The 71,453-nt window shown below is 46.3% G+C and overlaps 2 protein-coding genes and 1 non-coding gene across 5 annotated transcripts; 1 reads left to right on the top strand and 2 right to left on the bottom strand.

The window, feature by feature from the left end:
* Positions 1–18,789: 18,789 nt before the first annotated feature.
* Positions 18,790–18,884, bottom strand: trnai-uau (transfer RNA isoleucine (anticodon UAU)). Its single transcript has 2 exons — positions 18,847–18,884; positions 18,790–18,825 (listed from the first exon to the last, which is right to left on the bottom strand). It is a non-coding gene; the product is annotated as a tRNA-Ile (tRNA).
* Positions 18,885–30,755: 11,871 nt separating this feature from the next.
* On the top strand, positions 30,756–54,976 carry LOC137315158 (beta-1,3-galactosyltransferase 5-like). 3 transcript variants are annotated; one of them, XR_010961331.1, is made up of 3 exons: positions 30,756–31,379; positions 47,883–49,040; positions 54,671–54,976. XR_010961331.1 is itself a non-coding variant. In XM_067980047.1 (2 exons), the coding sequence occupies exons 1-2, from the start codon at positions 31,272–31,274 to the stop codon at positions 48,819–48,821; spliced, it is 1,047 nt and encodes a 348-aa protein (XP_067836148.1). In that variant the 5' UTR covers positions 30,756–31,271; the 3' UTR covers positions 48,822–49,085. The 3 variants fall into 3 exon arrangements, 1 of the variants encoding a protein (XP_067836148.1); XR_010961332.1 differs by having other exon boundaries at positions 47,883–48,967; XM_067980047.1 differs by lacking the exon at positions 54,671–54,976 and having other exon boundaries at positions 47,883–49,085.
* On the bottom strand, positions 50,138–57,646 carry LOC137315180 (beta-1,3-galactosyltransferase 5-like). The gene is made up of 3 exons (XM_067980059.1): positions 57,524–57,646; positions 54,842–55,529; positions 50,138–50,178 (listed from the first exon to the last, which is right to left on the bottom strand). The coding sequence occupies exons 1-3, from the start codon at positions 57,644–57,646 to the stop codon at positions 50,138–50,140; spliced, it is 852 nt and encodes a 283-aa protein (XP_067836160.1).
* Positions 57,647–71,453: the final 13,807 nt, after the last annotated feature.

The following is a 71,453-nucleotide window of genomic DNA, read 5'->3' on the forward strand; positions in this document are numbered from 1 at the left end:
TCTCATGTCCGCTTTTTGCCTTCCTGATTTCTCTCTTAACTCTCCTCCGGCAATCTCTATACTCTTCAAGGGATCCACTTGATCCCAGCTGCCTATGCATGTCATCTGCCTCCTTCTTCTGTTTGACTAGTTGCTCAATCTCCCGAGTCATCCAAGGTTCCCTACTTCTACCAGCCTTGCCCTTCACTTTATAAGGAATGTGCTTACCCTGAACCCTGGTTAACACACTTTTGAAAGCCTCCCACTTACCAGACGTCCCTTTGCCTGCCAACAGACTCTCCCAATCAACTTCTGAAAGTTCCTGTTTTATACCATCAAAATTGGCCTTTCCCCAATTTAGAATTTTAACTTTTGGGCCAGACCTATCCTTCTCCATAGCTATCTTAAAACTAATGGAATTATGATCACTTGTCCCAAAGTGATCCCTCACCAACACTTCTGTCACCTGCCCTTCCTTATTTTATGAAGAAGGATGTCCTTGCCATCGAAGGAGTGCAAGGAATGTTTACCAGACTGATTCCTGGGATGGCAGGACTGAGGTATGAGGAGAGATTGGGTCGACTTGGCCTATATTCACTAGAGTTTAGAAGAATGAGAGCTGATCTCATCGAAACATATAAAATTCTAACAGGACTTGACAGACTTGATGCAGGGAGGATTTTCCCAATGGCTGGGGAGTCCAGAACCAGGGGTCACAGTCTCAGGAAACGAGGTATGCCATTTAGAACAGAGAAGAGGACAAATTTCTTCACTCAGAGGTTGGTGAACCTGTGGAATTCTCTACCACGGAAGGCAGTGCAGGCTAAGTCATTACATGTATTCAAGAAGGAGATGGATATATTTCTTAATGCTAAAGGGATCAAGGGATATGAGGAAAAAGCGGGAACAGGGTACTGAGTTAGACGATCAGCCATGATCATTTTGAATGACGAAGCAGGCCCGAAGGGCCGAATGGCCAAGTCTCGCTCCTGTTTTCTATATTTCTATGTTTCTATGCACATTATACACCACTGCCTGTTTACCATCCTTTGACTTCGGGTGTATAAAGGGCGGCCGATTCCACATTGTACATTTTCACCACGGCCGGTCTCCCATCCATTGACTTCGGGTGTGTAAAGGGCGGCCGATTCCCCATTGTACATTATACACCACGGCTGGTCTCCCATCCATTGACTCGAGGTGTATAATGGGCGGCCGATTCCACATTGTACGTTGTGCACCAGCACCTGTCGGTATAAATACCCCGAGTATCTGTAGAGAGAAGAGGGAAGTCACCAGTTTGGACGTGGACCCTTCTCAAAACATGATTGGTCATATCATTAGATTATTTAAAGTGAACATTGTTTGTACGTCGATTGAAGATTCTGTGATTGGAAAGAGTTTTTAAATGTTTCTCAATAAATATTTTACATTCAGTTGACTTGAAGTTTCAGATTTGAGTTGAAGTTCAAGCAATGTCCGGTTTAATTAACAGTTTATTTTACACCTAGTGTTATGTTTCCATGATTTAATCCCACTCCCGGATTCGTTTTACAATTTATTACTGAGCAGTTAGTTCTAGTTTTCATTGTAATTCCTGTCTCCAGCTGAAAGCCCGTTCACAATGAAAGTTATTCAATTCCATGATTGGAAGCAATAACAAGTCTGGAAATTTCACCCCAACTCAATCAAACCTCTGATTTCGCTCTCATCCTGCTCCTAATGTGTCTGTTTGTTTCTCTTCTTACCAGTTAACTTAGTGACGATCAAGATTCTGTGTCAAGGAACGTGCGGACTCTCCAAATGTGTCACTCGCTATCTGGTAGCCATGGCAGCGGCGGATCTACTGGTCGTTATCATCGATCTGATATTGAGGCAGATTCCGATTGCTCATCAAATAAGCATTGTGCGATCCATTCCCGTGTGTAATATTCACGCCGTCCTGCTGTACGCAGCCACAGACTGTTCTGTCTGGTTCACCGTTAGTTTCACCTTTGATCGATTTGTGGCCATTTGCTGCCAGAAACTGAAAACTAAATATTGCACCGAGAAAACGGCGGCTGTGATTCTCGGAACAGTGAGTGTGCTGTCCTGTTTAAAGAACATTTTCTGGTACTTTATGTATCAACCTTGGTACACGATGTATAATAACCCCTGGTTTTGTTATGTGAGCGTCCGTGTTAAGACTTCAGGTTTATGGACAGCAATCGAACTCCTTCATTATATTCTCACCCCGTGTGTCCCGTTTTTTCTGATTCTGCTGCTCAATGCTTTCACCGTCAGACACATTTTAGTGGCCAGCAGAGCCCGCAGGAGACTCCGGGGACACGACAGTGGGGAGAGTCCCAGAGACCCAGAGATGGTGAGCCGAAGGAAATCCATCATTTTAATGTTTTTTATCTCGGGGAATTTCATCCTGTTATGGGCGATGTTTATGATGTGTTCTATAGCTCAGCGAACGTGGTATCTTGGTTATATGTCTTTAGAACCACCTCTTTTTGGACTAGAAATTGGATTCATGCTCCAACTCCTGAGTTGCTGCACAAACACTTGTATTTATGCAGTGACCCAGAGTAAATTCAGAGAGCAGTTGAAGAATGTGGTGAAATATCCCATTACTATAATTGTTAATTTCATTAAACGTTGAGAGGAATGGAAGAATTTCTAGCTTCAGAATTCAATCCTGGTTCATGTTCCACCCGACCCGACAGTCCCCGCCGCACTGTTGGAGTGTCAGGACTGAGGGAGCGCTGCACTGTCGGAGGGGCAGAACTGAGGGAGAGCTGCACTGTCGGAGGGTCAGTACTGAGGGAGTGCTGCACTGTCGGAGTGTCAGTACTGAGGGAGCGCTGCACTGTCGGAGGGTCAGTAGTGAGGCAGTGCTGCACTGTCGGAGGGTCAGTGCTGAGGGAGCGCTGCACTGTCGGAGGGGCAGAACTGAGGGAGCGCTGCACTGTCGGAGGGTCAGTGCTGAGGAGTGCTGCTCTGTCGGAGGGTCAGTGCTGAGGGAGAGCTGCACTGTCGGAGGGTCAGTGCTGAGGGAGCGCTGCACTGTCGGAGGGGCAGAACTGAGGGAGTGCTTCACTGTCGGAGGGTAAGTACTGAGAGAGAGCTGCACTGTCGGAGGGTCAGTACTGAGGAGTGCTGCTCTGTCAAGAACTGCTGTCTTTTGACTGACACGCTAAACCTCTCAGGTGGACTTGATTGATCCCACCGGGCTATAACGAAGAAGAACAGTGGAGAGTTCTGGACAATATTTATCACTCAACCAACATCACTGAAAAACATGATCATTGTCACGTTGCTGTCTGTGGGCTCTTGTTGTGCACAAATTAGCTGCCGCGTTTCCTACATTAGCACCGCAATGACTACACTTCAAAGTACTTCATTAGCTGTAAAGTGCTTTCGAACAACCTGCGGTCGTGAAAGGCGCGGAATAAATACAAGTTGCTCTTTCTCAGATGGCGCAAATGAGCATTTCCTAATGTAAAACACACACACTCCAACTAGTTTTGCTGCAGCTATAGGAGGTCACGTACAGGACGAGGTCAGGGCCTCGTGTATGACAAACATTATTCACTAACAGTTGATAGGAACAGATGAGAAATGTTATTGCCATAAGACCAGGTGATCTGGAGAGAGTGCGGGAATGCAAGATTATGAACAGGACCAGGTATAAGATGGGTTTTATCATCGAATTGATGAAGAAAATATATTAACCATAAGTCACAGTATTTACTAGCCCCCGAATTTGTACTAATGATAAAGATCAACGACTGTCCCACAAACCCAACCTAACTGGCGAGCTGTCTGGGCTGGAATTCATTGGGTATTTGAATGTCTGATTTGGGTCGGGTCATCTCTCGTCAGACCCATTTCAAGCTGATTGCGGAATATGGAGGATCTGGGCGAATATATAGATGAGTACTCGGTGCATCATGGCGAGACATCTCGAACGATCAGTGATCTTCTGGGAAAGACAGAGTCCCTGATTGAGTTAGCATAGGTCATTAAAAAGGACATTCTGCAGATCTCGAGGAAGGTTAGAACCAAAATTGCATTGCTGCTCGTGGCTGAGATCCGAGTCCAATAATGGTCTCAGAAAGGAGTGAGAAAGATTGAAGGAATGAAATAAACAGCTACAAGAGGATAGGGCGATGGAAGTACACGATGAGAAGGGGAAGGCAGAGAAAGAGTTAAATATAAAGGTAGAGAAAAGAGATAAAGCTGAGACACTTGCTGCACAGGTTTGAGCAAGTAGGATTCCACGTGCTGAAGTTCTGCTAAAGAGAAGTCGAGGGGTGGAGGAGTTAGAAAGCGCTGTAGCGGAATTATAGATGAACAATGGTCCAGCTTTCGGCAGACACAGCCGATTTTACAGGAATAGGGACCATCAGGCAATTCCGCTGTGGTTACAGTGTTGGAGAATGAGTCGAGTCCATCTGACGCCTCTCGTTCACCCTGTTCAATGAATAGTCACCAACATCTGTTCCTCCACCTCCACTTTATCCACCGTTACCTGCCGCCCCTGTGCTATTCCACACTCCGCGTCACTTCCATCAACTCCAACCCAACCCCAACCCATCATTCATTTCCAGCTGCGTCACCTCCACCTCACACTTCCTCACCACTCCAAGCTGCCCCAACACCAAGGCCAACCTATCCTCCACTTCCAGTCGCTTCAACTCCACGTCCCAACCATACACGTCTCCCATCTGTCCCAATCTCCAGACCGTTGCCTTCCGCCATCCACTGGCCCCCACTCCAGCCCGAACATGTCCATCAGCAACTCCTTGTCTGCAGGTGGAATCCATAATCTCCTCAACCGCTAATCAGTGAAAAGAGGATCCTGGTGGAGCAGTGCGTGTCGGTTTAGGAGACTTGATTTTCGCTTCGGTATTTTCACTGATTGAAATACGAGTTTAAATCTCTCACGAGCGCGGCTGTGATACCATTTTAAGTCAAAAATCACCCATTGGCTTCTCACATCTTTTCAGCGTCATCACCAACATCATCTTATTGACCATCACCTGGGACCAGTGAGGATTTTCACCCTATTCCGCCACCTCCTCATCACCGTTGTCATAGTCATCAAAATTCACACACCCTCATTCTGAAAAAAGACCTTTGGAGAGGAAATGAAGTCTGTGCAACCCCCAGAGATTGTGCCAAGATAGAGACTGTCTGTAGTTCGTTCTTCGAAGTGGTGCATCAAATGGAGGAAGTTCACCCAGTCAAATACTGTCAGGACACGCTCGCCAGTAACGACATTGGGATTTGGATCAAAGGCGGTTAAATGGAGTTACGATGGAGATCAGCCAGAATCGAAAAGAACGGCTCGAGCGGTGAATAGTCAACACCTGTTACTTTAGTCCGAAGGTGTCGCCAACCTTGAGCCAAGTTTCACTCGAAGCCATGATGCCAATGCAATCATCCATAGTATGTACTTGGGTGGAAATCTGAACTATAAGATTATATGACTCTGAGACATTTCCTCTGACAAACCCCAGTCAGGGGCTTGTTTGATGCATCTGCTCAAAGCAGATTGGCGCATGTCCCCTGCAGTGTTGTTTGGCATCAATAATACAAGGCCAGCAGCGGGTGGTCACAACTTGGTCAGTGCTTCTCCAGTGAGGCAGAGCCGCAAAAAATATGTCTTGTCTGACATCCCCACGTACCACTACGATGATTTTTAATTCGGTTCCAGGGACATTGTTGCCCGAAGTGCCTTCAAACCTGAAAATGTTTTCCAGTGTTACCTTTACCCAGATCATGCATACAGAACATCTGAAATCCGAACAGGAGTAGGCCATGCGGCCCTTCGAGCCTGCTCCGCCACTCATTAAGATCATGGTTGAACATCGACCTCAACTCCATTTTCCTGCCTGATCCCAATATCCCATGAGAACCCTAGTGTCCAGAAATCTATCAATCTCAGCCTTGAATATACTGAAACACTAAGCATCCACAGCCCTTTGGAGTAGAGAATTCCAAAGATTCACAACCCTCTGAGTGAAGAAATTTCTCCTCTTCTCAGTCTTAAATGGCCGACCCCTTATTCTGAGACTATGCCCATTAGTTCTACACTCTCCAGCCAGGGGAAACAACCTCTCAGCATTTACCCTGTCAAGCTCCTTCAGAATCTTATATATTTCAATGAGATCACATCTCATTCTTCTAAACTACAGAGAAAATAGGCCCATTTTATTCAACCTCTCCTCATAGCAGAACTCTCTCATCCCAGGAATCAATCTAGTGGACCTTCGTTACACCGCCTCTAAAGGCAAGTATATCCTTCCTGAGAAAGTGAGAACGAAACTGTGCATTGTACTCCCAATGTGGTCTCAACAAAGCCCAGTACATCTGTAGCAAGATTTCCTCACTATAAGGAAGTATTGCTGCAATTGTTACAACCTTGCAATAAAGGCCAACATTTAGTTTGCCCTCCTAATTGCTTGATGTTCCTGCATGCTAACTCTGTGTTTCTTATCCGAGGACACACATACCTCCCTGAACACCAAAATTAAATATTTTTCACCATTTAAAAATATTCTTCTTTTTTGTTCTTCCTCCCAAAGTGAATAACCTCACATTTCCCATTCAGCGTGGATAGATTCTCCTATTCTTGTAGACCTGCCCTTTTTACATCAGTGGTAGGGACCAAGGCAGCGTGACATTGACCATTGGAAAAATGCAGCCTGCAGTGCAGAAAGGAACAAGAATAGGGACAGCGACCTATGTACACTTGTACGAATGGAGGAACACAGAAAAATCTGATCCACACTGCAGCTCGCAACCCTCCCAATTGCTGGTGTTGTAACGAACTTGAAGTCTGTTGATGTAATATAGTTTCCTTCATTTTGTAATGACGTTAGCTCTTAGTCCTTGTTTCGTTAGTCTGAAAGATGAATCAAAATTCTCAGATAATTGGCACAAGAAGCATAGGGGAAGTGAGGTGACTTTTTAAGCCAGGAGTTGTTATGATCTGGAATTGCCAGAAAGGGTGGTGGAAGCAGATTCAATAGTTAGTAACGTTAATAGAATCATGTCATCATAGAAAGGTTACAGCACAGAAGGAGGCCATTCGACCCATCCAGCCCGTGCCGGCTCTTTGCAAGAGCAATCCGATTAGTCCTATTGGCCCGTTCTTTTCCCGTAGCCCTGCACGTTTTTTTCCACTGCAAGTATTTATCCAATTCATTTTTGAAAGCCACGATTGAATCTGCTTCGATCACACTTTCAGGCATCTCATTCCAGGTCATAACTACTCATTGCATAAACACGTTTTTCCTCCTGTCGCCTTTGGTTCTTTTGCCAATCACCTTCGATCTGCGTCTTCTGTTTCTCGAACTTTCCGCCAATATGAACAGTTTCTCTTTCTTTACATTATCTAAACCCTTCATGATTTTGAACACTTCTATCAAATCTCCTCTTAACCTCCTCTGCTATAAGGAGAACAACCGCAGCTTCTCCAGTCTATCCACGTAACTGAAGTCCTTCATCGCTGGAACCATTCTAGTAAATCGCTTCTGCACCCTGTCCAATGTCTTCACTTCTTTCCTGAAGTGCAGTGCCCAGAATTGGACACAATACTCCAGTTGTGGCCGAAGCAGTGTTTTATAAACGCTCAACCTAACTTCCTTGCTTTTGCACTCTATGCCTCTATTTACAAAGCCCAGGATTCCGTAGGCTTTTTTAAACACTTTCTCAACCTGTCCTGCCGCCTTCAAAGATTTCTAAACATATACCCCAAAATCGCACTGTTCCTGCACATCCCCCCCCCCCGCCTAGAATTGTATCATTCAGTTTTTTATTGCCTCTCCTCGTTCTTCCTGCGAAAATATATCACTTCGCACTTCTCGACATTAAATCTAATTTACCATACGTCCGCCCATTCCACCAGCCTGTCGATGTCCTCCTGATGTCATATACTATCCACCTCACTCTTCACTACGCTTCCAAGTTTTGTGTAATTTGCAGGTTTTGACATTGTGCTCTGTACACCCAAGTCCAAGTCATTAATATGTATCCAAAAAAGTCGTACGGTGCTCTGGGGAACACCATTATATACCTTCCTCTAGTCTGAAAAACAACCACTCACCACTTCTCTCTGTTTCCTATCACGTGATCTATTTCTTATCTCTCTGGCCACTGCGCATCTCATTCCATTTGCTCAAATTTGGTGACAAGCCTATGATATGGCACTGAATCAAACACCCTGTGGAAGTTCATATTCACAATATCAAATGCATTCCCCTCATCAACCCTCTCTGTTGCCTCATCAAAAACGAAATCAAGTTATTTAAACACGATTTGCCTTGATCAAATCCGTGCTGGGTTTCCTTTATTAATCCACACTTGTCCAAGTCACTATTAATTTTGTCCCATTTTATCATTTCTAAAAGCTTCCCCACGACCGAGGTTAAACTGACTGGCCTGTAGTTGCCGAGTTTATCCTTACGCTCTCTTTTAAACAAGGGTGTAGCATTTGCAATTCTCCAGTCCTCTGGCATCACTCCCATATATAAGGAGGATTGCAAGATTATGGCCAGCACCTCTGCAATGTCCACCCTGGACCGGGTGACATATCTACTTTAAGTACAGCCAGCCTTTCGAGTACCTCCTCTTTGTCATTTTTCAGCCCATCCAGAATCTCAACTACCTCTTCACTTACTGTGACTTTGGCAGCATCTTCTTTCTTGGTAAAGACAGTTGCAAAGTACGCATCTACTAACTCAGCTATGCCCACTGCCTCCATGAGTAGATCTCCTTTTTGGTCCTTAATCAGTCCCACCCCGCCTCTCACTGTCCGTTTATTATTTACATGCCGACAGAAGACTTTTGAATTCATTTTATGTTTACCGCCAGTCTATTCTCATACTCTCTGTTTTCCATAGTTATTTCCCTTTTCACATCTCCGCTGCACTTTCTATATTCACCCTGGTTCGGACTAGAATTATCAACCTGACATCTGTCATAAGCCCCCTGTTTATGCTTCATCTTACTCTCTACCTCTTTCGTTATCCGGGAATCTCTGGCTTTGGTTGCCCAGCTTTCCTCCTCGTGGGAATGTATCCAGACGGTACCCGAACCACGTCCTCTTTAAAGGCGGCTCATTGTTTGATTACAGTTTCGCCTTCCAATCTTTGATTCCAATTTACTCGGTCAAGGTCCGTTCTCAACCCACTGAAATTGGCCCTCCTCCAATTATGTATTTTTACTCTAGCCCATCTCCTGCTAAGTAATCTTGCGTTTGATTGTTCCTTGTCACTTTCTACAACTAACCTTAACCTTATGATTCCATGATGACTGTTCCCTAAATTTCCCTCCCCGTGTCACTGACTCCACTTGGCCCACCTCATTCCCCAGAACCAGATCTAGCAATGCCTCATTCTTTGTTGGGCCATAAACATACTGATCAAGAAAGCTCTCCTGAACACAATTCAGAAATTCGTCCCCCTCTTTGTTCTATGCACTATTAATATTCCATTCTATTTTAGGATAGTTGAAGTCCCTCTTATCACTGCTCTACAGTCCTTGCACATCTCCGTAATTTCCCTGCAAATTCACTCCTCTATATCCTCCCCACTAATTGGTGGCATATAGAATAAACTCAGTAATGCAATGACACCGATATTGTTTCTTAACTCTAACGAAATAGACTTTGTCCTTGATCCCTCAAGGACATCCTCTCTCTCCAGCGCTGCAATATTCTCCGTAATCAATGCTGCCACCCCCGCCACTACCTCCCCCTACAAACATCTTTCTTGTCTTTCCTGAAAACCTTGTATCGAGGAATATTTAGTACACATTCCTGCACTTTTTTGAGCCAGGCCTCTGTTACTTCTTCCATTTCATATTCCCATGTGAATATTTGCGCCTGCAGCTCACCAACCTAATTTCCTACGCTTCGTGGGTTTACACACATCCACTCTATACCTATCTTCAACCTTCTCGTCTTCTTTCTTAGTCTGATCCCACCTAATAATGTGATATTTCTTACTCTAGTGCTATCTCTCTCTCTCTTCAATCATTTGTGCACCTCGTTTCTCCTTTCTAATGCTACATCCTGGTGCCCAACCCCCTTCCAAAATAGATCAAATCCCCCCACCACTTGTGAACCTTCCCATATGTTCATTGGTCCCAGCTCGTTTGCGGTACAAACCATCCAGCTTGAAAATGTTCCCCCTCTCCCAGAACTGGTCTCAATGCCCCAAGAATCAGAAACTCTCCCTCTTGCACATGTCTTTAGTCACACATTACCCTGTCTTATCTTCCTATTTCTCGACTCACTCGCGTGTTGCACTGGGAGTAATCCAAATGTTACTAATGTTGAGCTCCTGCTTTTTAACTTCCTCCGAGCTCCTGAAATTCTAGCCGCAGGACCCCATGCCTTTTCTTTCCTTTGTCGTTGGTACCCACATGGACCACGATATCTGGCTGTTCCGCTTCCCCCCGCAGAATGTTCCACACCCTTCACTCTGGCACCAGAGAGGCAACACACCAAGAGGGACTCACGGCGACGGTCAATGAAACGCCTGTCTGTGCCCCTTACTATCGAATCCCAAATGAATACTGCATTTCTACACGTCACTGTGTTCCCCTGTGCAGTTCTTTGTCCCATGGTGCAATGCGCAGGACTGCTCTCCTTCGAGGAGTCATCACCCTCACTGGCATCCAGTGATGAACACCGGTTTAGCAGTGATACACGCCCAGCAGATTTCTGCACTGCCTGCCTCTTCCTACCCTTTCGGATGGCCACCAATTTGCTATCATGAACTCTCTGTGGCTGCGGGGTGACCACCTCCTGGAACGTACGATCCATGAAATCTTCAGCCTCCATTCTGCTCTGCAGTGACTCCAGCTCAGAAACCCTCAGCTTGAGCACGAGGAACTGGAGGCATTTCCTGCACATTGGGCCCTCCAGGACACATGAAACGTCCTGAAGTTTCCACATGGCGCCAGAATTGCAGGCGATGGGTCTCAGCTCCTGTCAATTGAATTCAGTTTGTTTTTCTCATCTCCCTTTGGACACTCCATTATTATTAATTTACTTACTATTTACTTAACCCGATTAAACTACCCTTTTTATTCCCGGTCTCTCAGAGATCTTCCTCCCTGTTCACTGTCTTTCACCCTCCACACCTGATGCCCCCTCTCACTAAATTCTCACGTTACCACTCTGTTCACAATCCACTCAATTCCCTCTGTGCTTCAGCGGACACCTTTTACTTGATGCACCTTTTGAGAACAGCAGTTACAACTATTCAATCAGCTTCCAGCTCACAATAATTACCCTCTATTCAGACAATCACCTACAGCTGATTAACGGCTAACTGCCACTGACTTACAGTTTCTGTTAACTGTTAATGAACTTGCAGTTTCTGTTAACTGTTACTGAACTTGCAGTTTCTGTTAACTGTTAATGAACTTCCAGTTTCTGTTAACTGTTCCTGAACTTGCAATTTAATTTCAAGTTTTAAAGCTGTATGTTAAACTATAACCTGAATTTTAATTTCAATTCACCCATTACTTAAACAGATCCCCCCTCTCACCAACATCATATGAGCTGTATAATCTGGTACAGAAATAGTCATCACATTGCTTAGTGGAACTTTAAATGTGCACCCTGTGCTCAGGAAAATATTGCAGCCAAAAGACACATTGAAAAGGTGAAAGTGACAGATGGCGAACCTCACAAATAAATATACAAACCAAAAGTGCCTGTCCCTGGGTGGGTCGGAACCGCCAACCTTTTAATTAATAAATAAGTACGCTGAACAATTGAGCCACAGAGACAATTGAGCACAGCAATCACTAAAAATTTACAGAGCTATGGGGAAAGAGCAGGGGACAGGAATGGGACTAATTGGACAGCTCATTCGAAGAACCGGCATTGGTAAAATGGGCAAAATGGCCTCCTCCTGTGCTGTGCTTACCATGATAATATGATAATTAAGATATAATTCATTTTATGTGAAGCAATTCTGGGCGGTCTATGGCGTTTCAGAAAAGTAAGTGCTGTTTTTTTTTGTGTCGATTTTTAAAGTATTTCCGTTACATCAGGTCAGGGACTCTTATAAATGATTGGGTGTAAAAATGTTCCAGGCCATGTAGGGCACTTTATCACCCAGTGTGTGAAACGACCTGGGTAGAAAGTCGACTTTGTGCTAACAGCACCATTAAAGCCGAAGTCAGACGCCTTATCCTTTTGACCACGCAATCACTGATAGTCACTCGTCAGCAAATAATGTTAAACCCGGAGCAGAAGTGATTGCAGACTCCGATTGTATCTGTCTCGTGCTTTCATTTTGTTGATGTTGTTCATTCCATGTCTTCACTCTTCTTTTAGCATGTTCGCTCTAGAAATAAAGCCCTGTGCTTGGTTTGTCTTTTTATGGCTTTAATCACCTGCATCGCTACTTTTAGTGATTTGTGTGTCTGCACCCGGAGATCCCTTTGCTCCAGTGCCCCATTTAGAAATATGTGGCCTCCTTAATCTACATACCAAAGTCCACCACCTCACACTTTTCGATATTGAAATTAATTTGCCAATTAAACCCCCATTCTGCAAGTTTATTAATGTCTTCTTTCATATTGACGCATTCTTCATTTGTATTAACTACACCTCCTAATTAGTTGTCATCTGCAAATTTTGAAATTGTACTTCCGATTCGCGAGTCCAAATCTTTCATGTAAATTGTGAACAACAATGATCCCAGCACTGATCCCTGTGAAATACCACTTCCCACACTTTGCGAGTCTGAGTAGCTACCCTTAACACCTACTCTCTGTTTTGGGTTTTGTAGCCAGTTTGCTGTCCACCCTGCTACCTGTACCCTAACTCCACATGCTCTGACCTTACTCATGAGTTTACAAGGTGGTACCTTATCAAAGGCCTTTTGAAAAACCAAATATATTACATCTACTGCATTGCCTTTGTCTAAGATTTCTGTTACTTCTTCAAAGAATTCAATAAGGTTCATCAAGTATGATTTTCCCTTCTGAAATATGTTCTGAATACTCCGTATTATATTTTCGTTTTCCAGATGTTTTTCCTATTACATCTGTGAGTAAAGATTCCATTAACTTTCCTGCAAGGGAAGTTAAGCGAACTGGTCTGTAGTTCAATGAACTTGTTCAATCTGTCTTTTTAAATACAGGAAGAACATTAGCTGTCCGCCAGTCCTCTGGCACTATTCCCTTTTCTAATGATTTTTCTAAATGTGTAATAGTTCCTCTGCTATCTCTTCTCTAACATATTTTAAAATATGTGGATGCAATCCATCTGGATCAATGGTTTTATCCTCTCTATGTTTGAATTGTTTAGCTATTATTCCCCCCCCCCCACACCCCCCCACGCCGAACTTTTTACTTTAAATGTCTTTAGATCCATCTTGTTCTGTTCATCTGATATCATACCCACTTTATTAGTCTCCCTGGCAAATACTGAGGAAAAGTATCTGTTCAATATTTCTGCCATTTCACTGTCATTACCTGTGAGCTGATCTCGTGCATCCCTTAGTAGCCCTATCCCTATCCTGATTTTTCTTTTGTTATTTACGTGTTTGTAGAATACTTTAAATATTTCTTTTTATAGTCCTTCATACTTTTAATTTCGTAGTTCATCTTTGCTTTGTGAGTTGTTTTTTGACATCTTTCCGAACCTCTTCTTGTTCCCCTTAGTCAACCTTTCCTTTATTGTCTGTAAACTTGGAATATGCCTTTTTCTGCAGTTTCAATTTCATCTTCAGCTCCTTGTTCATCCAAAATATTTCATTAGCGGCTGGATTTATTTTGTTTTTTTGGAGGAATATCTTTCTCCTGAACTCTATTGATCACCATTTTAAATATTTCCCAATTTTGTTCTATCTCTTTGTCCTTCAACTTTTTTTAAGTTTAACTTCCCCAGTTCCATTCTCATCCCCTCAAAATTCGCTTTTTTCCAATCTATTACTTTGGTCTTTTTCTTACTTACGTTTTTTTCAATCATTATTTTAAACCTTATTATGTTATGATCGCTATTGCCAACATGTTCCACTATGCGTCCCTCTCTTACCTGCTCCTGTTCATTTCCCATTACTAGATCCAGCAGTGATACCTCTCTTGTTGGGCTTCTCACATTCTGAGTAAGAAAGAAGTCCTGTACATACTGTAAAAATTCCATCTCCCTTCCCCCTTTACCGACCTCTTCTTGCCCGTTTATTTTGGGGTAGTTGGAAACTCCGATGATTATTATTCAGTGTTTTTTACTCATTTCATCGATTTGTCGACCTATTTCTTCCTCCACTTGCCTTCCATTATTAGGTAGTCTGTAGAATATATCTATTACCGTGGTCGATCACTTCTTATTCTTTGCCTCAACCCACATGGATTCCCTTTCTATCCTAATATTATTCATGTCCCTTTTTTCTATTGCCAATATATTGTCTCTAATTAGTACAGCTAATCCTTCCCTCTCTATCCTTTCTAAATACGTCATATCCTGAAATATTTAACTGCCAGTTCTGTTCTTTCTGTAGCCATGTTTCAATTATCCCGATAGCATCTGGCTCCTCGCTTCGAATTACTGCCTCCAGTCCCCCCGTTTTGTTTTGGACGCTGTGCACAATGCTGTACAGGCAACTTAATTTGTTTTTAATATTTGCTCCCTCTCGCTTCATTTTTAACAGTCAGTTTGTACTGATATTCTTTACCTGTATTTGTTCCGTGACTGTTTAGTTCCTTTCCGTGTTCTGACCTTTAATCTCATATCCTATTTCTTTTATCTTCAGACTTATATTATTTTCACGAGATCTCTCCCCGTTTAAGGTCCTATCCACAAACCATTTTATCATTTCCGCTAGGACATTGGTCCCATTCCGTCCTAGCGGTACAGCTCCAACCTGTCCCAGTACTGATGACAGCATTGCATGAAATGGAACTCTTCCTTCCCACACCAGTCCTTCAGCCACGTATTCACCTTCCTGATCTGCCTATCCCTGTGCCAATTATCACGTTGCTCGATAACAATCCCGAGATTACCTCTCTGAGGTCCTGTTTTTTCATTTAGTTCCTAACTTCTGATAATCCTTCAGCAGGAGCTCCTCCCTTATCTTCCCGCCGTCATTGGTGCCGAAATGGCCCACGACAACTTCTTCCCCCTTCCAAGTTCCTGTCAAGAATATAAGATGTTGAGAACAGTATTTAATATTCTGCAGGATAATGAATATAAACAGCAGGAATGTTGTGGGAAAAAATTGGATAAGAGCCGTTTTTGGGTGCAGGGAGCGGAATGCGCTATTAACCGCGCCCAATGACCCTTGCACAGGCAAGGTTCAGCTGGACCGAGGAATAAGCTCCCATCAGCGTTCCATTCCGGGCCTGACACGTGGAATCAATGCAATTCACACTTTCCACCACCAGGGGAGCTCAATCTCTGAAACGCAGGATGGTTCTTCGAAATTTCTTAAAGGCATCTTATTTGCTCAAAAAATAACAGGCTACTGTCTGCACCGAGTCCGAACGGAGATCAGCCATTGCACACGTAAAACACAGATGCAGGTTGCATCCCTATGTTTGCACACTGATGTTTAAACATTGAATAAAGGCTGTGCACTCCGAAATCCCACATCCTCCAATCTGCACGACAGACCTCACCAATCTGCCGATCTGAGTTGGTACCAGGTCTGGAGAGTCCATGCACCAAGGTTCTCTGCTGATGCTGAGAGATCTTCTTCGAAAAGGTGGAAGAAGGAGTGACATCCTATATCCGCAGAGCGGGAGGGAGTGGGGGGTGGTGCAAGAGGTCCTCCAGACATATATCAAAAAGGCAGCGGGAGGCAGCGGGGGACGATGTCAATGCCAGGCGCACAGCTTCATGAACATGGAAGCAGTGCAGGAAGAAGTTCAATGCTCGGACATCAGTCGTCAAGGTGAGTGAGGTCAACTCTCAAGTGGCGTCTCCTATGGACTGCACCACGCAATACACCCACCATCTCCCATATCCCAACAAACTCTTCCATCAGTACTCAACTCTTCGAAGGAGAGGCTTTCTCTCACCCTCACACATTACCACTGTTGCAAGCCGCCCACCCACGACTCACAGGTCACACAAACTGGCAGCTATTCAAATATGACAGGCACATCAGCAAAACACACGTCCTGCTTTCTTGAAGGAAAAGGTGGCGCAAATCAGGAGGCAGCAAGTGGCAGTGGCATTTAGCCCGCCGAGCCTGTTCCACCATTCAATGAGATCATGGTGGACCTGTGACCTAACTCCATGTCCCCGCCTTAGCCTTAATACCATTGTTTCACAGAAATCGATCAAACTCAGATTTACCATTCACAAGTGAGTTACATCAACTACCGTCTGCAGAAGTGCGTTCCACACGTCTCCCACCCTTTGCCCGTAGAAGCCGAGGTTTTGTGGATGCATCTAACGTGCAGAAAAGAAAATATCTCCAGATGTTGTGCAGATTGAAGCTGAATATGAATTTATCCCAATTCACGCGATGTTATGAATGCAGAATGAAAATGCTCCTGCATTGGCTGGTAATCGAAACCCAGCTTCCTGTAAGGCAGGCAAGAAATCGACGTGCCCATGCAGCAGTTGGCTGCATGTGTCCACTCGGAAAGCTGTCTGAAAGAACATACAGTCTTACATGCCGAAAATGTCAGTGTTTCATGAGACCATCTCTAGTGGCGCAATCGGTTAGCGCGCGGTATTTATATAATAGCATCAGGCTTGAGAAATACCGAAGTTGTGAATTCGAGCTTCACCTGGAGCAGTTTACCGTTTTGCTTCTGCACATTTCCAGCGGAGTTCAAGGTACAACTGGTCAGTTCCATAAAGCATTTCCTTCTTGGTGTTCTCATGTGGGCATTTCGGGTCCTCTGGCCGGCGGTATTGCAATAGCAGGTGTGAGTTTATTTGTTCACAGGCCGGACAGGGGGAGATTGGTGACAGCGTGAAATGGCAAAGGAGGCGGCACGAGATCTCTAAATCTAAAGAATCGAAATCACAATTCTTCTTACGTGAAATAGACATTCTTCTGTTTGAAGTGTCGTGTAGGAAAATGGGGATCGGGCGGGAAAATAGAGTCGAGGTCGAAGATCAGCCATGATCTCATTGAATGGCGGAGCAGGCTTGAGGGGCCGTAAGGTCTATTCCTGCTCCTATTTCTTATGTTCTTATGTAACAGCTGACCCGATCCTCGTTGCTTGGCGGTTTGATTTGCAAAATCCCGACGCCTATCCGCTTTATCCAGTTTGTTGCTCCCACTTTCACATTCAACTTGTTTCACTTCCTGGTCATGTGATATAAAATAGCGGAGTGCAGAAGGTTCATCGCCCGCAGGAAGATCAACGGTGGAAGGAATGAAAGCAGCAATTTTGCTTCGCCACTAATGATGAAACGCTCACTTTTCCTTTATTTTTCGTTGTTCTTTCTTCGAGTAAACTTGGGGGAAAGTGAAGCGAATTTCAGTGACTGGAAAATCACCAGCAGTTCCGGCTGCATATGAAGAAATTGGCGACATGGGCATCTGAGAGGCTGAAATGGTTCACATTGTTCCCGAGTTTCGGTAAGAGGCAGCACGGATTGATTTGTAGCGCTGAATGTCTCTGCATTCTACCGCCCACGGAGATGATGCTGGAAGTGTCTGCAAGGAGTGGGTGGAAGTTAAAAGGTATCTAATTTATTCGAATAAAGAAATCAGATCAGCCCAACTAAACTCAGTGTTAACCATCCAATTAAAAAGCTGCAGATAACTGCACCAATCCGAACATTTCCAGGTAACTATGGAAGAGACTCACTTTGAAGCAGTTTAGACACTAAGCAATCTCTGTACAAACAAGGGACGGGTGGTGTGAACACGCAATCAGTGGTCTTTCTAACTGATCATCTACTGTCCAAATGTTTCTGGTAAAAATGGTGATCAGAGATGATCAAAGCCCTTTTCTGAGAATGTTCACCAAAGTTCAACATATTAACAACACATCGCAGGCATTGTCTCTCCCGCAGTTGTTGCTCCGCTGGAAAAGCAGAACTGGACAGCTGTTCTAAAATTAACCACCTAAACAGGGACTTGGGTCCTGGACCTTCAGTTCACTTCTTTGCTTAAAAGTCGAATGATCTAACGACTAAGCTATCCAGGCTCGTGGTGGTGTGAGTTTCCATCCTACAGATTCATGGTCGTTCTCGGAATTATCCCTTGTGGGCGTCGAACTCGGGTGAGGGTCCATTTTATAAAATTTTCAGTAACGTTTTGAGGGGAATCCTTGTTTGTGTTGAACCTTGTTTGTGTTGTAAGAAATATGGAGAGGAAACTCGTGAGTTTACAATTCTTCTTGTTTGTGCCAAATGTCCTGTCATTAGTTCGCACCAATTAAAAAAAACACTTTACCCAGTGGCTCAAAAGCTAAACTTGTCCCACACCGGAGCTGGAAAAGGTCTCTCGACCTGTCAGCGGACCAACAACTGAAAGCGGAATAATTCCACGTTACTCAGTGACTCCGGGAAACACATTTAACTTCCGAATTTTCCTACACGGCATTCCAAACAGAAGAATGTCTGTTTCATGAAAAGAAGAATTGTGTGTTCGGTTCTTCAGATTTCAAGATTTCGTGCCGCCTCCTTTCCCATTTCATGCTGTCGCCAATCGCCCCCTCTCCCGCCTATTAACAACTAAACTGACACCTACTATTGCAATACGGCCGGCCAGAGGACCCGAAGTGCCCACATGAGAACACAAAGAATGAGATCCTTCATGGAACAGACCAGCTGTCCGCTGAAATCCGGTGGAAATGTTCAGAAGCAAAAGGTTAAATTGCTCCAGGTGAGGTTCGAACTCACAACCTCGGCATTTCTCGAGCTGGTTACTGTTATATAAGTACCGCGCGCTAACCGATTGCACCACTGGAGCCAAGTGGAAACAAAGCTCCAATCAAACCCTCTCATTTCCGGCCTGTGAAAGAGTATGTTCTTTCAGACAGGTTTCCAAGTGGACACACGCAGCCAACTGCTGCTCGACCATTGGTGTTTTTGTGGTCGAATACTTGCCTGCCACACAGGAAGCTGGGGTTTGATTACCGGAGCATTTTCATTCTGCATTCATGACATCGCGTGAATTGGGATAGATTCATATTCAGCTTCAATCTGCACAATATCTTGAGACATTTTCTTTTCTCCTCGTGTGTTGCGTCCGCAAAACCTGGTCATTCTGTCCTCTTGAGCTGAAACATGCTCTGGAATTAATTCAATCCTGCCGTCTGTATCGCTGAAATAATGTGGAAATCAAATGAGAGAATGTTCACTGCAAGTGGGGATACTGCCGGACTTGATTGGGATTTGAACCCTTCACCTCTCGCATATATAATCAGTTGAACCGCCCGAAACGAAAATTATAACCCGAGCCACCACGCACAAGCCCATGTAATCAAACCAAAATTCGCAGCCATCCCGAGCCGACCAGCCAGCCTTTCAGGCCACTTCTGACCATCCAATCTCGTTTTCTATTCCGATGTTCAACAATGTCAAGTTGAGCACTAACGACTTCAAGTCACCAATATTAGGCTCTCGTTTTGAATGAACGACTTGTATTGTAAGGTAAAAGTTTGCAGAATTTATTGCTCTGAAGCTACATTGTCATCTGCAGGTTATACACTGAACCATAAGTATAATAAAATTGCTAATTTTTCAATGTGAGTGCGAAGAGACATAAATGTGGAGACATTACTCCGAATTCATCAGCTGGGTTTGTGTTTTGTTTTTCCCCCTGTCTCTCTCCCTCTCATTTCTATCTCCCTGTCTGTCTTTGTTTGTCTTTTTTTCTCTCTCACCCTGTTTCACGTTCTTTGTTCCTCTCTCTCTCTGCCCCGTCTCTCTCCCTTCCTTTCTCATCCCTCTATCTTTGTTTTTCTGTCTCTTTTTTTGTCTCTATCTCTCTATCAGCCTCTTGTCTCCGGCTCTTTTTTTCTTCGTCTGTGTCTCCCCCTCTTATCTCAGTCTTTATCTGTCATGGTCCCTCTGTCCCTCCATCCTGTCTCTTTTTCCCCTCTTTTCTTTGTCTTTTCCTTTCTCTCCGCTCTCTCACTATTTCTCGCTCTCCCTGTCTTTCTCTCTCTGTTTTTATTTTACTTTCTCAATCTTGCCTCCGCCTCAACCATTTCTCTGTCCCTCTCTTTCTGCCTTTCGGTCTTTGTATGTCTGCTTTGTCTCTTTCTGCGACCACACTCTCCTCTCTATTTCTACTCTCTCTTTCATTCGCGCACTGTATCTCTCTCTGGCTCCCCTCTGCCCCCTCTCCGCTCTCTCTCACTCTCTCCGTGTCTCTCTCTCCCCCTTTCTTTTGCTTGTGTTGATCATTACAGAGTTGTTTCCTCACACTTCACAGTCTATCTCTCTGTTTCACTCTGCCTTTCTCTCTCACACTCTCTCTATCTCTCTTTGTGTGTCTCTCTCTGCCCTCTCCTTTTCGCCCTGACTCTCTCTTTCTCTGTATCTCTCTCTCTCCATCTACCTCTCTACCTGTCCACCTCTCCCTCTCTGTTTCTTTCCTTCGTGTCTGTCTTACTCTCACTGATTCCCTCTCTGCCGCCTCCCTGCTCTGTCTCTTATCTCTCGCTATCTTTCTCTCTCTCGATCTCTCTCTGTTTCTCGCTCGCTGTCTTTCTATCTGCCTTTCTCTCACTCTCGCTTTTTGTTTCTGTTAATCATTACAGATTTATTTCCTCTCTCTCTGTCTCTCTCCGTATCTCTCTCCCTTCCTCTATCTGACTCTCACTGCCTCCCTTTCTATCTCTCTCGCTGTCTCTCTCTCTCATCTCCCCCGTCTCTGTCTATGTCTCCTTTTATGTCTTTGTCCCACTGTGAGATTATGTCTCTGTCTCTCTCCACCTCTGTACCTCTCTCTCTGACTTGTGTGTGCGTACGTGTGTTAGTTTTTCTCTTTCTGTCTCTTCCTCACCCTCGATCTCCCTCTCTCTCCCCTTTCTGACTTTTTTACACATCGAGTTGTTGTGATCAGGAATGATCACCCTCCTAAGAGAGAGGTTGAGGCAGATTCAATCATGGCATTCAAAAGAGAATTGGATAAGGACTTGAAGGGAAAAAAAATCAGGGCAACGGGGATAGGGCGGGGTGTGGGACTATCTGGAATGCTCTTGCAGAGTGCCGGCACGGAATCGACGGGCCGAATGGCCTCCTTTCGTGCTGTAACGATACTCTGAATCTATGATTCGAACAGTCCTCTGGGTTGAGCGGGAATATTTTCGGTAAATGTGCCATCTTCCAGTTGCAGAGAGTTTTACAACTCTGAGTTCGTTGAACCCAACAGCACAGGAGGAGGCCATTCGGCCCATCATAGCGGTGTCGGCTCTTTCTCGGCTTTTCAATTAGTCCCACTCCCCTGCTCTTTCACAATAGTCCTGCAAGTTTTTTGCCCTTCCAGTATTTATCAAATTCCCATTTTTAAAGTCACAATTGAATCTGCTTCCTCCACCCTTTCGTGCAGTGCATTCCAGATCATAACAGCTCGCTGTGTAAACGGAATTTCTCCTCATCTCCCCTCTCTGGTTCTTTGTTTAATTATCTTAAATTGGACATGAATTTAGATTTGAGGTTAGGATCAGATCAGCCATGATCTTATTAAATGGCGGAGCAGGCTCGAAGGGCCGATTGGCCTACTCCTGCTCCTATTTCTTATGTTCTTATGTTAAATCTGTGTCCTATGGTTAGCGACCTTCCAGCCAGTCGAAAAATTTCTCTTTCTTAACTCTACCAAAACCTCTTGTAAGTCTGAAGACCTGTAATAAATCTCCCCTTAACCTTCTCTGCTCGAAGGAGAACAATCTCAGCTTCTCTGGTCTCTCCACGAAACCTACGTCCCTTATCCATGGCTCTATTCTCGTTAATTTCCCCTTAACCGTTTCTGCTCGAAGGAGAACAATTCCAGTTTCTCCAGTCTCCCCATGTAACTGAACTATCTCATCCCTGGAACTATACCAGTAAATGTCCTCTGCACCCTCTACAAAACCTTCCCAATGACCTTCCTCATCTGTGGCGCCCAAGAATTGGACACAATACTCCATCCGAGGCGTAGCTCAGTAATTTATAAAGGTGTTGCATAATATTATTTTATAACTATAACTAGTTCACTGTGCAGTATCTACCAAATAGGCAAAGCCCTGCGTTCAGAAGGTGACCAGCAAGAAAGTTTCCTTTGCAGTATGCCCTGTCCGTGAATTTATACGTTCTGCCACTTCACAGCTGCTATCAGGGGACCTATACACAACTCCAACTACATCCTTATGACCTTTTTGATACATTAATTCTACCCATAAAGTCTCCACTGCCTGCTTACCTCTCGTTATATCCTCTCTTATCATCGAAGCATTTCATAATTAATCACTAAGGCTACTCCTCCCCCTCTTCCAGTTTCCCTATTCTTCCTGTACACCTTCTAACCTGATTTATTCAGTTCCCAGTTCTGATCGTCTTGCAGACACGTCTCAGTAATGGTTACCATCCCGTACCCTCGAGTTTGCGTATGCAGTTCATTCAATTTCTTCCTGATACTCCGTGTGTTTGTAAAAAGAACGCTTTATTTGGGTCACACACCCTACCCTGTCCTTCTGCTCCAATGTTGTTTTTCCCACACATTTCTTATTTCTCTCTCCTAATTTAATTAATTTATATCTTTTAGATTTCCCATTACCTGTCGTGCCTAAAGTGTAATTTCTGAGCACTACTTCATTCTCTTCCCTTTCGTTTGTTTTTGAATCATTATTCATACTACCCTTTCAACCTGAGCCCTCCCCCCCACCATTTACTAGTTTAAAGTCCTTGTGACCTAGCTTTCCGCTAGGACCCAGGACCGAGCTCGGTTCAGGAGCAGTCCATTCCAATGGTACAGTTCCTTCCTGTTCCAGTACTTGTGCCAGTGTCGCATGGAATGGAATATTCTGTTACATGCTCAAATAAATAAGGTCTGTCGGTACCAGGCAGCGCTTACTTCTCTTAGAGCTTCAGAGATCCTCCAGCCCAATGTTCAGCTGGAAGATTTCACCACATGAGATGGAATTTCCTTTAAGCCGCACCTTCAATTCTGCTCAGTCACAGAACTTGGTGAGTTTTACTCTTTTTTACTTTGCATGTGTCTCTCTATCTCTGCCTCTGTCTCTTACCCCTCTGTGTTTTCCCCTGATGGACTTCTCAGGTTTCCTTGAACGGGCAGTTCTGGAAGCCCGGCATGGGAACGTGCAGGTGGTGTTGTTCCCCTCTGCCTACTGCCCTTGTCCTTCCACGTGGTGGAGGTCGCGGGTTAGAAAGCTAAGAAGCCTTGGCAAGTTGCTGCAGTTCAACCTGTGGATGGTACACACTGCAGCCACGGTGCGCCGGTGGTGAAGGGAGTGAATGTTTAGGGTGATGGATGGGGTGCCAATCAAGCGAGCTGCATTGTCCTGGATGGTGTCGAGCTTCTTGATTGTTGTTGGTGCTGCACTCATCCAGGCAAGTGGAGAGTATTCCATCACACTCCTGACTTGTGCCTTGCAGATGGTGGAAAGACATTGGGGAATCAGAAGGTGAGGCACTCGCCACAGAATACCCAGCCTCTGACCTGCTCTTGCAGCCACAGTATTTATGTGGCTGGTCTAGTTAAGTTTCAGGTCAATTCTGACCCCCAGCATGTTGATGGTGGGGGATTCGGCGATGGTTATGCAACGTCCAGGCTTGGGCTCCTAAGTGGCAAGTAACATTCGCGCCAGACAAGAGCCAGGCAATGGCCATCTCCAACAAGAGAGAGTCTAACAAACTCCGCTTGACATTCAACGGCATTACCATCGACGAATCCCCCACCATCAACATCCTGGGGGTCACCATTGACGAGAAACATAACTGGACCAGCTATTATATATATATATATATATATATATATATATATATATACACACACACACTGTGGCTACAAGATCAGGTCAAAGGCTGGGTATTCTCGGCGATTGACTCAACTCCTGACGCCCCAAAGCCTTTCCACCATCTACAAGGCACAAGTCAGGAGTGTGATGGAATACTCTCCACTTGCCTGGATGAGTGCAGCTCCATCAACACTCAAGAAGCTCGACACCATCCAGGACAAAGCAGCCCGCTTGATTGGCAATCCATCCACCACCCTAAACATTCACTCCCTTCACCAGCGGCGCAATGTGACTGCAGTGTGGACCATCCACAGGATGCACTGCAGCAACTCGCCAAGACTTCTGCGACAGCACCACCCAAACCCGAGAGCTCTACCACCTAGAAGGACAAGAGCAGCAGGCACATGGGAACAGCACCACCTGCACGTTCCCCTCCAAGTCACACACCATCCCGACTTGGAAATATATCGCCGTTCCTTCATCGTCACTGGGTCAAAATCCTAGAACTCCCTTCCTAACAGCACTGTGGGAGAACCATCACCACACGGACTGCAGCGGTTCAAGAAGGCGGCTCACCACCACCTTCTCAAGGGCATTTAGGGATGTGCAATAAATGCCGGCCTCGCCAGCGACGCCCACATCTCATGAACGTATAAAACAAAACTAAGCCAAAAAATCACCTCCAGCCGAATGCACTGTCTTTGTAAATGACTGGGATTCGAACCCAAGGACGAACGAAACCTGAATGCAGGTGCCTTCAACTCCCAACTCCTGGGAGCAGCAGTCACACTCCCTAATTTACAGATTAAAACCCAAAGACATGTTCACTGATTCCAGACTTCGTTAAATGCTTCTGGAGGACCGAGAGACTGGGATTCTGCAGGGTAGTCTGATCAGATCAGGTTGGTACCTCGTTTTTACGTACGACTGGTGCTGCTCCTTGCTTGCTCTTCTGCACTCCTCATTGAACCAGGGTTAATCCCCTGGCTTGTTGGTTTATGGTAGAGTGAGGTCTATGCCGGGCAATGAGATTACAGATTGTGCTGGAATACAATTCTGCTGCAGCTGATGGTCCACACTTCCTCATGGATGCCCAGTTTTGAGCAGCTAGATTTGTTCGGAATCTATCCCATTTCCTACGGTGGTAGTGCCACACAACACGTTGGATGGTGTCCTCCGTGTGAAGTCGGGACTTTGTCTCCACAAGGGCTGTGCGGTGCTCACTCCTACCAATACTGTGATGGACAGATGCATCTGCGACAGGTAGATTGGTGAGGACGAGGTCAAGTAGGTTTTTCATTCGTGTTGGTTCGCTCACCACCTGTCGCAGGCCCAATCTGGCAGGTGTGTCCTTCAGGACTCGGACAGCTCGGTCAGTAGTGGTGCTACCGAGCCACTCTTGTTGATGGACATTGAAGTCACCCACCCAGAATAGGTCAAGGGTTCATTCACCACTGCAGAGACTTATGACCATGATCCAGGCTGACACTCCCATTGCCAGTACCGAGGGACTGCTCCCACATCGGAGGTGCCGTCGTTCGATTGAGACGTTAAACCAAGGCCCCTCTTAGAGCAGAAAAGGTTAAGGGGAAATTAACGAGAACAGAGCCAGGGATAGTGGCCTTCAGTGACGTGGAGAGACCAGAAAAGCTGAGATTTGTCTCCTAAGAGCAGAAAAGGTAATGGGGAGATTTATTAGAAGTTTTCAAATTTAAAAGGGGTTTCGATAGAGTTCAGAAGGAGAAATTGCTTCGACTGGCAGGTTGGTCGGTAACCAGATGACACAGATTTAAGATTATTGGCCAAAAAACCAGAGATGGGGGATGATGAGGAACTTCATTTATGCAGCGAGCTGTTATGATCTGGAATGCACATCTGGAGGAAGCAGTTTCAATGGTGATTTTAAAAGGGAATTGGATAATTACTTGTCGGGGAGAAAATTGCAGGGTTATGGGGAAAGAACAAGAGAGTGGGACCAATTGGATACCACTTTCAAAGAGCAGACACAGGCACGATGGGCTGAATGGCCTCCTCCTGTGCTGGAAGATTCAGCGTACACTAAGGTGCAATACTGCGTGCTACCAGAAGATGGCACCGTTGCCTAAAATATTCCCGCTCCTCCCAGAGGACTGTTGATTAAATGCAGCCATGTTTGGCTCTCGACATTTTACAGTAACATTAACTATTCACTTTATATTGATGTTTTCTTTCTTCCTCCTCCAACCACCTACAGGTACCGACTGTCGCTGAGGGACGGGCCTCACAGACCCAGGCTGCCTCACTGACACGGCGCGCCAAAGGCTGTATCTCCTGCATCACAAGAGACACTCGGTGTCAGCACCTGCCGCACTTTCCAGCAGGAGGCATTACTGAATGGAGTGGTAAAGGGAGAGAGACAGACAGAGGGGGGCGGGGGGTGGTGGTGGTAAGTGAGAGAGACAGACAGAGGGGTGTGAAAAGAGACACAACATGGGGGTGGGGGTGGGAAGAGAGACACATCGAGGGGGTTAGAGAGACACATCGAGGGGGGTAGAGAGACACATCGAGGGGGGGGTAGAGAGACACATCGAGAGGTGGGGTAGAGAGACACATTGCGGGGGGGTTAGAGAGGCACATCGAGGGGGGGGGGGTAGAGAGACACATCGAGGGGGGCAGAGAGACACATCGAGGGGGGGCAGAGAGACACATCGAGGGGGGGGGTACAGAGAAACATCGAGGGGGGGTAGAGAGACACATCGAGGGTGGGTAGAGAGACACATCGAGGGGGTGTCGAGAGACACATCGAGGGGGGGTAGAGAGACACATCGAGGGGGGTAGAGAGACACATCGAGGGGGGGGGGTAGAGAGACACATCGAGGGGGGGAAGAGAGACCCATCGAGGGGGGAAAGAGAGACACATCGAGGGGGGGGGAAGAGAGACAGATCGAGGGGGAAGTAGACAGATATTGTCGGGGGGAAGAAGACAGATATTGTGGGGGGGGGAGGGAGACAGATATTGTGGGGGTGAGGGAGACAGATATTGTGGGGGGAAGGAGACAGATATTGTGGGGGGGAGAGAGACAGATATTGTGGGGTTCAGAGAGACAGATAGAGGGGGGTGGGAGAGACAGATAGAGGGGGGTGAGAGAGACAGATGGAGAGGGGTGAGAGAGACAGATAGAGGGGGGTGCCAGAGACAGATAGAGGGGGAGAGAGAGACAGATAGAGGGGGAGAGAGATGGAGGCAGAGCGAGAGAGAGACAAAGGACAGCTGGAGAGAAAGAGACAGAGAGAGATAGAGATGGAGAGAGAGAGAGACTAAGGACACCTAGAGAGGAAGAGACAGAGCAAGAAGGACAGAGAGAGAGAGAGAAAGGGGCAGAGAGAGAGAGAGATAAAGGGGCAGAGAGAGAGAGAGAGAAAGGGGCAGAGAGAGAGAGAGAAAGGGGCAGAGAGAGAGAGATAAAGGGGCAGAGAGAGAGAGAGAAATGGGCAGAAAGAGAGAGAGAAAGGGGCAGAGAGAGAGAGAGAGAAAGGGGCAGAGAGAGAGAGAGAGAGAGAGGCAGAGATAGAGAGAGAGACAGGGGCAGAGATAGAGACAGGGGCAGAGAGAGAGAGGGGCAGGCAGAGAGAGGGGCAGAGAGAGACACACACACACAGGCGCAGAGAGAGACACACACACAGGGGCAGAGAGAGACACGCACACAGGGGCAGAGAGAGACACACACACAGGGGCAGAGAGAGAGACACACACAGGGGCAGAGAGAGACACACACACAGGGGCAGAGAGAGACACACACACAGGGGCAGATAGAGACACACACACAGGGGCAGAGAGAGACACACACACAGGGGCAGAGAGAGACACACACACAGGGGCAGAGAGAGACACACACACAGTGGCAGAGAGAGGCACACACACAGGGGCAGAGAGAGACACACACACAGGGGCAGAGAGAGACACGCACACAGGGGCAGAGAGAGACACACACACAGGGGCAGAGAGAGACACACACACAGGGGCACAGGGAGACACACACACAGGGGCACAGGGAGACACACACACAGGGGCAGAGAGAGACACACACACAGGGGCAGAGAGAGACACACACACAGGGGCAGAGAGAGACACACACACACAGGGGCAGAGAGAGACACACACAGGGGCAGAGAGAGACACACACACATGGGCAGAGAGAGACACACACACATGGGCAGAGAGAGACACACACACAGGGGCACAGGGAGACACACACACAGGGGCAGAGAGAGAGTCACACACAGGGGCAGAGAGAGAGACACACACAGGGGCAGAGAGAGACACACACACAGGGGCAGAGAGAGACACACACACAGGGGCAGAGACACACACACACACACAGGGGCAGAGACAGACACACACAGGGGCAGAGAGAGAGACACACACAGGGGCAGAGAAGGAGACACACACAGGGGCAGAGAGAGAGACACACACAGGGGCAGAGAGAGACACACACACAGGGGCAGAGAGAGACACACACACAGGACAGATAGAGAGACACACACACAGGGGCAGAGAGAGACACGCACACAGGGGCAGAGAGAGACACACACACAGGGGCAGAGAGAGAGGCACACACACAGGGGCAGAGAGACACACACACACAGGGGCAGAGAGAGACACACACACAGGGGCAGAGACACACACCCAGGGGCAGAGAGAGAGACACACACACAGGGGCAGAGAGACATACACACACAGGGGCAGAGAGAGAGACACACACACAGGGGCAGAGAGACACACACACACACAGGGGCAGAGAGAGATACACCCACACAGGGGCAGAGAGAGACACAAAGAGGGCAGAGAGAGAGAGAGAGGGCAGAGATAGAGAGAGACACACCAAGAGTGCAGAGAGAGAGAGACAAACACACAAAGGGCCGAGAGAGAGAGACACACACACAGGGCAGAAAGAGAGAAACACACAGAGGGCAGAGAGAGAGACACACACACAGAGGGCAGAGAGAGAGACACACACACACAGAGGGCAGAGAGAGAGACACACACACACAGACGGCAGAGAGAGAGAGACACACACAGAGGGCAGAGAGATAGACACACACAAAGGGCAGAGAGAGACACACACACAGATGGCAGAGAGAGAGAGAGAGAGACAGGGGCAGAGAGTGAGAGACAGAGGGGCAGAGAGTGAGAGAGAGTCAAACAGAGACAGAAACACAGACGGAGACAGATCAACAGAGAGACAGACAACGACACAAAGAGACAGAAGGAGCGACACACACACACAGACAGAGAGTGGGGCAGAGAGCGAGACAAAGAGAGAAAGAGACAGATTCTTTAGAGAGAAGGGGAGAGAGGCAGAGAGAAACAGAGAGGCTGTGCAGGTTGAGGAAACAAACCTGTAATGATCAACAGAAAAAGAGAGTGAGAGAAAGAGACAGACAGAGAAATAGCGATAGAGATAGAGGTGGATGGATAAAGAGAAAGAGACAGAGCAGGGAGTGGGCAGAGGGGATTCAATGAGAGTGAGAAAGACAAGGAGTGGTGGAGAGAGAGGGAGGCGGAGAGAGAGGGAGGCGGAGAGAGACAGAAAGAGAAAAATAGTGAGACACAGACAGAGAGACAGTGAGAGAGAAAGAGACAGTGACATGCACGGGCACAAAGCGAGACAGCATTTGACAGATTCAGAGAGAGACAGAGTGAGACAGAGAGATCAGCGAGGGTGACAGGGTTTAGACAGTGAAAGAGGGAAAGACAAAACGGAGAGACTGAGAAAAAGACAAAGTGAGAGTGATAGAGTTCATACAGAGAGTACAGACAGTGTGTGGAGGGAGAGAGAGAGCGACAAATTAGACAAAGAAAGACAAAGAGCAGGACAGAGAAAGAATTGAGCAGATGCACGAATGTGAAATTAAAATAAAGACACAGCGAGAAAGATAGGGAGAAATATAAATTGAAGGAGACAGAGGGGAGAGAGAGAAACAGAAAATAGGAGAGAGAAAGAGCGGCAAGATGGAAGGGTAAAGGGATAGTGGGACAGTGATAGATAGAGACAGAGACAAGCGGGTGAGACAGAGAGCACAGAAAGTGAAAAAGAGACGGAGGCAAGATGGAGATAGAGACGCACAAAGAGACATAGAAACAGAGATAGAGAGCAGAGAAAGAGAGACGGGACGCAGAGAGCGGGACAAAGAAATTGAAACAGTATGAGCGAGAAAAGCAGACAAAGAGGGACAGGGAGGTGGAAATGTAAAGAGAGAGAGACACCAGCAGACAGCGAGAGGGAGGCAGAGAGAGAGAGAGAGATAGACGGAGACAGAAAGAAAGAGAGGGGAAAGATAACGACAGGGACAGACTGATAGGGAGACAAGTACAGAGTGAGACAAGTACAGAGTGAAACAAGTACAGAGTGACACAAGTACAGAGTGACACAAGTGCAGAGTGATACAAGTACAGAGTGACAGACAGGGAGAGTGACAGACAGGGAGAGTGACAGACAGACAGAGAGTGACAGACAGACAGAGAGAGTGACAGACAGACAGAGAGAGTGACAGACAGACAGAGAGAGTGACAGACAGAGTGAGAGACAGAGAGAGCGAGAGAGTTCTGTGTCTTTCTCTGTTTGAAAGGGATGTGCTGTCAGTCCCGGATCATTCGATGTCATGGAATCATAGAAAGGTTACAGCACGGAAGGAGGCCATTCGGCCCATCGTGTCCGCGCCAGCTCTCTGCAAGAGCAATGCAGCGAGTCCCACTCACTTGCCCTTTCCTCGCAGCCCTGTAAATGTTTCCTTTCAAGTCTGTATCCAATTCTCTTTTTTGAAAAAGGATGTAACGTTTGCAATTCTCCAGTCCTCTCTGGCACCACCCCCGTAACCACAGATGTTTGGACGATTATGGCCAGTACCTCCCCAATTTCCGCCCGTACTTTGGAGCGGCGGAGGCGGCGGCGCGGACCGAGTGCAGCGGCGGTGGCGGCAGAAGGAGCGAAATAAAAGCCACGGCTTGACGGCCTACATTCATTGAGCAGCGGAGGCGGCGAGAGCGGAACGAGTGGAGCGGCGGAGGCGGAAGAGGGAGCGAAATAAATGCCCCGGCTTGAAGGCCTGCACGCAATGAGCAGCAGAGGGGGCGAAATCTGAACTTGTGGAGCGGCAGAGGGAGCGAAATAAAAGCCCCGGCTTGAAGGCCTAGATTCATGAGGAGCGGAGGCGGCGAGAGCGGAACGAGTGGAGCGGCGTAGGCGCCATAGGAGCGAAATAAATGCCACTGCTCGAAGGCCGAAACTCACTTGAGGCGGCGGGAGCGGGCCCAGTCAGTGAGACGAGAAAAGACCCCGCTTCCAGTCGCAGTCTAAATATCTACGGCGCATGCGCGGACCGGAGTTTCCGTTGCGGGCCTGCGTCTTGTGCCCATGCGCCGTTACCTGCCGACTGCGCGTGCGCAGTGTATGACTCACGCTGGCCCGAATCAGCCAAAAACAAGGAGTGACGTCACAGGACAGCAGGTGGGCGATTGGCTGGTAAGTTTTGCAGTTTTTTTTTACCTCGAAGTTAGGGAATTGGGTAAAATCAAATTAAAAGCTGGAAGCGTAAAACCGCTGTGAGTTTATTAATTTTAATAACTTAAATTAGTTTATTGACCAGGCTAATAAAACTGTAAATTAACAGGGATGCTCTGCTGAGTCTGGCAGAGTTGACCGATGCCGTCCACCAGCTCTCCAGAGGGAAATTCCCCAGGGCTGGACGGGCTGACCGTAGAGTTCCTCAGGGCCATTTGGGACGTCCTGGGGGGCGACTCCGCGCGGGTCCTGGGGGAAACTCTGGCGACCGGGAGATGCCCCTTTCGTGGCGCAGGGCGGTCGTCGACCTACTGCCGAAGAAGGGGGATCTCCGTCACCTTAAAAACTGGCGCCCGGTCTCCCTCCACAGCACGGATTATAAGTTCTTCACCAAGGCGATGTTTGCTCGCCTTGGCACCGTGCTGGCCCACATGAACCACCCCGACCAGTCCTACACGGTCCCGGGCCGGAAGATCCACGATAACATCCACTTGGTCAGGGACCTGATCCACCATTCCCAGATGGCTGGTCTGAGGCTCGCCTTCCTTTCCCTGGATAAGGAGAAGGCGTTCGACAGGGTGGTTCACGAGTACTTATTCGGGATCTGTGCGCTTTCGGGTTCACGTCACATTTCGTCGCCCAGATCCGACTTCTATACGCCACCGCGGAGTGTCTGATAAAGGTTAACGAATCCTTGACGGCGTCCCTTCGTTTCGGGAGAGGAGTGCATCATGGATGCCCCATGTCCGGCCAATCATACACAGTCTGCGTGGAGCCTTTCCTGCTCCTCTTGCGGAAGAGGTTGTCGGGACTGGCTCTGCGCGAGCCGGGTATGGAGGTCATCCTTTCGGCTTACACCGACGACGTGCTCCTCGTGGTCACTTGCGGACGATGCACGCGTGCCAAAAGGTGTACTCTGCCACGTCCTGCACGAGGATCAACTGGGAGAAATGTTCTGGACTCCTGGTGGGTCAATGGCGGGCGGACTCCCTGCTGGTGGAGCTACGGCCTTTTGCCTGGAGCACCACGCACCTCCGGTACCTGTGAGTCTATCTTAGCCCTGCCAAGGTAGCCTGGCTGGCGAACTGGCAAGAGCTGGAGGCCAAAGTCACCACTCGCTGAGCACGCTGAACAGGACTGCTCCGAGTGTTATCCTACAGGGGTCGAGTGCTGGTCATAAACCAGCTGGTGGCCGCCATGTCGTGGTACCGGTTGGTCACTTTGATCCCTCCTCCTGAGTTTGTCGCCAAGATTCAGGAGAAGCTCATCGACTTCTTCTGGGCCAAAGGGATACACTGGGTCGCTGCTGCGGCCCTGAGTCTCCCGCTTCGGGAGGGCGGTCAGGGGCTTTTGTGCGTTCACACCCGGGTGGCGACTTTCTGCCTTCAGACCCTGCAGCGATACCTGTACGTTGACGATTCTCCTAGATGGCGTGCGCTGGTGACGTATTTCTTCCACCGGCTGCACGGCTTGAATTACGACACGCAGCTCCTGTTTATCATGTTGCCGGGCGGCCGCACGTCATTGCAGGAGCTGACTGTCTTTTACCAGGATCTGATCAGGGTCTGGAATATGGTTGCCTCCCGCCCGTGCTCTCGCCCGTCGGGGCTTGCGGCCGTCCTGCAGGAGCCGCTGCTCAGGAATCCGTTCCTCCACGGTGTCGGCTTCGGCCGCACGCGGCAAATGGAGCGCATGGCCCTGGCCGGTGAGTTAACCAGAGTCTGGGACGTCCTTGATGGCGAAGTGGCGGGCTGGATGGCGCCGGACATGCTGGCTGCCCGGATGTCCTCGTTGAGTGTCGGGGGCACGGCCGCCGTAATCCGGGCGTTGAAAGTGGCAGTCGAGCTATCCCGTCCGATCTGACCCCCGTCCGGACGGAATTCCTCATCGGCGTCAGGCCCCGAATCGGCCCTCTGGGGGCCGTGCCCCACAACTTGAGCCATCTCTCGGAAATTCCCTCCGTTCCATTTCGCTCTGCACGGAGGGATTTCCTCTACAGCTGCTCCTGCACAGTCTCCACTTCCTCGCCCTCTTCTCTCGCCGGGACATGCCCTGGCGTACCATCCTGCCGTCCGGCAGAGGCGGGGGTCCCGAGTGAAAGGCTCTCTACTCGGGGATCCTCCCGTGTGCCATTGGGGATCTGGGGTGGAGAGTGTTGCACGGAGCAGTCATGTCCAATAAGCGGTTACGCCATTTAACGGACTCCCAGGCCGCCTGCACTTTCTACGGCCTGGACGAGTCTGCGTTTCATTTGTTCACTGCATGTGGGAGGCTGCAGCCCCTGTTTGATTTGTTATGGGGGCTGCTTCTCAAGTTCTGGCTGCACTTGAGTCCCACACTCCTGATCTTTGGCCGCCCTGTGAGGTGGAGGGGGGCGGGCAGATCGGTGGGCGTCCTCTTGGGCCTGTTCCTGGGCCTGTCCAAGGTGGCTATCCACAGGTCCAGTTTGGGCGTGGCCCTTTGGGGCGGCCGCTCGGACTGTCTGCCTCTCTTCCGCGAAATTCTCCGCGCCTGGGTTGCTCCGGAGATGGAGCTCGTGGTGTTTTACCGGAACGCTTGAGGCTTTCCGCGACCGGTGGGCACCGCAGGGACTGGAGGGCATCCTGGACCAGCATAATTAAATTTTAATTTGACACTTGTTTTTGTTTCTTTTGGGTTTTCCTGCACATAATCACACCCTAAACCCTCCCCTCTTATAAAAGGGTGGCCTAAAAACACAAAAAAAGAAAAATATAGAAAGAGAAAAAAAAATAACAGGGAATGGAACAGATTGGCTGGTAGTTGGTGAGCGTTTCTTTTGGTATTGAGTATTTGTTTAAGTCTTAATTTAATTTTGTTATGTTTGGTAAACAATCAAATAAGTCAAGGTGTGTCAGGGCAGCTCACACCCGTCGAATGCACGGCCTGTGCTGTGTGGGAACTCCAGGGCGTTTCCCGTTTCCTGGACAACTGTCGGTGCAGGAAGTGACGTCAGCTGGAGGAGATTGAGCTCAGGATTTTAGAAATTGAGCAGCAGATGGCGTCACCACGCTGTAACCAAGAGGCTGGGAGCTACGTGGATGGCACGTTTCAGGAAGAGGACTGCCCGCAGCTGAAGAAAGTGCAGGCTGAAAAGTACTGGGTGATCGCCAGACAGACAAGGAGGACCAGGCAGGTAGTGCAGAAATGCCCTGTGGGCATCTCACTCTCCAACCAGTGTTCAGTTCTGAATACTGGTGGTGGAGAGGGTTCCTCTGGGGAGTGCAGCCAGAGCCATGTCCACAGCACCATGGGAGACTCAGCTGTATAGGGGGAAGGGGTAGGAGAAAGGACAAGTGAGAAATACTGAGAGGGGATTCCATAGTTCGGGGAGCAGACAGGCGTTACTGCGGCTGTAAATGTGATTGCAGGATCGTATGTTGCCTCCCTTGTGCCAGGGTCATGGATGTCACTGAGCAGCTGCAGAACATTCTGGGCGGGAGGCGGGTATGGTGAAGAGCCAGATGTCGTGGTACATATCGGCACCACTGACATAGGTAGAAAGAGGGATGAGGTCCTGCAGACAGAGTTTAAGGAGTTAGGAAAGAGATTAACAAGCAGGATCTCAAGGGTACTGATCTCCGGATTACTCCCAGTGCCACACGCTAGTGAGTATAGAAATAGGAGGAGAGCAGATGAATGCGTGGGTGGAGAGATGGTGCAGGAGGGAGAACTTTAGTTTCCTGGAGCATTGGGACCGGTTCTGGGGGAGGTGGGACCTGTTCAATCCGGATGGGATGCACCTCAATGGGGCTGGGTCCAATATCAATGCGGGGAGGATTGCTCGTGCTATTGGGGATGGAATGAACTAACTTGGCAGGGGGATAGTAAACTAGAGGCGATTCAGAAGGGAGAGTAACAAAGCTGGACGTGGAAGGCAAGAAAGTAGTAAGTGAAATTGGAAGGCAGCGGAAGCAAATAAGAACAAAATCGGAAATAATGTTAAAAAGGCAAAATTAAAGGCACTTTATTTGATAGTAAGCAACATTCGCAACAAGGTAGTTGAATTGACGGCACGAACAGAGATGCATGGGTAGGATCCAATTGCCATTGCAGAGGCGTGGCTGCAGGGTGACCAAGGCTGGGAACTGAATATTCAAGAATATTCGACATTTAGGATGCACAATCAAAAGGGAAAAGGAGGTGGGGTGGCGCTGTTAATAAAGGATGAGATCAGTCCAATAATGAGAAAGGTTCTTTGCTCAGAAGATCCAGATGTAGAATCAGTTTGGGTGGAGCTAAGAAACAGCAAGGAGCAGAACATATTGGTGGGAGTTGTTTACAGGCCACCAAACAGTAGTCGTAATGCAGGGCACGGTATAAAGCAGGGCATTAGAAGAGCATGCAACAAGGGCAATACAGTAATCATCGGAGACTTTAATCTACATATAGATTGGGCAAACCAAATTAGCACTCATATTGTGAGGGACAAATTCCTAGAATGTAAAGGAGATGATTTTTTTTAGATTACTATGATGTGGAGATGCCGGTGTTGGACTGGGGTGGACAAATGTAAGGAGTCTTACAACACCAGGTTATAGTCCAACAGCTTTATTTGAAATCACAAGCTTTCGGAGGCACCTGACGAAGGAGGAAGCCTCCGAAAGCTTGTGATTTCAAATAAAGCTATTGGACTATAACGTGGTATTGTGCGACTCCTTACATTAGATTACTATGTTGAGGAACCAATTAGGGAACTGGCTATTTTAGATCTCGTATTGTGCAATGAGAATGGGTTAATTAATAATCTTGTTGTAAATGAGCCCTTTGGGATGAGTGACCATATAATTCCTCATTATTTTTGAAAGTAATGTAATTCAATCCGAAACTAGGGTCTTAAATCGAAATAAATGAAACTGCAAAGGATTGATACGCAAGATGGATGTTGTTGGGTAGGGAACGACATTAAAAGGTACGATGGTAGAGAGGCAATGGCTAACATTTAAAGAATTAATACATAATTTTCAACGAATATATATTCACTTAAGGCACAAAAACCCAACAGGAAATGTGGTCCAACCGTGGCTAAAGAGAGAAATTAAAGTTAGTATTTAATCAAAGAAAAAGGCATATGAACTTGCCAGAAAAAGCAGTAAACCTGAGGATTGGGAACATTATAGAAGTCAGCAATGGAGAACCAAGAAATTGATAAAGAAAGGGAAAATAGAATATGAGGGTAAATTAGCGAGAAACATAAAAAACGGACTGTAAAATCTTCTATAGGTATGTAAAAAGGAAACGATTGGCGGAGGCAAACGTGGACTCCTTATAGACAGAGACGGGAGAATTTAAAATGGGGAATATGGAAATGGCAGAGAAATGAAATAAATGTTTGTGTCTGTCTTCACTGAAGAAGACACAAAAAACCTTCCAGACATACTAGTGAACCAAGGGTCTGGCGCAAATGAGCAACTGAAAGAAATTAGTAATATTAGAAAAATAGTATTAGAGAAATTATTGGGACTGAAAGTTCATAAATCCCAAGGACTTGATGATCTCTATCCTAGGGTTTTGAAAGAGGTGACCATAGAGATAGTGGAGACATTGGTTGTTATCTTCCAAAATTCTACAGATTCTGGAATGGTTCCTGCAGATTGGAGGGGAGCAAATGTAACCCTACAATTTAAGAAAGGAGAGAGGGAGAAAACAGGGAACTACAAGCGTGTTAGCCCGACATCAGTTGTAGGAAAAGTGCTAGAATCTATTACTAAGGATGTGATAACAGGACACTTAGCAAATAATAATCGGATTTGACAGTGTCAACATGGATTTATGAAAGGAAAAGCATGTTTGACAAGCCTATTGGAGTTCTTTGAGGATGTAACTAATAGAATAGATAAGGGAATCAGTGGATTGGTGTATTTGGATTTTCAGAAGGCTTTCGATAAGGTATCACACAGGAGGTTGGTGAACAAAGTTAGAGCACATGGAATTGGGGTAATATATTGGCATGGATTGCGAATTAGTAAACAGACAGAAAACAGAGAGTAGGAGTAAACGGGTCTCTTTCAGGTTGGCAGAATGTTACTAGTGGGGAACAGCGGGAATCGATACTTGGGCAACAGCTAGTCACAATCCATATCAATGCTTTGTATGAGAGGACCAAATGTAATATTTCCAAGTTTGCTGATGTCACAAAACTGGGTGGGAATGTGAATTGTGAGGAGGATGCAAAGAGGCTTCAGGGGGATATAGACAGGTTAAGTGAGTGGGCAGGAACATGGCAGATTGAATATAATGTGGAAAATGTGAAGTTATCCAACTTTGGTAGGAAAAACAGAAATGTGGAGTGTTTTTAAATGGTGAGAGGTTGGGAAATGTTGATGTTCAAAGGGACCTGGATGTCCATGTATATGAGTCACTGAAAGCAAACATGCAGGTGCAGCGAGCAATTAGTAATGCAAATATTATGTTGGCCTTTATCAGAGGAGAATTTGAGTACAAGAGTAAAAATATCTTAATGCAATTATATAGGGCCTTGGTGAGACCGCACCTGTAGTATTGTGTACAGTTTGGGTCTCCTTACCTCAGAAAGCTTATACTTGCCATAGATGGAATGCAACGAAGGTTCACCAGACTGATTCCTGGGATGCCGGGATTGTCATATGAGAAGAGATTGAGTAGACCAGGCCTATATTCTATAGAGTTTCGAAGAATGAGAGGTGATCTAATTGAAACATGCAAAATCCTTACAGGGCTCAACGGGGTAGATGCAAGGAGGATGTTTCCCCCTGGCTGGGGAATCTAGAATCATTGGTAACAGTCTCAGAATAAGGGGTCGGTCATTCAGGACTGAGATGAGGAGAAATTTCATCCTGGAGACCAATGGCCCTGAAACTGCTCAGAATTCTCTTCAATACAGTTTTTTTTAAAACTCGTCAGTGGCCTTATGGCCTAATGGATAAGGTGTGTAATCTGTGGTGCTGAATTGTGGTGTTATCAGACGATTGCTGATTCGAGTCCTGCTGTGGTGGTTTTATACAGTGGGTTTTGATACAGTTCAGAAGGCGATATTGTTTCCACTGTGAGGAAGGTCATTGAGGACACAGATTTAAGCTAATTGAACGAAGAACCAGAGAGGGGAGATGATGTGGATTTTTTTTTCTGCAGCGAGATGTTATGATCTGGAATACACAGCATAAAAGGGGGTGGACGCAGATTCAATGGTGACTTTTAAGAATAAATTTGATAAAATCATAAAGGGCAAAATTTGGCAGAGCTATGCGGAAAGAGGAGGGGAATGGGACTAATTGGATAGCTCTTTCAATGAACCGACACACGCACGATGGGCTGAATGGCCGCCTCCTGTGCTTTAAGGTTCAACGAACGCTGAGATGTAATATTCCCTGCCACATGGAGGTGGCACCTGTACTTAAAAAACAATCGCTCCCCCGAGAGGGGCTTTGGTGAAAAGCAACCAGGTTTGACCCTTCACATTTAACAGTAACTCTGGGAACATTAGTGATTACTTTATATTGAACTTTCCATTCTCCCTCCTCCCACCCCCACAGATACTGACTGTCGCTGTATATTAATTATTTGGATTTAAATATAGTGGGCATGATTAAGAAGTTTGCAGATGATACAACAATCGGCCGTGTGGTTGATAGTGAGGAGGAAAGCTGTGGACTGCAGGAAGTTATCAATGGACCGCTCAGGCGGGCAAAAAAGTGGCAAGTGGATGGGTGAGAGATGGATGACGGAGAGACGAATTGTTGAGAGACGGATTATTGAGAGACGGATGGGGAGATATGAATGGGATGGGATGGGTGGGGAGAGTTGAATTGGAGAGAGGGATCGAGTTGAGACGGGTGTGGGTGAGATGTTTGGGGGAGAGCCAGATGGGGAATGGGGGATGGGGAGAGAAGATGAGGAGTGACAGATGGGGAGAGACGGACGAGGAAGGACGGATGGGAAAGACGGATGGAGAGAGACAGGTGGGCGAGAGATGGATAAAGGAGAGATGGATTGTGGAAAGATGGATGTGTAGAGATGGGTGAGGAGAGGTGGATAGGGAGAGGCGGCTGAATAAGAGATAGATGGGGAGAGACAGATGGCGAGAGACGTAGGGTGAGAGGCGGGTGGAGAGAGATGGATGCGGAGAGATGGATGGAGAGAGACGAATGGGGAGAGAGGGATCGGAGGGACGGATGAGGGAGAGGCTTATTGGAAAGACAGATGGGGAAAGATGGATGGAGAGATGCGGATGGAATTGGACGGATTGAGGAGACGGATTGAGAAAGACGGAAGGGGCTGAGCAAGATGGAGAGAGACGGATGGGGGAGAGACGGATGGGGGAGAGACGGATTGGGAGAGACGGATGGGGAGAGACGGATGGGGAAAGAAAGATGGAGAGAGGCAGTTGGGGAGAGAGGGATGGGGAGAGACGGATGGGGAGAGAGGGATTGTGGTGAGATCGATGGGGGAGATGCGGTTGGGGAGAGATGGAAGAGGAGAGGTAGATGGGGGAGATGTGGATGGGGAGAGATGGATTAGGTTGAGATGGATTGTGGGGAGATGGATGGGGACGACGGATGGAGAGAGACCGATGGGGAGACTATAAGCCCATAAGAGAAAGGAGCAGGAGTAGGCCATTCGTCCCCTCGAAGCTGCTCCGCCATTTAGTGAGATCATGGCTGATCTGATTTTTACCTCAACTCCACTTTCCCACCCTTTCCCCAGATCCTTTGACTCCCTTGCTGATCAAAAATTTGTCGAACTCAGCCTTGAATGTATTCAATGACTCAGCCTCCACAGCTTTTATGGGTAAAGAATTCCAAACATTCCCGACCCTCTGGGAGAAGAAATTCCTCCTCATTTCCGTCTTAAACGGGCGACCCCTTATTCTGAAATTATGCCCCTAGTTTTGGATTCCCCCATGAGGGGTAACATCTTCTCAGCATCTACCCAATCGAGTCCCCTCAGAATCTTGTATGTTTCAATAAGACCTTCTCTCATTCTTCTGAACACCAATGATTATGGACCCAAGTTGTTCAAGCTTTCCTCATAAGACAACCGTTCCATGCTCAGAATCAACCGAGTGAAACTTCTCTGAACTGCCTCCAATGCAAGTATGTCCTACCTTAAATAAGGGCACCAGAACTGTACGCAGTGCTCCAGGTGTGGTTTCACCAACATCCTGTACAGTTGTAGCATGACTTCCCTGATTTTATACTCCATGCCCCGAGAAATAAAGGCCAATATTCCGTTCGCCTTCCGGATTATCTGCTGCACCTGTATGTTGATGTTTTGTGTTTCATGTACGAGGACACATAGATCCCTCTGTAAAAAATATTTTGTAATATTTCTCCATTCAAATAATATTTAGATTTTTTATTTTTCCTCCCAAAGTGGATGACTTCACATTTTCCCACGTTATATTCCATCTGCCATTTTTTTTCCAATTTGCTTAACCAATCAATATCCCTTTGCAGACACTTTGTGACCTTATCGCAACTTGCTTTTCCACCTATCTTTGTATCATCAGCAAATTTGGCCACAAGACATTCTGTTCCTTCATCCAAGTCATTTATATATATTGTAAATATCACTGATCCCTGCGGCACCCCACAAGTTACAGATTGCCATTTTGAAAATAACAATTTTATCCCGACTCTTTGTTTTCTGTTAGTTGGCTAATCCTCTATCCATGCCAATATATTACCCCCAACATCATGAGCTCTTATCTTGTGCAGAGTGACGGACGCGGGGCAGACGGATGGGTGACAGACGGATGGGCTAGAGACAGATGGCGTGAGAGGGTACGGAGGAGATGGACCAGAATGGAATCAGTGATCAGGGACTTCAGTTCCGTGGAGAGACTGGAGAAGCTGGGGTTGTTCTCCTTGGAGCAGAGAAGGTTAAGTGAATATATAATAGAGATGTCCAAAATATGAGGGGTTTTGATAGAGTAAATGTTGAGCAACTACGAACACTCGTCGGAGGATTAGTAACCAGAGGACACAGGTTTAAGATAATTGGCAAAAGAACCAGAGGAGAGATGAGGAGACATTTTTTTACACAGTGAGTTATGATGAGCTCGATTGCACTTCCTGAAAGGGTGGTTTAAGCAAATTCAATAGTAACTTTTAAAAGGGAATTGGAAACATACTTGATGGGGGAAAATTGCAGGGCTAAGAGGAAAGAGCTGTGGAGTGTGATTAATTGCTTAGTTCTTTCAAAAATCCTGCACAGGCACGATGGGCCGAGTGGCCTGTGCTGTCTGGTTCTATGATCCCATTATCCTCTCTGATTCTTTTTTTTAACCTGTGCACTAACTATTAGTGTCACGTGTAACTGGACACCCAAATCCCTTTCCTCTTCCACAATTCTTAATCTCTTGCAATTAAGAAAATGTTCCGATTTTTATTTCTAGTGGATATGGATCACCTTAAACTTCACCACATTAAACTTCATCGAACAAAGTTATGCCCATTCACTTAGCCCGTCTACGTCATTTTGTATTTCCTCTCATCTACATTAATTACTGCGTCTTGTCATCTGCAAATTTCGATGTACAACTCTATAGTCCTTCATCTAAGTCATTGATGTAGATGGTGAAATGCTGCGGCTCCAGTACAAAACCCTGGGGAACATCACTTCTCACATCCCGTCAATCACAGTGCATTTTCATTATCCCTACTCTCTGTCTCTTACCACGCAATAGTTTCCAACTCATGTCACAACTATTGGCTTTTTTAATGGACTGGCATGATTCAGAATCTTCGATACAATACGCGAGAGACTCATAGAATCATAGAATCATAGAAGTTACAACATGGAAACAGGCCCTTCGGCCCAACATGTCCATGTCGCCCAGTTTATACCACTAAGCTAGTCCCAATTGCCTGCACTTGGCCCATATCCCTCGATACCCATCTTCCCCATGTAACTGTCCAAATGCTTTTTAAAAGACAAAATTGTACCCGCCTCTACTACTGCCTCTGGCAGCTCGTTCCAGACACTCACCACCCTTTGAGTGAAAAAATTGCCCCTCTGGATCCTTTTGTATCTCTCCCCTCTCACCTTAAATCTGTGACCCCTCGTTATAGACTCCCCTACCTTTGGGAAAAGATTTTGACTATCGACCTTATCTATGCCCCTCATTATTTTATAGACTTCTATAAGATCACCCCTTAACCTCCTACTCTCCAGGGAATAAAGTCCCAGTCTGTCTAACCTCTCCCTGTAAGTCAAACCATCAAGTCCCGGTAGCATCCTAGTAAATCTTTTCTGCACTCTTTCTAGTTTAATAATATCCTTTCTATAATAGGGTGACCAGAACTGTACACAGTACTCCAAGTGTGGCCTCACCAATGCCCTGTACAACTTCAACAAGACATCCCAACTCCTGCATTCAAAGTTCTGACCAATGAAACCAAGCATGCTGAATGCCTTCTTCACCACCCTATCCACCTGTGACTCCACTTTCAAGGAGCTATGAATCTGTACTCCTAGATCTCTTTGTTCTATAACTCTCCCCAACGCCCTACCATTAATGGAGTAGGTCCTGGCCCGATTCGATCTACCAAAATGCATCAACTCACATTTATCTAAATTAAACTCCATCTGCCATTCATCGGCCCACTGGCCCAATTTATCAAGATCCCGTTGCAATCCTAGATAACCTTCTTCACTGTCCACAATGCCACCAATCTTGGTGTCATCTGCAAACTTACTAACCATGCCTCCTAAATTCTCATCCAAATCATTAATATAAATAACAAATAACAGCGGACCCAGCACCGATCCCTGAGGCACACCGCTGGACACAGGCATCCAGTTTGAAAAACAACCCTCGACAACCACCCTCTGTCTTCTGTCGTCAAGCCAATTTTGTATCCAATTGGCTACCTCACCTTGGATCCCATGAGATTTAACCTTATGTAACAACCTACCATGCGGTACCTTGTCAAATGCTTTGCTGAAGTCCATGTAGACCACGTCTACTGCACAGCCCTCATCTATCTTCTTGGTTACTCCTTCAAAAAACTCAATCAAATTCGTGAGACATGATTTTCCTCTCACAAAACCATGCTGACTGTTCCTAATTAGTCCCTGCCTCTCCAAATGCCTGTAGATTCTGTCCCTCAGAATACCCTCTAACAACTTACCCACTACAGATGTCAGGCTCACTGGTCTGTAGTTCCCAGGCTTTTCCCTGCCGCCCTTCTTAAACAAAGGCACAACATTTGCTACCCTCCGATCTTCAGGCACCTCACCTGTAGCGGTGGATGATTCAAATATCTCTGCTAGGGGACCCGCAATTTCCTCCCTAACCTCCCATAACGTCCTGGGATACATTTCATCAGGTCCCGGAGATTTATCTACCTTGATGCGCGTTAAGACTTCCAGCACCTCCCTCTCTGTAATATGTACACTCCTCAAGACATCACTATTTATTTCCCCAAGTTCCCTAACATCCATGCCTTTCTCAACCGTAAATACCGATGTGAAATATTCATTCAGGATCTCACCCATCTCTTGTGGTTCCGCACATAGATGACCTTGTTGATCCTTAAGAGGCCCTACTCTCTCCCTTGTTTCCCTTTTGCCCTTTATGTATTTGTAGAAGCTCTTTGGATTCACCTTTGCCTGATCTGCCAAAGCAATCTCATATCCCCTTTTTGCCCTCCTGATTTCTCTCTTAACTCTACTCCGGCAATCTCTATACTCTTCAAGGGATCCACTTGATCCCAGCTGCATATGCATGTCATATGCCTCCTTCTTATTTTTGACTAGTGCCTCAATCTCCCGAGTCATCCAAGGTTCCCTACTTCTACCAGCCTTGCCCTTCACTTTATAAGGAATGTGCTTACACTGAACCCTGGTTAACACACTTTTGAAAGCCTCCCACTTACCAGACGTCCCTTTGCCTGCCAACAGACTCTCCCAATCAACTTCTGAAAGTTCCTGTCTAATACCATCAAAATTGGCCTTTCCCCAATTTAGAATTTTAACTTTTGGGCCAGACCTATCCTTCTCCATAGCTATCTTAAAACTAATGGAATTATGATCACTGGTCCCAAAGTGATCCCTCACTAACACTTCTGTCACCTGCCCTTCCTTATTTCCCAAGAGGAGGTCAAGTTTTGCCCCCTCTCTAGTCGGGCCATCCACATACTGAATGAGAAATTCCTCCTGAATACACTCAACAAATTTCTCTCCATCCAAGCCCCGAATGCTATGGCTGTCCCAGTCAATGTTGGGAAAGTTAAAGTCCCCTACTATTACCACCCTATTTTTCTTGCAGCTGTCTGTAATCTCCTTACATATTTGCTCCTCAATTTCCCGTTGACTATTTGGGGGTCTGTAGTACAATCCTATCAAAGTGATCTCTCCCTTCTTATTTTTCAGTTCTACCCATATGGACTCAGTGGGCGAACCCTCGGATATATCCCCTCTCACTACTGCCGTGATGTTCTCCCTAATCAAGAACGCAACTCCCCCTCCTCTCTTACCTCCTGCTCTATCTTTCCTATAGCATCTGTACCCTGGAACATTGAGCTGCCAGTCCTGCCCCTCCCTTAGCCATGTTTCAGTAATAGCTATAACATCCCAGTCCCATGTACCCATCCATGCCCTGAGTTCATCTGCCTTGCCCATCAGACTTCTTGCATTGAAATAAATGCAGTTTAATCTAGTCTTCCCTTGGTCTTTGCCCTGCTTTCTCAGACCATCTGTCCGGTCATGTTCTGTACACTCTCCCTTACTGCATTTTGTTTCTGTCACCACTTTATTTCCCACTGACTTCCTGCATCGGTTCCCATCCCCCTGCCACATTAGTTTAAACCCTCCCCAACAGCACTGGCAAACACTCCCCCCAGGACATTGGTTCCAGTCCTGCCCAGATGCAGACCGTCCAATTTGTACTGGTCCCACCTCCCCCAGAACCGGTTCCAATGGCCCAGGAATTTGAATCCCTCCCTCTTGCACCATCTCTCAAGCCACGTATTCATCTTAGCTATCCTGTCATTCCTACTCTGACTAGCCCGTGGCACTGGTAGCAATCCTGAGATTACTACCTTTGAGGTCCTACTCTTTAGTTTAACTCCTAACTCCCTAAATTCAGCTTGTAGGACCTCATCCTGTTTTTTACCTATATCGTTGGTGCCTATATGCACCACGACAACTGGCTGTTCACCCTCCCCCTCCAGAATGTCCTGCAGCCGCTCCGAGACATCCTTGACCCTTGCACCAGGGAGGCAACATACCATCCTGGAGTCTCGGTTGCGTCCGCAGAAACGCCTGTCTATTCCCCTTACTATCGAGTCCCCTATCACTATAGCTCTGCCACTCTTTTTCCTGCCCTCCTGTGCAGCAGAGCCAGCCACGGTGCCATGAACCTGGCCACTGCCACCTTCCCCTGGTGAGCCATCTCCGCCAACAGTATCCAAAACGGTATACCTGTTTTGGAGGGAGATGACCGCAGGGGACCCCTGCACTGCCTTCCTACTCTTCCTCTGTCTGTTGGTCACCCATTCACTATCTCCCTCAGTAATTTTTATCTGCTGTGTGACCAACTCACTGAACGTGCTATCCACGACTTTCTCAGCATCGCGGATGCTCCAAAGTGAGTCCATCCGCAGCTCCAGAGCCGTCAAGCGGTCAAACAATAGCTGCAGCTGGACACACTTCCCGCAGGTGAAGGAATCAGGGATACAGGAAGGAGCCCTGAATTCCCACATCCCACAAGAGGAACATGACACGACTATCTCTGGCTTTCTCCTCCTGTGAGCCTTGAAGTAGGAGCGTCACCGTATGTTCGAATTTATGCTTCTCAAACTACAGTTACTTAAATTAATTTAAGCACTGCTTTGCTGTTGGAAACAGAACTGGCCCCTATAGAGTACAGAAGCCTTTGATTTAAGTTTAGCGAAGTGCAGAGATATTTGGCAACTGAGCCCGAAGCTCCAGAATGGAAGTTGGTTGGATCACTGTTGGATCAGTGCGTAACTTCAGAAGCCGGTTAATTAATGATGGACGAGTCTCCATCTTTTGCCTCTGATGAAAGCTGATTTTATCCAGTGTGTTTCTGAGCGACACAGAGCGGGACGGCCCAGGATCTATCGTTGGCCTGTGATGTTGGCTGATTTTATCCAGTGTGTTCCTAAGCCACACAGAGCGGGAGGGCCCAGGGTCCATCCTTGTCCGCTGATTTTAGCTGATTTTATCCAGTGTGTTACTGAACCACACAGAGCGGGAGGGCCGAGGGTCCATCCTTGGCCGCTGATGTTCGCTGATTTTACCCTGTGTGTTACTGAACCCCACAGAGCGGGCCGGCCCAGGGTCTATCCTTGGCTTCTGATGTTAGGTGATTTTATCCTGTGTGTTCCTGAGCCACACAGAGTGGGATGGCCCAGGATCCATCCTTGGCCTCATTGAGCCCAGCTGTGATGCTCCATACATGGTAAAATACCCTGCCAATACTCACCATCTGGCCCCGCAACGAAGAACAAGGCTCTTGTAACAGAACACGAGCTGTGCCCGTGAAACCAGTACCGCAGCGAGAGTCAGCAGCGAGAGGGTTAATTCATAGCAATTCGAACCTGTGTAACAATGCACATAAAAGTTAAATAATGTTTAAACAGGGAGGGACATGAGGAGCAAAGGTGAATTAGATACCTGCAGGGAATCGATAGTCGGAGCAATTTGGATACAGTCGCAATGAGCAACCAACGTTGTTTTATGGGTCTCAGGCGTAATCACAGGGCGAAAGAGTGATTGGTTGTTCTGGGACGCCCCCAAAGCTTCAGTCAACGAAGCCATCGACATGCTGAGGGCGCGGGGGACACAGAGCCGGTAGGATTCAGGCTGCAGGTCATTCTGTATTTTCAGGGATCACGGGACCTGTTCTTAAAATTTTGTGAGCTTGTATTTCTGAGCTTTCAATCGCAAACATGATACCTGGGTGTAATTGCAAGATTCACAGCACAAGATCGAAGCTGGACTGAAAGAGTTTTGGGGAAGTGACAGATATCAAGAAGTGTGGGCTTTACTCTGTACCTGTGCTGTATCTGCCCTGGGAGGGTTTGATGGGACAGTGTAGAGGAAGCTTTACTCTGTATCTAACCCGTGCTCTATGTGCCCCGGGAGTGTTTCCTAGGACGGTGCAGATGGGACTTTATTCTTTATCTACCCTGTGCTGTATCTCCCCTTGGAGTGTTTGATGGCACAGCGCAGAAGGAGCTTTACTCTGCATCTAACCCGTGCTGTGCCTGCCCCAGGAGTGTTTAATGGGGCTGTTTAGAGGGAGCTTTACTCTGTATCTAACCCTGTACCTGCCCCGGGAGTGTTTAATGGGGCTGTGTAGAGGGAGCTTTACTCTGTATCGCCCTTAGTTTTATTTTGTTTATTTTGCTCAACTACATTCTTGTTTGAATTCAGTAATTTTCCTGATTAATTGTGTACATTGGCCATTCATATTCTGATGCCCTTGTTTTGCAGATGAATCTCAGGAAGCTAAAATACCACCTGCTCCTGCTCTGCTCTCTATCTGCTCTACTCATTCCGGTTTACATTTTGATAATTAGAGTATATCATTCCCAACGTATCATTCAGAAGGATGCAGAATCCACCTCAGGCCAACTGCATGGTTTCCTGGCGATTCCTGACTCCCGGTGCGACACCGACCCTCCATTTTTGTGCACACTGGTGACCACGAGACATGAGCAGCTGGAGGAACGGGCCGCCATCCGGGAGACCTGGGGCAAAGACAGACGGATTGGGGAGAGACGGATTTGTACATATTTCCTCCTGGGTTACGATGGTGCCCACCAGTCAGATATCGAGAGAGAAAATCACCTCCACAAGGACATAATTCAGAGCAATTTCACCGACACCTATTACAACCTGACGATCAAAGTGTTAATGGGAATGGAATGGGTTCATCGATTCTGCTCTTCAGCAGTTTTCATCATGAAGACAGACTCAGACATGTTTGTGAATACCAATTACCTGACCCAGCTCCTGTCGGTGAAGAATACGCACAATTTCTTCAGTGGAGTTGTCTTCTATAATTGGGGCCCAATGAGGGATAAAAATAGCAAATTTTATGTTAGTGAGGAGGAATATCCTCATTCAAAGTATCCGACATTTTGCTCTGGGACAGGTTATGTCTTTTCCGGTGACTTGGCGGGAGCGATCTGGAATATTTCGAGGGATGTTCCTTTCCTCAAACTGGAAGATGTTTTCGTTGGGTTGTGCCTGGCCAAACTTCAAGTCTCCCAGGTCAGCCTGAGTTCCAGGGAAGTCTTCTCCACTGGCAAGGTTCCATTTTCAGTGTGCAGATTTCGGAGCATAGTGACCTCACACTGGGTTAGACCTTTTGAGAACCGTCTCTATTGGAAAGAACTGGAAGACTCAACAGATGCAGGATGTTCTTAGAATTGTAGAGTCATGGAATCAGACAGCACAGAAGGAGGCCAATCGGTCCATCTTGCCTGCACGTAGAATGAAGATGATGATGTGGAACGTTTCCCTCGGGTGTTCGAGCTGCTGGTCAATCACCATCACTGGGACAGAGAGAGGGGGTGAGTTGCCCTGTGCCATCATTAAGCGGCCCAGCACCTCTGGCCGACTGCTAGTGCCATTCTGGGAAACATGGTGAGCTGTGGTATCATGAATACCCTAGTCGAGAATTCTATGTACGCCCTTTTATTCAAGACTCAGTAAACTTTTATTCACTCTGAATCTCATTCTCCCAGTATATTTTTCTATTGATGGATTTCCCTTACTCCATCTCTGTCTTTCTCTGCTACTCTCTCTATCTGTATCAGTGCTCCTTTCACCACTCACGGACTCCTTGTGTCACTCTGCTGCTCTCACCATTCACAAATTCACTATGTCTCTGTGCTGCTCTCACCATTCACAGACTCCCTGTGTTTCTCTCCTTCCCTCACCATTCACAGACTCCCTGTGTCTCTCTGTTCCTTTCATCATTCACAGACACCCAGTGTTGCTCAACCCCTCACCATTCATAGATTCCCTATGTCTCTCTGCTTCTCTCTCCATTCACAGCTTAACTGTCTCTCTCTGCTCCTGTCAACACACTCAGACTGAATGTGTCTCTTCTCCTCTCACACCGACAGATTCCCCGTGTCTCTCTGCACCTCTCCCCATTCACAGACTCCCCTTTTCTCTCTGCAGCTCTCACCATTCACTGACTCCGTGACTCTCTCCTCCTCTCACCAATCACAGACTCCCTGCGTCTTCCTGCCCCTCTGCACATTCGCAGACTTCCTGTATCTCTCTGAACCTCTCCCAACTCGCATATTCCCCTTGCCTCTCTGCTCCTCTCATCACTAACAGACTCTCTGTGTCTCTCTGCTCCACCCACAATTCACAGACATCTCTCCCTTTCCCTCTCAACTTCCACTTCCCTTGTTTTCGTTTTCATTTTCTCTCTCAGTCTGTGTCACTTCCTTTCTCTCCTTACTTGTAACGATATTAAACAAATGTGCCCCTTAAGCCGACTTAATTATGGGGTAGATCTTCAAATTGAGGTTTCATGATCACCCTGTAGCACGATCACAGAATCTGTAAGATTCCTGATTAAGGGACCGTCATCGCGTGTTACTTTTGGGGATAATATCGCCGCAGTTATTAATAGGAATTTAATCCTTCCTCTTCTGAGGTCTCCGTCCACTGGGAGCGGTTCTGTCCGATAATGGGTTGTTCTGTTTAATTAAAGCCTGTCTGCTTTACTCAAGCGTGTCCAGTGATCCATCAAGTTCACGGGTAACTAACATTGCAACAGCAAAAGAGCTCAGGGTTAATGAGAAGTTAAACAGGTCGAAATTACAGTGAGAATATAGCAGAGTGATTCGTCTCACAGGACCAGAGGGGCACTTGGACCCCAACCATCTACCGAGGCTTGAAATTACAGTGAGAATACGGCAGAGTGATTCCCCTCACAGGACCAGAGGGGCACTTGGACCCCAACCATCTACCGAGGCTTGAAATTACAGTGAGAATACGGCAGAGTGATTCCCCTCACAGGACCAGAGGGGCACTTGGACCCCAACCATCTACCGAGGCTTGAAATTACAGTGAGAATATGGGAGGGTGATTCCTCTCACAGGACCAGAGGGGCACTTGGGCTCGAACCATCGGTAACTCAGCACGGTCCGAGGAAGTTACCTGGGCCCTACCTGAACTGTGCTCGGCTCAGTATCACGCGGGGTGAGATCAACATCAGCAGAGGCCGGGAGTGGTATCTCGGGCGTTCACCACACGGACTGCAACGGTTCAAGAAGGCGGCTCACTCCCACCTTCTCAAGGGCAATTACGGATGGGCAATAAATGGTGGCCTTGCCAGCGACGCCCACAACCCATGAAAGAATCATAAAAGAAAAATTGTGTGCGGCCAATATCACACTGGACTCACATCCACCAGCTCAGCGCAGCTCGGGTAGAGAAGCTGTGGTTAAGCTGCTCTATATAACTTTGTTCGTTTTATCTTTCAAGCATTTTAAAGGTTTCCCCTATTTCCCACCGGATTGTTAAAGTAATCGAGGGCACTTTGCGCAGGTCGCACCATTCCCCTTGTATTATTCCTGGATCGTGTGGATCGACACCAGAACCGCCCTCATCGTTTGAGAAAAGGGAGAATTTTGTTGCACCGTACAAGGTTCACAACCGGATAAAGATCAAACGGACTTATTCATGTGCAGAGCAATTCACAGAAGGACGCAGTGTGAGTGAGATGTGAAACCACATTAGACAGAGTTCACAACAGGCTAAATAACTAAACGGGGTTTATTCATGTACAGGGTAACTGACAGAAGGGAGCATTGAAACCCCGTCAAACACATTAGCTGGAGATCGTTCACAGAGGGTTAATCAGACAGACCAGAGCGGGCAGATCCTTTGCAGGAGTTGAGATGAAAGTAATATTATTTTTACAGAGGAAGATAGCATTCCAATTCCCCGTCACGACAACAGATTCCAGATGATGTAGGACTGAGGTGAGTTTACTTCGACGGAAATAAATTCCTTCTTTACTCCTTTTACCTGACATGAGTTAACGAGTAATGGTTGGCAGTTCCTTAATGTATGCCCGAGGTTCCTCTGGACCCTAACGTCAGTTATCTTTTACTTGTTGTGTCCAACCCGTACTCATGATCTTTACAAGCTGAATACACCATCAAAGAACAATCTACAAGGAAACGAGCTGACAATTCTCCATCATCCGAAAGGTAATCCAGAAGTGTGTTTGTGCCGCATCTTCACTAAACTGCTCTGCACTTCATACAATTCAAAAGTTAATGTATTCGGGGTATTGCAGTAAACAAACACACAAATTGGCAGCAAGCAAACGGGCTGCAATTCAACCCATGTGCAACGTTTATTCCAGGCGTGATTATTAAAATTACGAGCAACGAAAGGAGACTGGAAAGAAGAACGGAGAATCAGCAATCAATACTTAATTTTACTGGGATGGAAAGAGTTATACCCCTGAAACAACAAAGCTCACACGGCCGCTAGCTCCATATTTCCAGTCGGATGCCTGTCTGAAAGAACATGCAGCCTGACAGAGTGCAAAATCCACCCAGATCACACGTGTCCAATAAGAACCATCAATAAGGGAAGGGAAAATGGCCCCGCTCAGCCTGGACCCCGGGATCTCTAGTTGATCAAACAATTAATCCACAGATCTGGATATCATTGTATTCATCACAGCGACTGATGTCAGTGTTGACCAGCTGTCTGGTACTGTTTCCTGATGTTTCAGGCATTTCACTGACAGGAAACCTCTTCTCCCCGTTCATTTCACTTGTGTATTTCTGAGTTAGAGGATGTGAATCTCGGTGGCTGGATGGGGTCAAAGTGCCGCCCTGGTCCTGTGAGAGGGATCATCCTGAAATATTATGTGTTCGTGCTGCAGGGTTAGAATGAAACCTCAGTTTCATGAGCTATCCCATAATTATGTCAGCTAAATGGGCCCATTTATTTAAGGAGAGGAGAGAAAGGTAGAGACACTAACTGAGAGAGAAAATGAAATGGAACAAGGGACGTGAAAGTTGAGATTCAAAAGCAGAGCTAGAGAATGACATGTGCTCTGAGAATGAATATTGGAGAGACAAGGACACAACAAATGTATTCAGAGAGACACAGTGAGTCCGTGAGTGGTGAGAGGAGCAAAGAGAGGCAGGGACATTGTGAGTGGTGAGAGGAGCAGAGAGAGACAGGGAGTTTGTGAGTGGGGACAGGAGCAGAAAGACACAGAGATGCTTTGAATGGCGAGAGGAGCAGAGAGACACACTGAATCTGTGAGTGATAAGGGTCACAGGGAGTCCGTGAGTGGTGCGAGAAGCAGAGAGTCAGAGGGAGCATGTGAATGGTGAGAGGAGCAGAGAGACACGAGGAATATGTGAATCGTGAAAGGAGTAGAGAGACACATGGAGCCTGTGAGTTGTGAGAGGAGGAGGAAGACACAGGGAGCGTGTGAGTGCTGAGAGGTTCAGAGAGACACGGGGAGTCGGTAAGTGGTGAGACGAGCAGAGAGACACAGATCATAAGACCATAAGAGATAGGAACAGGAGTAGGCCATTTGGCCCCTCGAGCCTGCTCCGCCATTTAATGAGATCATGGATGATCTGATGTTTACCTCAACTCAATTTTCCCTCCCTTTCCCAATATCCGTTGACTCCCTTGCTGATCAAAAATGTGTCTCACTCAGCCTTGAATGTATTCACGGACTCGGCCTCCAATTTTTGGGGTAGAGAATTCCAAAGATTCACGACCCTCTGGGAGAAGAAATTTCTCCTCATTTCCGCCATAAACGGGCGACCTCTTACTCTGAGGACATGCCCCCTAGTTTTAGATTCCCCTATGAGGAGTAACAACCTCTCAGCATTCACCCAATCGAGTCCCTTCAGAACCTTATATGTTTCAATAAGACCTCCTCTCATTCTTGTAAACTCCAATGAGTATACAGCCAACCTGTTCAATGTTTGCTCATAAGACAATCTTTCTATACCTGGAATCAACCTCGTGAACCTGAACTGCCTCCAATGCAAGTATACACTTCCTTAATTAAGGGCACCAGAACTGTCCGCATTACTCCAGGTGTGGTCTCACCAGCACCCTGTAAATTTGTCGCATGACTTCACTGTTTTTTTGCGCCATCTCCCTAGAAATAACATTCCATTTGCCTTCCAGAATAACTGGTGCACCTGTATGTTGACTTTTTGTGTTTCATGTACGAGGACACCCAGATCCTTCTGCACCGCAGCATTTTATAATATTTCTCCAAGCAGCTTCTCTCGCCACTTAAAGACTCCCTGACTCGCTCTCCTCCTCTCACCATTCACACACACCCTGTGTCTCTCTCCTTCTCTCGTCATTTAAAGACTCATTTTAGCCCTCGACACGTCTCAACATTCACAGGCTCCCTGTGTCTCACTGCTCCTCTATCCTTTTCACGGTCTTTCCTGTGTGTGACTGCTGCAATCACCACTCACAGACCCTCAATATTTCTCTGCTCTTCTCAGATCATGGCTGATCTGATTTTTACCACAACTCCACTTTCCCGCCTTTTTCCCATACCCTTTGACTCCCTTGCTGATCAAAAATGTGTCTAACTCAGCCTGTAATGTATTCAATGACTCAGCCTCCACAGCTATTTTGGGGAAATGATTCACGACCCTCTGGGAGAAGAAGTTCCCCCTCAATTCCGCCTTTAACGGGCGAACCCATATTCTGACAATATGCCCCTGAGTTTTGGATTCCCCCATGAGGGGTAACATCCTCTCAACATCTACCTTATCGACTCTCCTCAGAATCGTTTATGTTTCAATAAGATCTGCTCTCATTTGTCTAAACTGCAAAGAGTATAGACTCATTCTATTCAACCTTCCCTCTTAAGACAAACCTTCGGTATCCGGAATCAACCTAGTGAACCTTCTATGAACTGCCTCCAATGCAAGTACATCCTTCCTTAAATAAAGGCACAAGAACTGTACGCAGTGCTCTACGTGTGGTCTCATCAGCACCCTGTAACGTTGTAGCATGACTTATCTGCTATCATTCTCCATCCCCCGAGAAATGAAGGCAATATTCTATTCACCTTCCAGATTACCTGTTGGCTTTTTAAGTTTCATGTACGAGGACACCATGATCCCTTTGTACAGCAGCATTTTGTAGTATTTCTCAAACTAAATAATATTTTGCTGTTTTATTTTTCCTTCCAAAGTGGATGACTTCACATTTTACCACATTATATTCCACAGGGTGTCTGTGAGTCGTGAGAAGAGCAGATACTCACATGAAATATTGTGAAAGGATGTTGGAGCAGAGAAACACTGAGAGAATGTGATTGGTCCAGAGGAGCACAGGTAAACATGGAGAGAGAAACAGAGAAAGGCAGAGATGGAGGAAGGCCAATCCAGTGAGAGACAAACGTTCTGGGAGAATGCGATTCAGATGCCGGGGGTGCTGATCGGCTTTATTGATGGCACAGGCGAACTTGTGCTTTGGATATTCCTCCTCACTAACGTAAAATTTGCTATTTTTATTCCTTATTGGGCCCCAATTATTAAACACAAATCCACTGAAAAAATTGTGTGGATTCTTCACCGACAGGAGCTTGGTCAGGTAATTGTTTTTCACAAACATGTCTGAGTCTGTCTTCATGACGGAAACCGCTGAAGAGCAGAAACGATGAACCCATTCCATGCTCATTAACACTTTGATCGTCAGGTCGTAATAGGTGTCGGTGAAATTGCTCTGAATTATGTCCTTGTGGAGGTGATTTTCTCTCTCGATATCTGACTGGTGAGCACCATCGTAACCCAGGAGGAAATATGTACAAATCCGTCTCTCCCCAATCAGTCTCTCTTTGCCCCAGGTCTCCCGGATGTCAGCCCGTTCCTCCAGCTGCTCATGTCTCGTGGTCACCAGTATGTTCAAAAATGGAGGCTCTGTGTCGCACCGGGAGTCAGGAATCGCCAGGAAACCATTGAGTTGTCCTGAGGTGAAATCTTCATCCTTCCGAACGATCCATTGGGAATGATGTACTCCTTTCCAAACCAGAATGAGTCGAACAGAAAGAGAGCTGAACAGGTGGCATCTTGCCTTCCTGGGACTCATCTGTAAGAAGGGCATCAGAATCATATAATCAGAGAAATTTAGGGCACAGAATGAGACCATTCGGCTCATCCTGTCTGTGCCGGCCGAAAAAGAGCGATCCAGCCGAATCCCACCGTCCAGCACTTGATCCGTAGCATTGCAGATTATGAGACTTCCAGGGCATATACAAGTGATTTTTAAATATGATAAGTTATTCTGCCTCTTCCACCCTTTCAGGCAGTGAGTTCCGTACCCCAACCACCATCTTGGTCAAAAAAATTCTCCTCAACTCCCCTCTCATCCTTCTACCAATTACTTTAAAACTTTGCCCATTTTTTTTGATATCTCTGCTCAGGGAGATAGGTCCTCCCTCTCCAAACTATCTATGTCCATTATAATTTTATACACCTCAATTAAATCTCTCACCACTTGCCGCAGGCTCAGTCTGGCAGCTATGTCCTCAAGACTCGGTCAGTAATTGTGCTACCGAGCCAATCTTGGTGATTGATATTGAAGTCCCCCACCCAGAGTACATTATGTGCCCTTGCTACCCTCAATACTTGCTCCAAGTGGTGCTCAACATGGAGGAGTACTGATTCATCAGCCAAGGGACAGCGGTCGGTGGCAATCAGCAGGAGGTTTCCTTGCCTTTTTTTGACCTGACGCCATGATACTTCCTGGGGTCCACAGTCATTGTTGAGAACTCCCAGGGCCACTCCCTCCTAAATGTATTCCATTGTGCCCCCACCTCCGGTGGATCTATTTGGCCAGTTGGACAGGACATACCCAGGGACGGTGATGGAATAGTCCGGGACGTTGGATGATAGGTATTATTCTGTGAGTATGGCTTTGTTAGGTTGTTGCTGGAAGAGTCAGTGGAAAATCTCTCCCAATTTTTGGCACAACCACCCAGATGTTAGTGAGGAAGATTTTGCCGTGTTGACTGGGCTTGGTTTTTTGACTTTGCCGTGTCTGGTGCCCAGTGCTCCGATGCCGGGTGATCCATCCGGTTTTAAACTTATTATGACTTTTTTAAGCGGTTTTGTACAACTTAGTAGCTTTCCAAGCCATTTCAGGTGGCGATTAAGATTCAACCACATTGCTGTGCGTCTGAAGTCACTTATAGGCCAGACCAGGTGACGAGGCAGGTTTCTTTTCATAAAGGACATTAGTGAACCTGATGAATTTTTGTGACAGTGCGGTAGTTTCATGGTCACCATTACTGATACTTGCTTTTTATTCCAGATTTTATTTAATTAGCTGAATTTAAATTCCCCAGCTACCATGGCAGGAGTTGAATTCATGTCGCCAGATCATTACCCTCGGCCTCTCGATTACTAGTCCAGTGACATAATCACTGTTCTACCGTAACCATATCCTGCGTTATTTGCATTTATGCACATGCACTCTAAACCCATCTTAGACTCCTGTAATAAATCCGACCCTGACACCTTGTGGATGGTGAAGAGTTCTTTATTGAGGTGATCAAACCAAGCACAAAATAAAATAATTACAACGCTCACGCCATAATTATAAGAACGGAAAAAAATGACTCCATTCGCTTCTGAGTAGAGATGCTCGACCTGCTCGGGTGTTTCCTTCTTCTTTGAATCTTCTTCCTCTCCTACTGACCCCTTACAATCACCTGTACTTACACTGGTCTTATATTCGGTACCAGCCCGACCCTTGCACCCGGAGCCTCGAAAGGTGACGTCGTTTTTCGAACATAACAAGTCCATGAAAGATGAGGTTGATTGGTTATTGTCAGATCGATGAGTGGGAGATTTGAGGGCCTTAGCTCAACAGGCTAAATTCTTTACCGCGGTGACTAAAGTACGATTGGTCGACGATGAATAGTTGATCTCCACTACGAAGCATTATCACTAAATTCCTTGACAAACATTGCCTAAATCTACAGCACAGAATTTTAGTTTTTACATTTTCATTGCCAGCAGCTTAGTAAAAATTATGTACGCATCGTATTTTCATGGGCTCTTGCTCAAACATACCCTTACCTGTCCATTCTTGCACTGCCTCACATTTGCCATCTGCTTGATCCATCCAATTTCTGAACTACCCTTTACTCGAGTGCTGTTTGTCTCTCCTAGTCCTCTGTAAACCTTGTTTCTCGTCTCCATTGTTTCATCCTGGTGCCCATTCACTTGTCAAATTCCCCACGGCTCTCGTTAACCACCCCACGAGGACATTGATCCCAGCTCTGTTGAGGTGCAACCCATATATTTTGACCAGATTCCTTCTGCCCGAGAACTGGTCCCAATGCTCTTGGAATCTGAACCCTTCCCTCCTGCACCGTTTCTCTAGCCACGCGTTTACCTCTCTGATCCTACTTTCTCTGCCTGTTCCCTGCATCGAGTCCGGTGTTAAATGTCTGTTCACTGTACCGAGTCGTGTATTAAATGTCTGTTCACTGTACCGAGTCGTGTATTAAATGTCTGTACACTGTACTGAGTCATGTATTAAATATCTGTTCACTGTACTGAGTTATGTATTAAATGTCTGTTCCCTGTCCCGAGTCATGTATTAAATGTCTGTTCACTGTACCGAGTCCTGTATTAAATGTCTGTTCCATGTCCCGAGTCCTGTATTAAGTGTCTGTTCCCTGTCCCGAGTCCTGTATTAAATGTCAGTTCACTGTACCGAGTCCTGTATTAAATGTCAGTTCCCTGTCCCGAGTCCTGTATTAAGTGTCTGTTCCCTGTACCGAGTCCTGTATTAAATGTCAGTTCACTGTCCCGAGTCGTGTATTAAATGTCTGTTCACTGTCCCGAGTCGTGTATTAAATGTCTGTTCACTGCACCGAGTCCTGTATTAAATGTCTGTTCCCTGTCCCGAGTCGTGTATTAAATGTCTGTTCCCTGTCCCGAGTCCTGTATTAAATGTCTGTTCCCTGTCCCGAGTCGTGTATTAAATGTCTGTTCCCTGTCCCGAGTCCTGTATTAAATCTCTGTTCCCTGTCCCGAGTCCTGTATTAAATGTCTGTTCCCTGTCCCGAGTCATGTATTAAATGTCTGTTCACTGTCCCGAGTCGTGTATTAAATGTCTGTTCCCTGTCCCGAGTCGTGTATTAAATGTCAGTTCCCTGTCCCGAGTCCTGTATTAAATGTTTGTTCCCTGTCCCGAGTCCTGTATTAAATGTCTGTTCACTGTCCCGAGTCGTGTATTAAATGTCTGTTCCCTGTACCGAGTCCTGTATTAAATGTCTGTTCCCTGTCCCGAGTCGTGTATTAAATGTCTGTTCACTGTACCGAATCCTGTATTAAATGTCTGTTCCCTGTCCCGATTCGTGTATTAAATGTCTGTTCCCTGTCCCGAGTCCTGTATTAAATGTCTGTTCATTGTCACGAGTCCTGTATTAAATGTCTGTTCCGTGTCCCGAGTCCTGTATTAAATGTCTGTTCACTGTACCGAGTCCTGTATTAAATGTCTGTTCCCTGTCCCGAGTCCTGTATTAAATGTCTGTTCCCTGTCCCGAGTCCTGTATTAAATGTCTGTTCATTGTCACGAGTCCTGTATTAAATGTCTGTTCCGTGTCCCGAGTCCTGTATTAAATGTCTGTTCACTGTACCGAGTCCTGTATTAAATGTCTGTTCCCTGTCCCGAGTCCTGTATTAAATGTCTGTTCCCTGTCCCGAGTCCTGTATTAAATGTCTGTTCATTGTCCCGAGTCCTGTATTAAATGTCTGTTCACTGTCCCGAGTCCTGTATTAAATGTCTGTTCCCTGTCCCGAGTCCTGTATTAAATGTCTGTTCACTGTCCCGAGTCCTGTATTAAATGTCTGTTCACTGTCCCGAGTCCTGTATTAAATGTCTGTTCACTGTCCCGAGTCCTGTATTAAGTGTCTGTTCCCTGTACCGAGTCCTGTATTAAATGTCTGTTCCCTGTCCCGAGTCCTGTATTAAATGTCTGTTCCCTGTCCCGAGTCCTGTATTAAATGTCTGTTCCCTGTCCCGAGTCGTGTATTAAATGTCTGTCCCCTGCCCCGAGTCCTGTATTAAATGTCTGTTCACTGTCCCGAGTCCTGTATTAAATGTCTGTTCACTGTCCCGAGTCCTGTATTAAATGTCTGTTCACTGTCCCGAGTCCTGTATTAAATGTCTGTTCCCTGTCCCGAGTCCTGTATTAAATGTCTGTTCCCTGTCCCGAGTCATGTATTAAATGTCTGTTCACTGTCCCGAGTCCTGTATTAAATGTCTGTTCCCTGTCCCGAGTCCTGTATTAAATGTCTGTTCCCTGTCCCGAGTCCTGAATTAAATGTCTGTTCCCTGTCCCGAGTCCTGTATTAAATGTCTGTTCCCTGTCCCGAGTCATGTATTAAATGTCTGTTCATTGTCCCGAGTCCTGTATTAAATGTCTGTTCCCTGTCCCGAGTCCTGTATTAAATGTCAGTTCACTGTACCGAGTCCTGTATTAAATGTCTGTTCCCTGTCCCGAGTCCTGTATTAAATGTCTGTTCCCTGCCCCGAGTCTTGTATTAAATGTCTGTTCACTGTACCGAGTCCTGTAATAAATGTCTGTTCACTGTACCGAGTCCTGTATTAAATGTCTGTTCCCTGCCCCGAGTCCTGTATTAAATGTCTGTTCCCTGTCCCGAGTCCTGTATTAAATGTCTGTTCCCTGTACCGAGTCCCGTATTAAATGTCTGTTCCCTGTCCCGAGTCATGTATTAAATGTCTGTTCACTGTCCCGAGTTATGTATTAAATGTCTGTTCACTGTCCCGAGTCCTGTATTAAATGTCTGTTCACTGTCCCGAGTCCTGTATTAAATGTCTGTTCCCTGTCCCGAGTCCTGTATTAAATGTCTGTTCCCTGTACCGAGTCCTGTATTAAATGTCTGTTCACTGTCCCGAGTCCTGTATTAAATGTCTGTTCCCTGTACCGAGTCCCGTATTAAATGTCTGTTCCCTGTCCCGAGTCCTGTATTAAATGTCTGTTCCCTGTACCGAGTCCTGTATTAAATGTCTGTTCCCTGTACCGAGTCCTGTATTAAATGTCTGTTCACTGTCCCGAGTCCTGTATTAAATGTCTGTTCCCTGTCCCGAGTCGTGTATTAAATGTCTGTTCATTGTCCCGAGTCCTGTATTAAGTGTCTGTTCCATGTCCCGAGTCCTGTATTAAATGTCTGTTCCCTGTCCCGAGTCCTGTATTAAATGTCTGTTCCCTGTACCGTGTCCTGTATTAAATGTCAGTTCACTGTCCCGAGTCCTGTATTAAATGTCTGTTCCCTGTCCCGAGTCCTGTATTAAATGTCTGTTCCATGTCCCGAGTCCTGTATTAAATGTCTGTTCCCTGTCCCGAGTCCTGTATTAAATGTCTGTTCCCTGTCCCGAGTCCTGTATTAAATGTCTGTTCCCTGTCCCGAGTCCTGTATTAAATGTCTGTTCCCTGTACCGAGTCCTGTATTAAATGTCTGTTCCCTGTACCGAGTCCTGTATTAAATGTCTGTTCCCTGTACCGAGTCCTGTATTAAATGTCTGTTCACTGTTCCGAGTCCTGTATTAAATGTCTGTTCCATGTCCCGAGTCCTGTATTAAATTTCTGTTCCCTGTCCCGAGTCCTGTATTAAATGTCTGTTCACTGTACCGAGTCCTGTATTAAATGTCTGTTCACTGTCCCGAGTCCTGTATTAAATGTATGTTCACTGTCCCGGGTCCTGTATTAAGTGTCTTTTCACTGTCCCGAGTCCTGTATTAAATGTCTGTTCCCTGTCCCGAGTCCTGTATTAAATGTCTGTTCCATGTCCCGTGTCCTGTATTAAATGTCTGTTCCCTGTCCCGAGTCCTGTATTAAATGTCTGTTCCCTGTCCCGAGTCCTGTATTAAATGTCTGTTCCCTGTCCCGAGTCCTGTATTAAATGTCTGTTCCATGTCCCGTGTCCTGTATTAAATGTCTGTTCCCTGTCCCGAGTTATGTATTAAATGTCTGTTCACTGTCCCGAGTCCTGTATTAAATGTCTGTTCACTGTCCCGTGTCCTGTATTAAATGTCTGTTCCATGTCCCGAGTCATGTATTAAATGTCTGTTCACTGTCCCGAGTCATGTATTAAATGTCTGTTCCATGTCCCGAGTCCTGTATTAAATGTCTGTTCCATGTCCCGATTCATGTATTAAATGTCTGTTCACTGTCCCGTGTCCTGTATTAAATGTCTGTTCCCTGTCCCGAGTTATGTATTAAATGTCTGTTCCCTGTACCGAGTCCTGTATTAAATGTCTGTTCCCTGTCCCGAGTCCTGTATTAAATGTCAGTTCCCTGTCCCGAGTCCTGTATTAAATGTCTGTTCCCTGTCCCGAGTCCTGTATTAAATGTCTGTTCCCTGTCCCGAGTCCTGTATTAAATGTCTGTTCCCTGTCCCGAGTCCTGTATTAAATGTCTGTTCCCTGTCCCGAGTCGTGTATTAAATGTCTGTTCCCTGTCCCGAGTCCTGTATTAAATGTCTGTTCCATGTCCCGAGTCGTGTATTAAATCTCTGTTCCCTGTCCTGAGTCCTGTATTAAATGTCTGTTCCCTGTACCGAGCCTGTATTAAATGTCTGTTCCCTGTCCCGAGTCCTGTATTAAATGTCTGTTCCCTGTCCCGAGTCCTGTATTAAATGTCTGTTCACTGTACCGAGTCCTGTATTAAATGTCTGTTCACTGTCCCGAGTCCTGTATTAAATGTCTGTTCCCTGTCCCGAGTCCTGTATTAAATGTCTGTTCCCTGTACCGAGTCCTGTATTAAATGTCTGTTCACAGTTCCGAGTCGTGTATTAAATGTCTGTTCCCTGTACCGAGTCCTGTATTAAATGTCTGTTCCCTGTCCCGAGTCCTGTATTAAATGTCTGTTCCCTGTACCGAGTCCTGTATTAAATGTCTGTTCCCTGTCCCGAGTCGTGTATTAAATGTCTGTTCATTGTCCCGAGTCCTGTATTAAATGTCAGTTCCCTGTCCCGAGTCCTGTATTAAATGTCTGTTCCCTGTACCGAGTCCTGTATTAAATGTCTGTTCACTGTTCCGAGTCCTGTATTAAATGTCTGTTCCCTGTCCCGAGTCCTGTATTAAATGTCTGTTCCCTGCCCCGAGTCGTGTATTAAATGTCTGTTCACTGTCCCGAGTCCTCTATTAAATGTCTGTTCACTGTCCCGAGTCCTGTATTAAATGTCTGTTCACTGTCCCGAGTCGTGTATTAAATGTCTGTTCACTGTCCCGAGTCCTGTATTAAATGTCTGTTCACTGTCCCGAGTCCTGTATTAAATGTCTGTTCCATGTCCCGAGTCCTGTATTAAATGTCTGTTCCCTGTCTCGAGTCCTGTATTAAATATCTGTTCACTGTCCCGAGTCCTGTATTAAATGTCTGTTCCATGTCCCGAGTCCTGTATTAAATGTCAGTTCCCTGTCCCGAGTCATGTATTAAATGTCTGTTCCCTGTCCCGAGTCCTGTATTAAATGTCTGTTCCCTGTCCCGTGTCCTGTATTAAATGTCTGTTCCCTGTCCCGAGTCCTGTATTAAATGTCTGTTCCCTGTTCCGAGTCCTGTATTAAATGTCTGTTCCCTGCCCCTATTCCTGTATTAAATGTCAGTTCTCTGTCCCGATTCCTGTATTAAATGTCTGTTCCCTGTCCCGAGTCCTGTATTAAATGTCTGTTCCCTGTCCCGAGTCCTGTATTAAATGTCTGTTCACTGTCCCGAGTCGTGTATTAAATGTCTGTTCCCTGTCCCGAGTCCTGTATTAAATGTCTGTTCACTGTCCCGAGTCCTGTATTAAATGTCAGTTCACTGTCCCGAGTCCTGTATTAAATGTATGTTCACTGTCCCGAGTCGTGTATTAAATGTCTGTTCCCTGTCCCGAGTCCTGTATTAAATGTCTGTTCACTGTCCCGAGTCCTGTATTAAATGTCAGTTCACTGTCCCGAGTCCTGTATTAAATGTCTGTTCCCTGTCCCGAGTCATGTATTAATTGTCTGTTCCCTGTCCCGAGTCCTGTATTAAATGTCTGTTCACTGTCCCGAGTCCTGTATTAAATGTCTGTTCCCTGTCCCGAGTCGTGTATTAAATGTCTGTTCCCTGTCCCGAGTCATGTATTAAATGTCTGTTCCCTGTCCCGAGTCATGTATTAAATGACTGTTCCCTGTCCCGAGTCCTGTATTAAATGTCTGTTCCATGTCCCGTGTCCTGTATTAAATGTCTGTTCCATGTCCCGAGTCATGTATTAAATGTCTGTTCCCTGTCCCGAGTTATGTATTAAATGTCTGTTCACTGTCCCGTGTCCTGTATTAAATGTCTGTTCACTGTCCCGAGTCATGTATTAAATGTCTGTTCCATGTCCCGAGTCCTGTATTAAATGTCTGTTCCATGTCCCGAGTCCTGTATTAAATGTCTGTTCACTGTCCCGTGTCCTGTATTAAATGTCTGTTCCCTGTACCGAGTCCTGTATTAAATGTCTGTTCCATGTCCCGAGTCCTGTATTAAATGTCTGTTCCATGTCCCGAGTCATGTATTAAATGTCTGTTCCCTGTCCCGAGTTATGTATTAAATGTCTGTTCACTGTCCCGTGTCCTGTATTAAATGTCTGTTCCATGTCCCGAGTCCTGTATTAAATGTCTGTTCACTGTCCCGAGTCCTGTATTAAATGTCTGTTCCATGTCCCGAGTCCTGTATTAAATGTCTGTTCCATGTCCCGAGTCCTGTATTAAATGTCTGTTCCATGTCCCGAGTCCTGTATTAAATGTCTGTTCACTGTCCCGAGTCATGTATTAAATGTCTGTTCCATGTCCCGAGTCCTGTATTAAATGTCTGTTCCATGTCCCGAGTCCTGTATTAAATGTCTGTTCCCTGTCCCGAGTCCTGTATTAAATGTCTGTTCCCTGTACCGAGTCATGTATTAAATGTCTGTTCACTGTCCCGTGTCCTGTATTAAATGTCTGTTCCCTGTCCCGAGTCCTGTATTAAATGTCTGTTCCCTGTCCCGAGTCCTGTATTAAATGTCTGTTCCCTGTCCCGAGTCCTGTATTAAATGTCTGTTCCCTGTCCCGAGTCCTGTATTAAATGTCTGTTCCCTGTCCCGAGTCCTGTATTAAATGTCTGTTCCCTGTCCCGAGTCCTGTATTAAATGTCTGTTCCCTGTCCCGAGTCCTGTATTAAATGTCAGTTCCCTGTCCCGATTCCTGTATTAAATGTCTGTTCACTGTCCCGAGTCCTGTATTAAATGTCTGTTCACTGTCCCGAGTCCTGTATTAAATGTCTGTTCACTGTCCCGAGTCCTGTATTAAATGTCTGTTCCCTGCCCCGATTCCTGTATTAAATGTCAGTTCTCTGTCCCGAGTCCTGTATTAAATGTCTGTTCCCTGTCCCGAGTCCTGTATTAAATGTCAGTTCCCTGTCCCGATTCCTGTATTAAATGTCTGTTCACTGTCCCGAGTCCTGTATTAAATGTCTGTTCACTGTCCCGAGTCCTGTATTAAATGTCTGTTCCCTGTCCCGAGTCCTGTATTAAATGTCTGTTCCCTGTCCCGAGTCCTGTATTAAATGTATGTTCACTGTCCCGAGTCGTGTATTAAATGTCTGTTCCCTGTCCCGAGTCCTGTATTAAATGTCTGTTCACTGTCCCGAGTCCTGTATTAAATGTCTGTTCACTGTCCCGAGTCCTGTATTAAATGTCTGTTCCCTGTCCCGAGTCATGTATTAAATGACTGTTCCCTGTCCCGAGTCCTGTATTAAATATCTGTTCCCTGTCCCGAGTCGTGTATTAAATGTCTGTTCACTGTCCCGAGTCCTGTATTAAATATCTGTTCCCTGTCCCGAGTCCTGTATTAAATGTCTGTTCACTGTCCCGAGTCGTGTATTAAATGTCTGTTCCCTGTCCCGAGTCCTGTATTAAATGTCTGTTCCCTGTCCCGAGTCGTGTATTAAATATCTGTTCCCTGTCCCGAGTCGTGTATTAAATGTCTGTTCCCTGTCCCGAGTCGTGTATTAAATGTCTGTTCCCTGTCCCGAGTCCTGTATTAAATGTCTGTTCACTGTCCCGAGTCGTGTATTAAATGTCTGTTCCCTGTCCCGAGTCCTGTATTAAATGTCTGTTCCCTGTCCCGAGTCCTGTATTAAATGTCTGTTCACTGTCCCGAGTCCTGTATTAAATGTCTGTTCCCTGTCCCGAGTCCTGTATTAAATGTCAGTTCCCTGCCCCGAGTCCTGTATTATATGTCTGTTCCCTGTCCCGAGTCCTGAATTAAATGTCTGTTCCCTGTCCCGAGTCCTGTATTAAATGTCTGTTCCCTGTCCCGAGTCCTGTATTAAATGTCTGTTCCCTGTCCCGAGTCCTGTATTAACTGTCTGTTCCCTGCCCCGAGTCATGTATTAAATGTCTGTTCCCTGTCCCGAGTCATGTATTAAATGTCTGTTCCCTGTCCCGAGTCCAGTATTAAATGTCTGTTCCCTGTCCCGAGTCCTGTATTAAATGTTTGTTCCCTGTCCCGAGTCCTGTATTAAATGTCTGTTCCCTTTACCGAGTCCTGTATTAAATGTCTGTTCCCTGCCCCGATTCCTGTATTAAATGTCTGTTCACTGTCCCGAGTCCTGTATTAAATGTCTGTTCCCTGTCCCGAGTCCTGTATTAAATGTCTGTTCACTGTCCCGAGTCCTGTATTAAATGTCTGTTCCCTGTCCCGAGTCGTGTATTAAATGTCTGTTCACTGTCCCGAGTCGTGTATTAAATGTCTGTTCCCTGTCCCGAGTCCTGTATTAAATGTCTGTTCCCTGTCCCGAGTCCTGTATTAAATGTCTGTTCCCTGTACCGAGTCCTGTATTAAATGTCTGTTCCCTGTACCGAGTCCTGTATTAAATGTCTGTTCCCTGTACCGAGTCCTGTATTAAATGTCTGTTCCCTGTACCGAGTCCTGTATTAAATATCTGTTCCCTGTCCCGAGTCCTGTATTAAATGTCTGTTCCCTGTCCCGAGTCCTGTATTAAATGTCTGTTCACTGTACCGAGTCCTGTATTAAATGTCTGTTCCCTGTAACGAGTCCTGTATTAAATGTCTGTTCACTGTCCCGAGTCCTGTATTAAATGTATGTTCACTGTCCCGAGTCCTGTGTTAAATGTCAGTTCACTGTCCCGAGTCCTGTATTAAATGTCAGTTCACTGTCCCGAGTCCTGTATTAAATGTCTGTTCCCTGTCCCGAGTCCTGTATTAAATGTCTCTTCCCTGTACCGAGTCCTGTGTCGAATCAGCAGCAACAGGCAGAAGATTTAAGGATCACTGGACCAGGCCCTGAATTTAATCCAGGGATTGGGGAAGCTCATTGACTCCTTTTAATTTCCGCTCTTCATCATTTTTCTGACTTTCTCTTTTCTGTCTCAAACTTCGTTATATTTTCCTCTCGTTCCTCATAATTTCTCATTATTTTATGTTTGTCTCTTTCCCTTGAGCTCCTTTCCCCATTCCTATCACTTCTTTCTCTTTCATTCCTTCATTACTTCGAATCACTTTCTTCCTTCTGCCTTTACCTCCTTTTCCTCTTTTTGCTTCCAAAATTTCTCCATTTTCCATTTCTCACCTGTTTCACTTTCTGTCTCCGCTCCGTCTATCTCTGACACACTGTTCGATTACTCTCGCTTTTTGTGTTATGTTCGCTTCCCTCGTCTCATTATTGTTTCCCTTTTTGCACTCACTTTGTTTCTGATTTTCTCCTTAGCAGAATATGAAGAGGATGGAACTGGCGGAAAACAGGTGTGAAGAAAGGCAACACGGGGAAAGAAGAATGAACGAGAAGAAGCGATAGATGGGAGAGGTGACAAAAACACAGAGTGAGTGTGATAGATAGCCCGTAACATAAATACACTGAAAAACACTCAGGAAAAGGCAAGAGATACAAGAGAATGAGGGAAATATATGGAGTGAAAAGTAAAACAGAATGAGCGAGAAACGGAGAGAAAGGGGCGTTGATGTAACAAGACAGACTAAGACCGAGAGTGAGAGAATGATAACAAAAATCACCAAACAGTAAGGGAGGTGTAAACACAGAGGAAATATGAAAAGAAACTTAGTGAGGAACAGGGAAGGGTGTACGGAAGGGAAAAAAACAAGAGAACACGAGGCAGATAGAGAGAAACAAACTGATCAGAAATACAAAAAGATCAAGAGAGACGAGAGAAAAAGCTGAGAAGTAAGCGGCCCTGTTAGTTAAAAGAAATAATAACTTCAGGAATCTTTAATAAAACCAGAATTATAAATAATCAGTTGAAAGGTAAGGAGTTTTACTGCGCAATAAATCTTCATATTTTGGGTTAAAATTCCCTCAGTTTTTTTTCATTATTGTTATTTTTTAACTGTTGTTTTGTTTCAAATATTGCAGAAACATTTCTCTGAACAACATCCCACATCCTCTAGACTAAAGCCCAGCCCTGTCTGTCTGCCTTTTGAAGAAGGCCTCACTCTGGAAGCTCCGATTTGAATTGCTCCACGAAATGGCGGAACGGACTCTTTGCAGAAGAACTCAAATGGTGCACCTGTCAATCAAAAGAGTGACGTCTCCCTAAACACAATGGCGGACCTGTCAATCATAAGAGTGAGGTCTTCCGAACACAATGGAGCACCCGTCAATCAAAGGAGTGAGGTCTCCCTAAAGACAATGGCAGACCTGCCAATCAAAAGAGTGAAGTCGCCCCAAAACAGAATGGCGCAACTGTCAATCAAAAGCGTGACGTTAGCAAATAACAGAATGGCGGACCTGTCGATCAAATGAGTGATGCGCCGAAACACAATGGTTGGCCCATCCCAGGTCACGAGCGATTCTTGCTGCAATTCAGGGGAGGGAAGACCACGGATAAATATGAGATTAATTGACTGGAAACAGGCAGTATCACTCCTGGGCTGGGCTCAGTTATTATTATAATTAATTAATTTGGTAATTAAGGTCACAGGATATTTCACCGCGCTTTTGAACTGCTCTCTGAATTTGGACTGAGTCACCGCATAAATAAATGTGTTTGTGCAGGATGATAAATTCTGAAGCATATATCCGACTTGTTGAAGGGTAAATAAAGAATCATTATAATCTAGGGGACTTGTTCCTGCAATGTTATAATATAAGAAATCTGCAACAGTTGTCAGCCACAGAAGTATGTAGCTGCCGGATATGGCGAAGAGTAAAATCACAGACTTCCTCCTACTCTCCATCTCTGGGTCATTGCGATTGTCTCCCTTGCTCTGACCCCTCAGTCCCTTACGAACCCGACTGGACACTAAAATGTGTCTGACTGTCAGAGCGTTGAGCAACAAAATTAAGGTGAATGGGAGCAATGGGTTTAAAATCGTATCAATCCAGTTAAAGCTCACCCATCCGGGCTCGGTAAAAGAGCTTGTTTTTAAATTGCAGAACCATGGTAAGTTGTCGATTATCTCAACAGTTTCAAACGTCAAGTAGAAGGGAACGTCTTTCAAACAGAGCAGAATGCAGGTTGTCGCTAAAACCACAGCCGCAGTTTTCCCGGTACAATATTTAGTTTTCAGCTTCTGGCAACAGATGGCGACAAATCGATCAAAGGAAAAAGTGACGGTGAACCAGACAGAACAGTCTATGGCTGCACGAGTCAGAACAGCGATAACACTACACACAGGGGTGATCTCCAGGAAAGATATTGGGAAATAATAATAATTGATCCGAGTTAATACTACCTCAGTGATAATGACCAGTAGATCCGCCGCTGCCATCGCCACCAGGTAGCGAATGGTGCAGGTGGAGAGACCGCACTTTCCCCGGGATAGGATCACAATCGCAATTAAATTAACTGTAAGAATAAGAAGGAAAAGGGATTGGAAATTACTGCTCAAACTCAACGGGCCATTCTCCGTGACTGAGCCCACATAGTAAGTATATGAGTTTTAGAATACTGCAGTGTTCTCAGCCCAAGCAGTTAGTACGTGAGTGTGGGGATATCACAGTGTTGTCCTGGGCCCAGACAGTAAATATGTGAGTGTGGGGATACCCAGTGTTCCCTGAGCCCAGACAGTAAGTATGAGAGTGTGGGGATATCTCAGCGTTCCCTGAGCCCAGACAGTAAGTATGTGAGTGTGGGGATATCCCAGTGTTGTCTTGGGCCCAGACAGTAAGTAAGTGAGTGTGGGGATATCACAGTGTTCCCTGAGCCCAGACAGTAAGTATGTGAGTGTGGGGATATCCCAGTGTTCACTGAGCCCAGACAGTAAGTATGTGAGTGTGGGGATATCCCAGTGTTGTCTTGGGCCCAGACAGTAAGTAAGTGAGTGTGGGGATATCCCAGTGTTCCCTGAGCCCAGACAGTAAGTATGTGAGTGTGGGGATATCCCAGTGTTCACTGAGCCCAGACAGTAAGTATGTGAGTATGGGGATATCCCGGTGTTTCCTGAGCCCAGACAGTAACTGTGTGAGTGTGGGATATCCCAGTGTTCCCAGAGCCCACACAGTAAGTATGTGAGTGTGGGGATATCCCAGTGTTTCCTGAGCCCAGACAGTAAGTATGTGAGTGTGGGCATATCCCAGTGTTTCCTGAGACCAGACAGTAAGTATGTGAGTGTGGGCATATCCCAGTGTTTCCTGAGACCAGACAGTAAGTATGTGAGTGTGGGCATATCCCAGTGTTTCCTGAGACCAGACAGTAAGTATGTGAGTGTGGGGATATCCCAGTGTTTCCTGAGCCCAGACAGTAAGTATGTGAGTGTGGGCATATCCCAGTGTTTCCTGAGACCAGACAGTAAGTATGTGAGTGTGGGCATATCCCAGTGTTTCCTGAGACCAGACAGTAAGTATGTGAGTGTGGGCATATGCCAGTGTTTCCTGAGACCAGACAGTAAGTATGTGAGTGTGGGCATATCCCAGTGTTTCCTGAGCCCAGACAGTAAGTATGTGAGTGTGGGCATATCCCAGTGTTTCCTGAGACCAGACAGTAAGTATTTGAGTGTGGGGATATCACAGTGTTTCCTGAGACCAGACAGTAAGTATGTGAGTGTGGGCATATCCCAGTGTTTCCTGAGACCAGACAGTAAGTATGTGAGTGTGGGCATATCCCAGTGTTTCCTGAGACCAGACAGTAAGTATGTGAGTGTGGGGATATCCCAGTGTTCATTGAGCCCAGAGAGTAAGTATGTGAGTGTAGGCGTATCCCAGTGTTTTACTCAGTCCAGACAGTGAGTATGTTAGTGTGAGGGTAATGCAGTGTTTGAAACATAGAAACAAAGAAAAAGTTACGGCACAGAAGGAGGCCATTTGTGCCACCGTGTCTATGCCGGTTGAAAAAGAGCTTCCCAGCCTAATCCCACTTTTCAGCACTTGGTCCGTAGCCCTGTAGGTTCCGGCAATTCAATTGCATATCCAGGTTCTTATGAAATGAGTTGAGGTTTTACGCCTCTACCACTCTTTAAGGCAGTGAGTTCCAGTTCCCCCACCACCCTCTGGGTGAAAAAATAAAATCCTCAGCTCCCGTCCAATCCAATTAGTTTAAATTTATGCCCCCTGGTTATTGACCTCTCTGCAAAGGGAAATAGGTCCTTCCTTTCCATTTTATCTCGGCTCCCCATAAATGTATTCACCTAAGCCTCCTCTGTTCAAAAGAAAACAACCCCACCCAATCCAATCTTTCCTTATGGCTAAAACTCTCCAAGTTCTTGCAAACACCTCGTAAATCCTCTCGTGCAATTACAGCCTTCATGTAATGTGATGACCAGAACCCTACACAGTACTAAAGCTGTGGCCTAAGCAATGATTTATACAGTTCCAGCAAAACCTCCCTGCTCTTTTATTCTGTGCCTCGGCTAATAAAGGAAAGTGTCCAATATGTCTTCTTAACCACTTTAATAATCTGTCCTGCTACCTTCAGGGATTCGTGGACATGCACACCAAGGTCCCTTTGTTCCTCTAGGCCTCTTAGTATTCTTCCATTTATTGTGTGCTCCCTTGCCTTGTTTGATCTCCCCAAAT

The sequence above is a fragment of the Heptranchias perlo genome, unplaced genomic scaffold, assembly GCF_035084215.1.
Source record: "Heptranchias perlo isolate sHepPer1 unplaced genomic scaffold, sHepPer1.hap1 HAP1_SCAFFOLD_54, whole genome shotgun sequence".
In the NCBI taxonomy this organism is placed as follows: domain Eukaryota; kingdom Metazoa; phylum Chordata; class Chondrichthyes; order Hexanchiformes; family Hexanchidae; genus Heptranchias; species Heptranchias perlo.

What these genes read in the sequence shown, in the direction of transcription:
- LOC137315158 (XM_067980047.1), top strand. Translation starts at nt 31,272, where the DNA reads ATGCGCCGTTACCTGCCGACTGCGCGTGCGCAGTGTATGACTCACGCT. An exon ending in AGCAGGTGGGCGATTGGCTG is followed by an intron (nt 31,380 to 47,882) that starts GTAAGTTTTGCA and finishes CTTGTTTTGCAG; the next exon opens with ATGAATCTCAGGAAGCTAAA.
- LOC137315180 (XM_067980059.1), bottom strand. Translation starts at nt 57,646, where the DNA reads ATGGAGACGAGAAACAAGGTTTACAGAGGACTAGGAGAGACAAACAGC. An exon ending in GGCAGTGCAAGAATGGACAG is followed by an intron (nt 55,530 to 57,523) that starts GTAAGGGTATGT and finishes CCCTTCTTACAG; the next exon opens with ATGAGTCCCAGGAAGGCAAG. An exon ending in GAATCGCATTCTCCCAGAAC is followed by an intron (nt 50,179 to 54,841) that starts GTTTGTCTCTCA and finishes TTGCAATGTTAG; the next exon opens with TTACCCGTGAACTTGATGGA.